The 70,660-nt window shown below is 53.1% G+C and overlaps 1 protein-coding gene across 1 annotated transcript; it reads right to left on the reverse strand.

Annotated features, from left to right (window-relative positions):
- Positions 1–36,710: 36,710 nt before the first annotated feature.
- Positions 36,711–37,902, reverse strand: LOC310923540 (olfactory receptor 14J1-like; the record flags this gene model as incomplete). Its single annotated transcript, XM_083885505.1, has 1 exon — positions 36,711–37,902. The coding sequence occupies one exon, from the start codon at positions 37,900–37,902 to the stop codon at positions 36,970–36,972; it is 933 nt and encodes a 310-aa protein (XP_083741631.1). The 3' UTR covers positions 36,711–36,969.
- Positions 37,903–70,660: the final 32,758 nt, after the last annotated feature.

A 70,660-nucleotide genomic window follows, 5' to 3' on the forward strand; every position in this document is an offset into this window, starting at 1 on the left:
CTGCATTTCACCCCTTTGCTGTGGCTGAGTGCAGAGCTCCAGGAGTGCAGGCGCTTCCTGGCAGAGCTGTGTGAGGCCCTTTTGTGCTGCAGATGTGACCTGCCAAGCTGTCCCTGCCTCGCGCTGGCCTCGGTTCCCCCGGGAGGCAGAAGCGCCGTGCCTGAAGGACGCTGCCCTGTGCTGGAGCCTGCGGAGCAGCCCGGCTCCCTCCCTGTGCCCAGAGTGCTGCACACACTGCTCACCTTTGCCAGGAGTGCCAGGGCAGCCGGCACAAGAGTAGGAATCCTCAGGCAGGCCTGCAGCCCTGGGCTGGGCTGTGCCTTTCTCTCCTCCTGTGCAGACTGCGGGCGGCCAATGCCACCAGTCTGTGCTGTGCCCGGCACGGCTGCGCTTCCCCTCGGGAGCAGCCGGCTGCCAGCTGGGCTCTGAGAGCGCAGCATTCGCCCGGGGCCACCAAGAGGCCCCCAGGGCCGGGCTGCTGCCTCTTGCAGCTCCAAGGGCCTCCTTCCAGCCTGCCCCTGCCCAGGCTCAGGCTGCTCCGGGCTCTGCCAGGGCTCTGCTGGGGCTCCAGCCTGGCCAAGGCGGGGCCTGCTCTCACCTGGCGCCCGCTGACAGCTCTGCACCAGCTCTGCGCCTTTCCCAGCAGCCTCCCTGACCTTGCTGCTTTCTCACTGGGGCAAAACTCTCCTCCAGACAGAGAGACTGCACTTAGGGATACAAATCCAAGGGGCAGGAACTCAAATGCTCTCCAGTCAGAGCTCAAGGCCCGCAGATGCACAGGGTGTTTGGGCTGCCCCACTCGTCCTTTGGTTCTGCCTGCAAATGCCACTGCCCTTTCTGCCTCAAACACAAGTGCCACAGCTGGGGAAAACCCAGCCAGTGGGCCACATTCCAAAGGCCCTGTGGTCTGGAGAGGATGACTGAAGAAGAGCCTTCCCCACTTTCCAACTGCACCAAAGAAGCCCTCAATGTCATTTTCCACCTCTAAGTATGGAAAGAAATGTTGAGCTTTCTCAGAGGCTCAGGAGAGGAATCTTTGAAAGGAATTGAGATTACAAAAAATTTATTTCTGTACAATAAATGCTAATATCCTACGTTACTATCCTAGGCTTCAATCCTGTGCGACAATCCTACACTAGAATCCCAAGTACAATTCCTATCTACAATTCAACTCTGTAATTCTTCTCTAGGCTGGTGATGGAGCAAACATTTCTAATGGTGGTGTCTCATCCATCTCTCCGCCTTCCACTCCTTCACCGCAGTGATCAGTGGCACCAGGCTGGAGGTCGGCTTGGTGAGAGTTACAAATGGATGCTGCACAAAGGAAAAAAAAAAAACAACAATAAGCCAATTTTTTCCAAGCTTAGAGCCTCAAATGCAGAGAAATACTTTTTAAATGAAAAGGGGATTGAGTCATAATAGGTCTAAGGACCAAAACTGGGGCAGCAGTGGCAGAGTTTGCTGCAAGAGCTGCTAAGTGCCCCAGCCCTGGAAAGATTTCAGGTCTGAGCATCCTGGTCTCTTTCAAGATGCCCCGGCTCACTGCAGGGCCCTTGGACCAGATGAGCTTTCCAGGTCCCTGCCAGCCCAGCCCAGTCTAGGACTCCTGGCTGTTTGCATTTGAACAGCACCAAGAGTGGAGGTGAGGAGGAGGGGGCTCATCTGATGCCTTGCACTTGAGTGGAGGAGGAGCCCATCCCTGGGACACTGTTTCCCTGCAGCCCCTTGGCATTTTACCTGCAGCAGCTCCTGGGCAGACCAGCGCTGCGCCTCGTCTGTCTGCAGGCAGCAGCTCAGGAAGTCCCGCAGCAAAGGGGAGAGGAGCTTGGGCTGCTGCAGCTCTGGGGTCCCTTTGGTGGCTATCAGGAGCTGAGCCTGGAGAAAAAGGAAACACCAGTCTCTCAGCTGCTTCTTTCACCTCTGGAACTGCTCTCCCAGATCCCATTGTTCAAGCTGCACTCTGCAGTGGCAGTTTCTGCCGTGGCACAGAGGCAGAGAGGACTTTCCTGGACCAACAAAAACCCAAAGCCTGATGCAGCCACAGCTTTTCCAATATGCAGCAGATCTTGCCTTGGCAGCTGATTTCATTGACTGACCTTGTTAGTGGAAACTACATCAGCAAAAGCCCCTTTGCTTCTCTGAGGATTCACCTGACCAGCTTGGCAGGCCATTTGGAAGAGGGACTTTGCTCTATTAACTCACTCTACTATTTCCAAGGATTATTACATGCAAAGCATCTCGGCAGTGCTTGTTGGTCCCTAAAGCACAGCTGCCATCAAACAAAAGTCTTCAAGCTTTTTGTTTGTTTCTTCTCTCCAAACCACTCTTTTAGAAACTTGGTTGGGTTTGGGCTTCTTGCCTTCATTTCAGGAAAGAGAACAGTAGCTCTAAGATGGTTGTTTCCTGTTAGTAGGGTCATCTCTGTGGACAAAAGAGCTGGAACGACTTCTAAGCCAAAGCCAAATGTTGCCTGAGAAGGGAGATTGTTTGCCTGGGGTAAGGCTTGAGCTCCCCCAGTGATGCAACCAAAACTCCAGCAGATGCTGATGTGCTGCAGGGACATTTTCAGAAAGGGACCGTGGTGGAAGTAGTTCCAGCAGATGGCAATGGGATTTTGTCCAATGGCACACAGAAGGTGGGCTGGGGGAGAAAGACAGCGGGATCAGAGAGTATTTACACCTTACCGAGCGAGGAGTTTCATTATAATAAGGAGGTTCTCCTTCCGCCATTTCAATGGTCACAATCCCAAAGGCCCAGATGTCAATTTTGGGGCCATATGGGTGACCTTTCACCAGCTCAGGTGCTCTCCACCAGTAAGTGCCGACCTCTGAGCTGCGTCTACTCTGCTCAGGGGTGAGTAGAGCAGACACGCCAAAATCAGCTGGGGAGAAAGCAAAAGACTGTTTTGATTTGAATCCTGTGCAATTAGGAAAGCAAGAAAAATAATTGCCCAGTAGAAGTTGGAGAATGTGCTGTTGAATCTCCTGCAACAGTCCCTGCTCTGTTTCCTCAGGACTTTAGCCAAGGAAATATGGCATTGGCTACTTCCAAAATCCCCACATTTTTTACACTGCCTCCAGCAGTGGCTTTTGTTCCCCTGAAGCTTTAGACTTGTAGCTCCCTCTCTCTGGAAGGGACACACACAGAGCAATGCCACTCTGGACTGCTTGTTCCCTGCCAGAGGTCAGTGCACGTTGCAACCGTGTGGTCAGCTCACAGCAGGGCTCCCTGCACTGCCACCAGCACCATTTTTGGGGAGCTGGCAGTCACTCCAAAGCAGCCCCACACCCCCCCATCCCTGGAATGCTGCACCTGACCAAGAATATACTGACCCAGCTTGACAGAGCCATCGGTCCTGAGGAGGATGTTGGGGCTCTTCAAGTCTCGGTGCATCACATGGTGGGAGTGGAGGTAATTCAGTCCTTGGAGGCACTGAGAGAGAAACCAGAAACAGGAGGGCAAAAATCAGGGATGGGATTTCATCACACAAGAAAGGAAACAGCTCTCCAAGATTCCCTCTCCAGGGGAATGGGGAGGAATGGCAGAACACAGTGCCATTGAGAGGAAGAGCTTGCTGCTCCAACACCAGCAGAGCAGCACCCTTCTAAAGAAAGGCATGTCAGCTTGTCAAAGAGCAACAGCAACTCCTGGTGTAGACTCTGCCCTGCAAACCAGCCAGGATGATGCTGCTGCAGTGGAGGTGCTCACAAGTCAAGAGCATTTTGGCTGCACTGCTAACCTTTTCAGCTGAGCACTGAGAGAAATGAGTCTCTCTTTTTTCTTTGCTGTTCCTTTCAAATGCTGCCATCACCACCTTTGCTTGTACAGACAATGAATGCAGTGCAGGCCAAAGTTTAGAGAGGTAAGATGGAGAAGAGCAAATACAAGAGTCAGAGTGAGAATGCAACAGCAGGAGAGAAGAGGACAAGAACAGAGTGCAGTGAGTGCAGGGGCACTGGCAGGCAGTTCACGTGGGATGCTCTTGCTTGCCCAGAGCATTCCAGCGACACAGAAACAAAGCCTGGCCCATGGAATGGCTCCTGTTCTGAGCCCCTTTCCCAGACAGTCCTGCCCCAGCCCTGGGAAGCACAGCTGGGATCCCTGACTGACCTTCCGACAGACGACAGCGATCTCGTCTTCTGTCATCTCGAACGCCTTGACAGCGTCGTACAGAGTGCCTCCATCCATGAACTCCATCACCAGCCAGAGTTCCTCACGCACAAGGTAGCTGAAAGAAGGGAACAAGGCCATGCAGATGAACATGCATACATTGGTTTCTTTGCTTGATTCTTGTTTCTGGATCCCTTTGTGACAAGGACAGAATGAAAGGAATAGACATTCCCTCCAGGCTGTGCATTGTTTGCAGTCTGTGCAGTCTCAAGGAGAACAGCACATCTGTGAAAAAGGAGATGTTTTAGATGGCCAGCAGGCAAAAAAGTGCAGTTTAGTAACAGCCAAGATGAAAAACCTGTCCCATGGGGTATTTCTGGAAATAAGCACCTAGTGTTCCTGGCATGGACAGCCATGGAAAAGGGGGCAAAGTGTCCAAAGTGGGTTTTTAACCTTGCATGCTTTTAGTATGGAAACAAACCTTCATGGGATGAGACCATGATCACTCACCTGTCTAAATAATTCACAATATGGGGACTCGTGTTCATCCTCATGACTCTGATTTCCGTAAGAAGGTCTTCCATCATGAGTCCTTGAATATCGATTTTCTTGATGGCCACCTAGAATGACATTGAAAATCAGCAACTTTAGAAGTTGGTGGCACGAGACCACAGCACACATGGGATGAGTGATTTAGCCATGACACGGGTGAGCCTTGCCAAAGTGCCTTGGGATTAAACAAAGAAGTCATTAGGAACTGACACTCCAACAGCTCATTTCTCTGCTCCTTTGGGGGCCTCTTACAGGACACGTGGCCACTGACATTTTGCTTTGTCCACTTGTTAGCAATCATGTCTCAACTATCACCCCCAAAGCTCTGAGCACACTCTCTGTTTCTCTGCCTGCACTTCAGAAGAAGTAAAGCGTGCCTTGGTACTCTGTGGATACATCTTGGGCTACAGGCAGGGCTTGGGGCTTTTAGGGAGGCCTTGCAGATCTCTCCCTACGTGCAGTTCCCACGTGCAGCACTGCAGGTGGCTGAGGAACTGCCAGGAACATTCAGATGTATTTGCTGGCAGCCAGAAATGAGAATTCAGCACTCTGAAGCCGTCGGCCCAGAGAGCAGTGAGATGCTCTAAGGCACCACCACCTTTGTTGGAGCAATTGAGAGCCAGGGAGAGCGTCCTTCTCTGAAAGGAACCGCTGCCCTCCTTGCCTTCCTCCTGGCAGCTGAGCAGGACAAAGACTGTGCCAAATGCGCACTTGGCAGGCTGGCACCAGTCTGTGCTTCTTGTGCCTTTGCAGCACAGCTCTAGCCACAGCTCCAGCCCCAGCTGACACAAGAGAGGAAAGCCCTGGAGAGCAGCAGGATCTGCAGGGGCTGTTGACATTTACCTCTCCTCCTGTGGCAGTGTCGACCGCTCTGCAAACATCTCCAAAACCCCTAGAAACAAAAGAGCAGCAAAGAAAGGAGAAGCCATTTAGATCTTGGAGTGAAAGCCAGCGCAGACAGGAGATGTCTGCTGGAAATGCCTCAAACCTGCAGCATGCAGGAGGGCTCTGCCAGAAGGGAGATGATGCATTTTCCTCTCCAGTGCATGGGCACTGGGCCTGTTCCTGAAGCACTGGGCTTTAGTGCCTCAGCTCAAAGGCCAGGTGATTCTTTCATCTCGGGTTTCAGTTTCTAAACGGGGCAGTTTTTATCCTGAGCACAGACTATTTCCTTCAGCAAACACTTGGGAAGAAATATTCCTGAGAACTGTTATCTCACTGCTGTGCTTGGGGGTAGGTTGATGTTTCTGGCAATGAAATACAAGTGTCTTTGACAATGCCTCCTGACCACACTTACAGATTCTGGCTGGTACTGAGACATGGGGCAGACTAACCCAGTGTCTTAATATGTTTGCAGCTTGCCTGACTTCACACTTGGTAGATATTCCAGCAGCAAATCACCTGCCCCATGACTGTGGAGAAGCAACTGTGCTTGGACTCACCCTCTGCCAACATTTTCCAGTTCAATGTATTTCCTGCGGGGATTTTCCATGTTCACCATTTTCCCTGAGGGAAACAAAATGCAAGATGCTGACTTGAAAGCAGAGATCCCACCATCCAAGAGATACAAAAGGCAGCCCCACAGGACACAGCAGGATTGGCTCTGAGCTCAGACACACCCAGGTGCTGATCAGTGCCCTTTTTGTGCCAACAGGGGATGGGAGACACAGAGTCAACTGGGCTCTGTTCTCAGCCCCCCCAGGTCTTATCTGAGAGCACAGCACTGGCAGCTCTTCTGGGCAAGAAGCAGATTCAATGACTTGTGCTGCAGAATCACAGAGGACTTGATGTGTGTTCCTAGAGACTGATCTGAGCAGGGCTTGGGTCAATGGGCAGCATTCTAACAGTCATGGGAATGACTGGGAATCAGGGATGGAAAAGTGCCATGGATCTGAGGAATATACAGCAGAGGGGCCGGAGGCTTGCTCCTGAGAAATGCCTACAGTGCACTTTGATCTGATCAAGCCCCAGGGATGTGTTTCTTGGACACATCTTTCTAAGAACAAAACAAGGATATTAAATACAGATTGTGATAAAATTATCTGTCCTTTCAACGGGGGCACAAAAAGAACACCTCTGACTCTCTCTTTCTGTGTCACCTGATGTTCTTTTAAAGGAGTTCTCACAGACAAACATATAAGCTTCTCATAAAATACCTGTAAATCTCGTAGTGATAATAAGAACAGTCATAAAAATGACACCAGAAAGACACATGAAGACAAGAAGAGCTCCTTCAGGATGAATTAAAAACTCTACCCAAAAAAATCCAGAAAAAACCCAAACTAAAACCAAAACCACAACCAAGAAACAAAACGCCAAAACCAAAGAAATTCTGTGAAGTTTTTTGCTCTGGGGATGGGTGAGAAGTCAGGAGTCTAAGGAGAATTTAGGAAGCTAACCATTCTATCCAGTTTGGCCACCAGCACACAGGACTTGCCCAGATCATTTCCTAGGTCACAGCCTTCTGCTGATGCAAGAACAAGCCCTGCTTCTGCCTTCAGCAGACAGGGAAGCTCAGGCAAACCCCAGCACCTCCAAGCTGCCCTTAGAGGCAGCAGGAACACCCAGAGCACTCTCTTGCTGCCTTGGAGCACAGCATTTCCTGTGGGGAGCCCTAAATGCCCCTGGGACACCACAGGGAGGAGGATCATTTGGTGCAGCTGTGCTGACACGTGCACACAGTGCACTGTCCCTCAGAGAAGAAAGACACCAGACGTACTCAGGAGCTCCAGGGAGTCATCCTCCACCTCCTGTTGCTGAGCAGCAGCTGTGTCACTGCTGGAGCTGAACCAAGTGCCCGGGCTCCACTTCTGAGCTGGGGCAGCAAAGGCTCCTTTAGGTGACACTGCTGCTGCTGCTGCTGCTGCTGCAGGTTCAACAGAAGAGCCTGTGGAGATCTGAGACAACAAAGGAGTTTGTGTCAGAAAAGTGGCTGGCAGAGATTAGCCCCAGATCCCATTTCAAATGCAAGCCCTTAGGGAGGTGCTGTCAGCCACATGCAGGGCTCTGCCATGGGGTTTTTCTGATGTTCACTTCTCTAACTGCATGGGTCAATCCCAAAGGCTGGTTTTACTCAAGTTCATGGCCAGATTTCCTCCAAAATCCATTTGCATGGATTTTCTGAAGGATGACTGCCAAAATGACCATTCCATTTCTCTGAAAGAACTCTTTTGCCCCTCCAAGGGCTGCAGACACACTTGCAGCTCCTTGTTCAGATGTTCTACCTCCTCCCATGGAGTCCTCTTTTTCTCCACCGTCTTCAGAAAGTGTCCAACCGGCAGCGCTTCTGCCTGGGACAGTTTCTGGTCCTCGCAGGAATCTCGGGGCTCCTCGCTGCCAGTCCCTTGATGGAAATCTCTGCAGGCTGCCAGGCCAGATGTCAACACTCCCACCTGGAGTCGGAGAGAACAAAGCAGTCAGAGAGTGCAGCTTGTCCCTGTCAGCCAAGAGTCATGGACTGTGAGGAAAGGGAGAGACCAGATTCACAAGGGATACAGACAGCTTCTTTCAAGATCCAGCTGAGTCACCGTCTTCACCTGCAAGAACCCCTCAAGAAACAAGGAGAGCAGGAAGAGGCCAGCAGGAATGCCTTCCCATGACTGCTGGCCAAAAGGCCAAAGCACTAGTCCCCTGTCCAGGGCAGCAGCTGAGATTCAGCCCAGCAGGGAGTGTCCTTCAGAGTGGCTGTGACAGACACTGGAGCAGGAGGGCACTCAGAGGCATCACCCCAGCCCCTGCTGCTCTGCTGGGGAAAGGCAAGAAGGGCAGAAAGCACCAGGTTGGTGACTGCAGTGGCTATGGCTCTTTCACTCACTGGTTCTTCTAGAGCCTCTTGCTCCTCAGGGAGATGAGTTCTCTCTTCTATTTCTCCTGGAGTATTCATTTCTTCCTCCAGCCTCTCGTCTGTCGTCCTGATCCTAGCCTGGGTTTGTTGCATCTCTGCCTGCAGCTCCTCCCCAAAGTTCTGCAAAGAACAAGGGGAAGCTTTTATGAGTGGAGTGGCTGCCACTCCTCCACTCACCTCGTTTTGGAGATGGTGCCTCAGCAGATAGAGATTCCAATGATCTTGTATTCTTTTCATCTCTTCTGTGCTCCTCCTCCTCACTGCCATGATGTCATTGGGAAATACAGTCAGCTCTTCTTGTGCCTCTGCCTCCATGTTCTGTAGACACAAATGCAGAGCAAGTGACTGTGAGATGCTGCCCCTGTCAGAATCCCAGCAAGCTGGGGCCTAAACAGGACAGCTCAAAGCCCATTTTCCAGGGGTCACTGGCTGAGGGGAATGGCTGGGTCCTGGCAGGACTCTAGCACTCAGCATCCTCAGCCACCAACAGCAAGAGCTGGCTGCTCAGAAACTTGCAGCTCTGCCTTGCACTAAAGACAGCACCCTCCAGAACTGGCACTTACTCTCTGGAAAAGCTGTGGCTGTGGTGTGACCACAGGTGGAGCCTGGTGGTCATTTGGCTCCTCTCTGGCCTCTTCTCCAGGAGCACAGGGAGCCAGAGAAGAATCTTCCCTGGGTTCTGTGCTCTGTGGACAGACAGGAGTGTGAGACACAGGCCATTACCTCTCATTTATAACCTTCTTTCTGTTCAGCTCTAGAGCCAGCTCTACTAAGCACAAATCATCATCTTTGATAGCAATGGGATTCTAAGTCCCTCAGACTAAATTCAAATCGGCTGATTTAACTGGACTGCAAATTGCTCTGAATTAGATAATCCCCCCTGGCTACTCTGGGGAGGCAACATTCTTTCTGCAAAATTGGGCTTTTAGGTTTTTTTAAGCTCTGCAATACACAATTAGGAAACGGCCAATGATGCCTTTGCTCTTGCTGCTGCAGACATGGAAATGGATTTTCTTGCAGCCTACTCAGCTGGCCCTCTACTCTCTACTGCCCCAGGCCAAGCTCACAGCTTGCTGCACAATTCTTAGACCCCAGGAACATCAAATGTTCCTTTCTCACTCACCTCCGGATCGGCCCCTCTGAATACCCGGCTCAGGTGACCTGCAGTGGGCAAGGGAAAATGAACCAGATTCTTTGAGGAAACTGCAACCAGAGCATTTTTAGAAGGTCTCCCAGTCCCCATTTTCAAAGTTGTGCTGCTTGACCCAGCAAAGGGAGGAAATGACAGACTCTGCTGCCACAGACCGTCCCATGGAGGGAACACAACCCCTGCAGGTTCCCTTGCAAATGCTGCCCGCACAGCCCTGGCCACACACACCCCCTTTGGAGCTGAACGTGTTGGCAGGAGGAGCTTTACCCAAGTGGCATCCAAATGGTCTTTCTGTTTCGAAAGAGCAGGAAGACACGAAAGCCAGGTTAGGTAACACCCAGGGAAAACCTCTACTTACGTGCCAGGTTGGTCATGAAATAGGTTGAATATCCTATTCCATAAGCAGTGAAAACTGCAGCAGCAAGTTGCCCAATCATTTTGGGAACTGCTGTGCAGGTTTTCAAACTGCTCGAAAAAGAAGAAAAACGCAAGGCTACTCTCAGTGTGCGTCTGCTCACTGAAAAGCCTCGAGCGCACAGGAGGACACTCCTGCACTGAGCGAACTCAAGAGCTGCTCTGACACCCCTGAGGCCTCCCGTGCTCCAAGGCAACCTTGTGATGTCACCACAAGCACGTGGCAACCGTGCCCTGACATCACAAAGCAAAGGCTCTGTGCTGGTCTGTGAATTGCTGCAGGTGGATGGAGTGATGTTTGTGTAGGCCCAGGCTGCATTTTTCCCTCTATCCCCCCTGGGCTGCCTTTTTCAGCTCTTGTTTTTCCCCCTGTGCCCCCTGTGTCCCCTGTGTCTGTGCTGGGTCCCAGCTGGCGGCCGGGCCGGGCGGAGCAGCAGTTCCAGCCCTGGGTGTCCCTGGAGCGCTGGGAGCTGCCGGTGGCCCCAGGCACTGTCCCCTGAGGAGCTGCTGAAGGACAGGGAGACACAGGGGGCTGAGGAGGCTGAGGAGGCACTGACGCTGCAGGGACGGTGCCCTTGAGCTGCTGGGGGCACTGAGGGCTCTGGGGGAGCAGAGGGCCACGGGGGCACTCAGGGCACAGGGAAGTGGCACAGGCTGAGGGCGCTGGCGGCTCCAAGGCCCCGGGATGGCTCCGAAGGGATGGAGTGGGCTGAGAGGACTGTGAGGGGCTGAAGAAAGTGAAGGGGGCCGGGGCTTTGCCCAGGGCACGCTGGGGCTCAGGGGATGGAGGGGCCAGCAGGGAGCACACAGGGCTCCGGGCCTGCAGCTCTGCCAGCCCTTGGAACCAATTGCAGAGGCTCCACTTTGGCCACAGCTGCCCTGCAGACCTTGAGCACAGGCGGGCACTGACAGGAGGCAGCAGGGAGAAGCTGAAGGCCACCAGCTCCAGCAGTGCCCAGGGAGCTGCTGCTGCCAGCCCAGAGCCCGGGTGAGGCCGCAGGGCCGCTCAGGCAGCCTGGGGCTGAGGGTGGCCTGGCCTTTGGCCCTGGCCTTTGCACAAACTTGTTCTTTCTCACCCTCCTGGGGAGGCGCTGCCATTTGCCCTGCCCTGACTGAAGGGCAGCTGCTGCCAAGGGAAACGGCCCCATCCTGACTCAGTGTTCCCTTTGCTCCCCACGGGTCCCATCTGCTGTCCCTGTCCAGGAGAGCTGCTCTGCACGGGAGGAAGAGACCCAGGGAGAGCCCGGGGACTTGGGCAGCTGCAATTCCTGCTGATGGACTTGGAGTTAGAGATGGTCACAGTGGGACTGAGAGTTACAAGTTGATGGTTATTTATATAGCCTGATGTAGACTGGTATTTGTACAGGTATATATGTATGTCTATTGTTCTCTTGATGCATGTATATTGATGTGCTGACATCTGTATTTATACTGACATACTTGTTCAGATGTATGGCTGTAGAGTTTTGTTGATGGGGTTGTAAGAATTCTTATATTGGAATATTGATATTTGTACTTATGGATACGTTTGTAATGTGTATATTTATATATGGCTTGCTTTATATAGATAGGTTTTTTGTGTGTGTAATTTATATGCTTTGCTTTATGTCATATGAAATATAAATGATAGATTTACATCTGTATATTCTATAGTTATGAGTGTACAAATATTGAAATATATTTTGAGTTGTATGGTTATAGAATTCTGTTTCTTTAGTACTGGGTCTAAGATCCTTTAGAGAGGGATACTGATATTTCTGTATTTGTATATAGGCTGTACAGTTGGAATAATATGTAATGAATTAAATTGTTAAATTTCAATGGATATTTCTGTATAGTCAGTGGTTGTAGAGGGTTTCAATAAATCATTTTTTTAACTGAAAGTTATAATTGTTTTTATTTACATAGCACAATAGTAACAATAAACTAGTTTTCTAAACTTTGATATTTGTGTGTTTCTATACCGGCTGTGTGGGTGTAGTAATTTAAAATAAATTTCATATTTAAACCAAAGTTGATTTTTCTGTATTTGTACATTAGTATTGCAGATGTCATGATCTGCAAGCAATTCAATGTTTCCACTAAAAGAAGTGGAGATTTGTGCTGCCCAGAGCAATGAGCAGATGTAAAGGTGACGATGGGGGAGGATTTTGCCCATGGAATTCTCCAGCCATGCCCAGCACATGCCCCACTTGCCCGCAGGCTGGGCAAGGCAGGCACAGATTTGGGAGGGCAGCAGAGCCACACCTTGGCCAAGAACTGGCTGCAAAGGCTGCTGAGAAAACTCCGGGACTCCACGCAGCGTCCAACTCCAAGCAGAGCCACCCAGGGAGGACAAATCCACCCCCCAGGCCACGGGCAGCTCTTCAGGAAGCGCTCCAAGTGTCCCTCTGAAGGTCATCCTGGAGCCCAGGAGCCAACAGGGATCCTGAGCCAGCTCCGCTGCCTTTGGCAGCACTTTGGCCAAGGAGCTGCAGCAAGGGGGAGGTAACAGGGACTGGGACTGCTGCAGGCTGGGCAGGGAGGAAGGGCCATGGACACTTGTGCTGACATGCTCCACAATCCACAGGGATGGGGGAGAACTGGGAAGCAACAAGTTCTCCCAGCCACGACAGTGCTGGAAGCCCTTGGGGTGGAGTTCCCTGGAGGAACTGCCAGGGGAGTTGCTGCTGGGATCAGCAGCAGCAGAAGGCAGCAGGATCTGCTCCTTTTCCTGGCTCTGTGTGCAGGGCACAGGCTGTGCTGGCCCTGCTCCCACAAAGCCCTTGCCCATGGAGGCTGCAGGCTCAAAGCAATCCCAGTGCAGAGAGAGGCTTTGCAGCTGAACTCCACTGCCCTTGTGTTCCGGGCTGGAATGGCTCTCATGCCAAAGCACAGCAGGGAACCAGGGCTTGGGGAGGCAGAGCCTGTAGAGGGAAAGGGAGACCAGGCGCTCACATGCCTCCAACTCCTTCAGCTCTCTTCTTCTGGAGAATGAGAAATAAGCAAGCTGGGGAGAGGCACAGGCAGTCCTTTGAAAAAACATGGTGTCTGACAAGTCCTGTGGGAGAAGAAAAAGAGGGAGCAACCTTGCCTTGTTTTCATAGCCTGTGTCTTCTGCAGAGGAGACAATGGGATGTGCAGGAGGGGAGGGGAGGAATAACTGTGATAATCCAGTCTGCCTTGCTGTGCACTGATACATTTTGTAGCAGTGACCATTAGAGGTAAGGCCAGATTCTTATTTAGCATCATGACACGCTGCTGCTTCATTGCAAAACAGCCTCGGCCTGGAGAAAATCAGCCTAATTTCTTGTCAGTTTAAGTAGATGTGGTGAGAAACAGTCACACAGCTTAAAACAGGTTTTCCTACCTCATCATCCAGAGGGAATTTTGTGTTGCCTTTTCTTCACTGTATGCACAACATTCTTGAGTTGTTCTGTATCCTCCAGGGAGCTATCCACTAGTGACTGAAAAAGAAAAGGAGGATTATGGCATTCATTCTCTTTTAACACATACTTGCACTAAGCTGTAGCTTCAACTCAGTAAGGAAAAGGAGAGATTTTCTTTATCATGCAGTGTGAAATAAATGGTGTAGGAACAGCCACAATCCCAGCTGTAAGAACAGCGTGTTCTGGGTCTTAACAGGACATTGTGGACAAGAAAGCACCACAACCTTCATGATTCACCTCTTAGGTCAAACCAGAATGGTTCATGGTGTCAAAGCAGCAGGTGATGGGAATAACAAATGTCCCTGGGCTGGGGCAGAAGCCTGGGAGTCAAAGGCTTGGGAAAAGAGAGCTGGCCAAGGCAGGCCCAGGTGCAGGCAGGCATTGGGCTGAAGGCAAGAGGCAGCTGGTGCTGCCAGCACAGGAAGGGACTCCAGACACAGGAGCTGCCGGCGGCAGGAGCAGCTCCTGCTGTCACTGCCAGGGAAGGACTGGCAGCAGGCAGGAGCAGCGGGCACATTGCTGATGGACAGCTGGCAAGTTGGAGCGGCCAGCCCAGGAACAAGAGAGGTGCTGCTGCTTGGAAAAGTAGTTTATGGCATGGCTGGATCAGCCTCACCAAGGTCAGGCTGTTACAGTCCGGGCCATCATGCAAAATGCCTTCCAGCACAGAGTCCCCATGGCCCAAGCAGAAGCAGCAGCAGCCCTTATACAATGAATTCTGTTCCTAAATCATCCAACCAGCCACAAACACAATGCTGTTCCTGTCTTTTTGCACCTCTCCTGGTCTAACACAGTTGTGTGACAATGGTAATCATTTCTTACACAAGGCCTGTGCCTACAGCCTGTCTATTCTGTCTGGAAATATCAGCAGTGCTCTGTTATGTTTATATTATATCTAGGACTTAATTAACTTTGTACAAGTAAATGCTGCTGAACTTTAAACTGGACTTAAGGGCTTTTCTATCAATTAATACAGTCTCTTCTTCGCTTAAGGCACTTAAGGCATATTTTTACTCACCTAAAACCAAAACTCACATTCCCACTTCATGTCTGTGTGACTTTATGGATCTCAGTTTCCCCAAGGGTTTCAAACCAGCCCCTGCATTCTTTTCTGCCTCTAAGCCTGTGTGCACGGGGTCCTGGGAGATTTCTATCTGCTTTCCAACAGGGCTGGGACACGACTCCATGGGTCCCTTCTCTCCTCCTTCCCAGGTCTCCACACGGTGCAGGTGGTTTCCAGCTGTGACCTCCTGTCCAACGGAGCATCCATGGATCCCAGTTCCCCCAGTGTAGACCCAGTTACCCCCAGTCCCTCTCAGTGTGTTCCCAGTCACTCTCAGTATGGTCACAGACACTCCCAGTATATCCCAGTTATCCTCAGCACACTCATGGTCATTCCCAGCCGCATCCACTTGTCCCAGTAAGGTTCCAGTTTCCACCAGTATGATCCCAGTCACTCTCAGTCTAATCCCAGTATATCCCAGCTGGTCCCACTCTGATCCCTGTTCCCCAGTTCTGGTCTTGCTGCGTCTCAGTGTTCTCTGGGGCTCGGGGGCTCTGTCTTGGCTCTGTCTGCCGGGGCTGGGGCTCGGCCTCCCCTGCGGGAAAAGGTGAGGGGGGGTCCCCGGGGCTCGTGTCCCCCCCTCGGAGCGCCCGGGACTCCCCCGTGTCCCCCCGTGCCGGGCTCGGCCCCTTTTCTCTCCCCACAGCTCCTGAGCCGGCTCCTGCTCCCCCCTGGGAGGGGCTTTGGGGAGCCCCCCCGGGAGCCCCTGGAATCCCCATTCCCGGGCACCGGGACCTCCCCGCAGCTCCTTTCCCGGCCCCGGGACCCCCCGCACCCCCTTATCCTGCCCCGACCCCGCCCCGCAGCCCCTTGCCCGGGGATCCTCCTCTCCCAGCCCCGGCATCCCCTGTTCCCGTCAGCCCGGGGAGCCCCGGACCCCCATTCCCGGCCATGGGTTCCCCCTGCACCCCCTGACCCGGCACCGACAGCCCTGCGCCCCTTTCCCAGACATCCCGCCTCTCCCTGCCCCCAGAGCCCCCTTGGCCTTGGCCCACAGACCCCCTGGGCCCCTATTCCTGCCTTGCCCGGGACCCCCTGGGCCCCTCCTTTCCTCAGCACCGGGGACACCCGGGACCCCCATTCCCAACCATCCCGGGTTTTCACACCTTTGGATGGGAGTGGGGACACCGGGGACCCTTGGAGCTCCCTTTCCTAAGCACAGGAACCGCTTTAACCCCACCCATCCCACATCCATCCTTTTTGTGCCCAACTCCCCTGAACCGCTGCTGGGGAGGGACTTGCTGCAGAAATTGGGAGCAGAAATTAAATTTAAAAAGGGGAAGGGTCCACAAGGAATTCCTGAATCTAAATTTGTCGAAGTAACTGCACGTTTTATACAGGAAAAATTGGATGCAATCCCTGCCCAAGTGGAAAATGTGGCCAATCCAATAGTGGGGGCCAGGGGTGTCCCAGGAAGATCCAAGGCAGCAGAACCAGTGAGGATTGCACTCAAACCAGGAGCCACAGCAAAGGGAAGGCAAAAACAATTCCCTTGGAAATCAGAGAACTGGAAGGGATTGGCACCTGCAACTCAAACATTCCTGCAGCATGGTCTGTTAGTGCAATGGGAGCCCAAATCCAACAGCCCAATTTTGGCCATTTAGAAAGCAGATGGGGAGAGTTATCCATTAGTACAAGATTGAAGAGCAATTAACAAAACACCAAGGACATAAACCCAATAGTGGCCAATCCCTACACTCTTCTGACCACACTGACAGACGAATTAGGGGGGTTTACTGTTGTAGGTGCCTTTTTCTGCATTCCTGGCCATGAAAACAGCCAGGAGCTCTTTGCTTTGGAGTGGGAAAATCCTGAGACAGGGAGGAAAACTCAGCTCACATGGACAGCTTTATCACAAGATTACAAGAACAGCCCCACAATATTTGAAAACCAGCTAAGAAAGGAATTAAAAGACTGGAAAAAACAAGAACCAGAAGGAATTATTCTTCAATATGCAGATGACATCCTGAGTGCAGCCAAAACTAGAGATGGTTGCACACAACTTACCCTGAGTTTATTACACTTTTTGGGAGGGAGTGAGTCCAAAGTTTCTAAAGACAAAGCGCAGATGGCCAAGGAAGCAGGAGTTTACTGGGGCCTGGAGATCTCCCGTGGACACGGGCAGCTGAGCAAAGAAGGGAAAGAAGCCACCTGTGGACTCCCAGAGCCCCACACTGGGAGAGAGAGGCAGCTTTCCTGGGAATGGGGGGGTGGTGTCCTTTGTGGAGGGCTAATTATGGACTGCTGGAAAAACCCCGACATGGGGCAGGAAAAGCAGCCAAGAAAAGAATTATCCTGTGGACTGAGAACACCAGAGCAGCATTTCAACAGCTGAAACACTCTCTAGGGCCAGCCCCAGCCCTGGCAGTGCCAGACTTAACTGAGCCTTTGGAACTTTTCACAGCCCACAGACGGAATCTGGCTCTGGGGGCACCAGCACAGCCTCGGGAATCCACGGAGGGCTGTGGCCACTTTTCCAGACAGACAGACAATGTTCCCCAGGGCTGCCCAGGATGCCTGAGGGCTGTGGCAGCCACACTCCACCTGATGCAGGAAGCCCAAAAACTCCTCCCTGGGCGACACACTGCAGTGTCTGTACCCCATGCCCTGTTCCAGCTGCACTGGAACAAAAGGGGGGCACTGGCTACCTGGGAACCCGATGCTTAAACATCAAGCCCTGTTATTAGAGCAGGATGATGTTACCCTGAAAACAACTTCTGTTGTTGGCCCTGCCATGGTTGTGTCCTCCACCTTAACTGACAAGGAGCCTAAACATAACTGTTTACAGACAATTGGAGAAGTCTGTTCCAGTTGATGGGACCTGAGAGATGTGCCCTGAAAAATCCAGATTGGGAGCCTTTTACAGGTGAGAGCAGCTTTATGAAAAACAGCCAAAGGATGAGCGGTTATGCAGTAACCAGGCAGGATAAAGTGATGGAGGCAAAGGCCCTGCCAGCAGATGTGTCAGCACAGAAAGCTGAACTGATTGCACTAACCAGAGCCCTAGACCTGAAGGAAGGGAAAAAGGGAAATATAAATATCTCGACTGACTCTAAATATACATTACATATTATATATATTATAAATATACATGCTGTCCACACCCATGGAGCCATCTGGAAAGAGAAAGGACTTCTGAATGTTCAAGGTAATCAAATCAAACCTGCTGAACAGGTACTTGCCCTCTTAGAGAGCATTAAAAACCACACAGAAGTAGCTTTCATGCCTTGCAGAGGTCACCAAAAAGGGAAAACCACTCCGGAACTGGGAAACTGCTTTGCTGATAAAGCAGCAAGAGGGATTGCCGGAAAAGGTATTCTTGCAGTAATTCCACAGAAAGAAATTAATTTGTCAGGGTTCACCCCAAAATATGACCAGGCAGAGCACAATCTAATCAAGTTTCTCAAAGCTGAGATGACAGAAGGTGGGTGGGCTGTTACACCACAAATCAGGTTGTAGTCCCACCCCTGATCCTGCCAGAGCTGGCTCAAAGAGAACATGAAAACACACATTTGGGTGTTGAAAACCTCCTGAAACAGCTGAAAGAGGGAGTAATAGGAAAGGGAATGACTGACATGATACAATCAGTCGTGAGCAAATGTGAAATCTGCTGGAAAAACAACCCTGACAGGAGGAAAAGAGTTGTAGTAGGAGTAACAAAAGCAGGGGATCTTCCTGGAGATTACTGGCAAATAGATTTTGTGGAGTTACCATGCAAAGAGGGATAACATTAGTCCCTGTGAAATACTATATGGCAGACCAGATCAGATCCCAGATATTTTTGGTGAAATTCACTTGAAAGGGGAAACTTGATTTACAGAGATTTCTAATGGTTTTAGATTGCACTTTGCAGCAGCTCCAGACTTACCTGGTGCTGACCAGAGCCACAGGACTGGACACAGCTGTGCATCCATTCCAGCCTGGAGACTGGTCTGTGTCAGTGCTGGGACAATGATCCTCTACAAGCCAGTCCTGCTGACCACTCTCACCACGGTCACCATTGCTGGCAAAGGACCTGGATTGGCTATTCCAGAGCTAAGAGAGCTCCTGCTCCTAGAACAACTGTAAAAACACAGACTGAGACTGATGCAGACAAAAACATGCTTTAAATGATTTCTCCTCTGTACTTAAAGAACTGTGCACAATAATCATTATTCTTCTTTGCATGACACCTAACTGTACAAGACAATACCACTGTTAGATGTTTATTACTGGTGTTTAGTACTTTTTTTATGGCTAGATATTTACCTATGGTTAAATGTTCATTACTGCTAGGGGTTCACTATTGTTAGTTACGTATGTTTTATTAAATACCTATTATTAGTAAATATTTAGGATAGAGACTCCACAAGGAAAAGGCCTTTTCAAGCCTCTAAAGGGGAGAAATGGTGCCTGAAGCTTTAGTTTTCATATTTGCACATTCTGTGCTGCCCAGGGATGTAGTTCTGAGCCTCATATTCAGTGCCAGTCAGCTCTTCACAGAGCAGGGAGACAAAACAAATCCTTTTTCTGCAGAGAACCAAGGACACCTTCCAATTCCAAAAGCACAAACAAGGGTGGACTGAAGGGAGGAACAAGAAGGATGAGACCTCACAACCTGAAGCTGTAATTGGACAATTAAACCCAATATGCAAAAGGACCAAAACTTATAAAAGTGTCAGATCTGGTGACTGGGCAGCCATTTTTTTGTGCCTGTTCTTGGTCCACCCAGGGTGCAGCTTGGTGGGGCTCCTGTCCTGCCCAGGGGGGATCCTGGATTCAATAAATACCTACTTTATTCTCTGTCCCTGCCCAGTCTCTGTTTCAGGTCAGCCTCCCAAGGCATCAGCACGGCCTGGCCCAGGGACACTGAGCTCCAGCACTTTGGGCTGCTGTGCCCGGGCTGCTGCCCTTGGGCTCCCAGCACAGGCCAAGGGGGGACAATCCCCTCCAGAAACTGTTGTTGGCTTTAAGCTTTGCTCTGGAACATCCCCAAGGAGCCACCTGCAGGGGCTGGAGCCCGGCCGGGTGCCCGGGGCCACCAAAGCCGCTGGGGCAGTGCCCTCCTGCCCCGGGCAGGGCAGAGAACACCCAAGGAAAGGCTCCTGCTGGGCTCAGGGCAGGGACAGGGCACTCCCCTGGCGCTGCCACGGGCACAGCAGAGCCGGCCTGGGGACAGCATTGGCATTGATGGCCCCTGGAATCCCAGCAGGGATTGCTCCTCACCTCACTGCTCTCATTGCATTGGTCATCCATTCAAATCATTTCCCCATGGAATTCCCATGGCAGTGGGCTGGGGGGGAAACCCATCCATGGAATTCTCACCTGACTGGGATGACAGTGAGATCCAGCCATGGAAATTCCATGGGATTTTCTGCATTCCCTGGTCTTTCCATTTCTGAATCCCACATTCCCATGGGAATTCCCTTCCCCTCTCACGCCCACCTTTGTGCTCCAGAGCCTCCCGACCATATCTGATGTCTTTTGGAGGCCCTTCCACACCGGTGTGTCCCAGGTAATCCCTCATCTGCTCCACCAGGATCCCTTTGGATTCCCAGCACCTCTGGGTGATCCAGTGGCACCACGGGACACTGCAAAGCTCCTGGATCCCAGCTGGAAGGAGATGAAATCCCACCCGTCGTAGCCGTACCGGTGGGATCCATGGATTCTCCATTGGACAGGAGGTCACAGCTGGAAACCACCTGCACCGTGTGGAGACCTGGGAAGGAGGAGAGAAGGGACCCATGGAGTCCTGTCCCAGCCCCACAGAGCCCCTTAGAGCCCCCTGGATTCCCATTCCAGCCCCACAGATCCCCCCCCATTCCCACAGATCCCATTGCAGCCCCTCAGAGTCCTCCATTCCCACAGATCCCAGTCCAGCTCTGGCTCCCCTCACTCCCCCCGCTCTGGTTGTCCTGGCCCCGTCTCCAGGTCACTGTCGGCCACGAGCCGGTTCCTCTCCTTGAGCCGGGCCTGGTTATCCCAGTGTCCTGGGTCTGGCTATCCCAATATCCCAGCTCTGGTTATCCCAATATCCAACTCACGCTATTCCAATATCCCAGCCCTGGCTATCCCAATATCCCAACTCTGGCTATCCCAATATACAGCTCTGGCTATCCCATATCCAGCTCTGGCTATCCCAGTATCCCAGCTCTGGCTATCCCAATATCCAGCTCTGGCTATCCCAATATCCCAGATCTGGCTATCCCATATCCAGCTCTGGCTATCCCAATATCCCAGCCCAGCTCTCGCTGCCATCCCTGGTGTCTGCGGCTCCATCCGGCCCCGCTCGCTGTCCCAGCGCTCGCAGGGGGTCCCGTCCCCATCCCCACAATCCAGGACTGGGGGACCCCCGAGCCGGGCTCCGACAGCGCCACTTTCAGGGACTGCAGGGAGTGGGGAACTGGGGGGACACGGAGATTTGGGGGAGCTGGGGGGCTGAAAGTGGGAGTTTGGGGATCCAGGGGGGTCAAGAGGCCAAGGAAAGGGGGGACTGGAAGAGCTGGGACAGCTGAAGGAGGTTCAGGGACTCAGAGTCAAGGAAAGGGGGTGCAGGGACTGGGAGAGGTGAGATGGGGTGTTCAGGGAATCCTGTGCCCAGCAAAGGGGGTGCCAGGGCTCCTCAGTGTGAGGAAAGGAGGGGCTGGGAAATGCAGGAATGGGGGCCCAGGGGTCCCAGGGAGAAGGAAAAGGGGGGTCTGGGGGCTGGGAGAGATGGGGTGGCCGAGAAAAGGTTGTGTTGGTGCCGGATCAGGGGGTGCAGGGGGGTCTCAGGGCAGGGCAAAGGGGTAAAAGGGCACCTGGGTTCTCAGGAATGGGGGTGCAGGGGGGTCTCAGGGTCAGGGAAATGGGGAGCAGGGACTTGGAGAGGTAGAAGGGAGTTCCAGGGAGTCCTTGAGCCCAAGAAAGGAAAGTTCAGGGTTTCCCAAAAAGGGGTGACCAGGGTGGGGACACTCAGAGTACTGAGTGTACTGAGAGACATGCAGTTCAGGGGGTCTCTGGTTTTGAAGAAAGGTGGGGCTGGGGGCTGGGAAAGGCAGGAATGGGGGTCCAAGGCATTCCACGCCATCCCAAAGTCAAGCACAGGGGAAGTCTGGAGGCTGGGAGCCATGGGATGGCCGGGAAAAGGGGAGCAGGGGGTGCTGGTGTTCAGAAATGGGGGATTCAGGGGGTCCCTGTGCAGGATAAGGGGAGCAGGGGGTGCTGGTGTTCAGAAATGGGGGATTCAGGGGGTCCCTGTGCAGGATAAGGGGAGCAGGGGGGTCCCGGGGCCGGCAATGGCGGGTCAGGGTCCCGGGGCCGGGGGTCCCACTCCCCCTGGCCCCCCCAGGAGCGCCCCCAGCCCCAGCCCTGGAGCCATCCCGCTGCTCCTGCTCACTCCCAGCAGGATCCCAGTAGGATCCCAGCACAGCCCTGTCACTCCCACTCCTGGCATTCCCCCCGAGCCCCCGGGGATCCGGGGGATTCCTGGTGGCTACGGCGCTGCCCAGGTCACCAAGAGGCGCCGGGAACAGGAGGAGATCCAGGCTGAGGAATTGACAAATGCCCTGGGGCACTCCTGCCTGGAATGGCTCCGGAAATGTGTCAGATATGGGCGGGAGGCACTGGAGCATAAAGGGGGGGAGGGCAGAATTCCCATGGGAATGTGGGATTGGGAAATGTGGGATTTGGAAGGGCAGAATTTGGGAACACGGGAATTCCCGTGGGACCTCCAAGGATGGACCCCACTGCTGTCCCATTCCCATGGGAATTCTGTAGCTGGATCTCACTGCCATCCCATGCCCCTGGAATTCCACGGGCAGATCCCATCCCCATCCCACTGCCAGGGAAGCTCCAGTCCAGTTCCCCCCCAAACCCATCCTGGGGGTCGCCCTGTTCTTTGCCCTCCCCACCCCCCACAAGACTCCTGGGGGTCCCCCCATGACCCCCCCGGCCCCCCCAAACTCCTCCTGGGTCCCCCCTCATCCCCCCACGGGGATTCCTGAGAGTCCCCCCGTGTCCCCTCCCCCAGGACTTTGGGGGTGCCCCCGACCTGTCCGTGCCCCTCCCCCGTTTCTGCCCCCCTGTGATGGTGGGGGGTGGGGGCCGAGTGCTGGTGCCCCCCTGCCTGCAGCAGATCCAGCGCTGGGGGCACTGCAGGGGCTCCCTGGGCATTTGGGCTCCCCTGGGATTTGGGGTGACCCCCCGGGCCCCAGGATCTCCCTGAACACGCTGACGCTGCCCGGGCACAGTGAGAAGGTTCAGACCCGGCTCGGGGTCCCAGCTCTGTCACCGGCCCCGCCCAGGGACCCCCAAACCCTCCCGGGACCCCCAAACCCCCCTGGGACCCCCAAATCCCCCCTGGGACCCCCAAACCCTCCCGGGGCCCCCAAACCCTTCCGGGACCCCCAAACCCTCCCGGGACCCCCAAATCCCCTGGGACCCCCAAACCCTCCCGGGACCCCCAAATCCCCCCCAGGACCCCCAAACCCTCCCGGGACCCCCAAATCCCCCCTGGGACCCCCAAATCCCTCCTGGGACCCCCAGCCCCCCCCGGGGCTCCGCTGCCGGAATCACCGGGAGTGGTGTTGCCCTTTGAACGGGAGTTTTCCTGGGAACCCAAAACAGGCGCCTCTTCAAGCGGCCATGGCAGAGAGAATCCCAAAAATCCACCCCCACCGGGTGGGGGGCAAAACATCCCCCAGAGGGGCTTGGAATGGGGGTCCCCTATCAAATGTCACCTGACGGGGGTGATGAGGTGCTCCCAGCACAGCCCAGTCACTGCCAGTCCTGGCATCCCCCTGGGCCCTCTCTGCCTTCCGACCTTTCCCGGCTCCATCCCCGCTCGTCCCGCGGGCTGCGAGGGGTTCGGGAACGGGGCAGGAGGAGGAGGGAGGGAGGAAGAGGCGGAGCGGCCGCAGGAAGCGGGAGGAAGAAGAGCAGAGGAGGGAGCGGGCGGCTCCAGCGCTCCCTGAAGCCGCAGCAGCCCCGGGACCATCGGCCCCATCCCGCAGGTGCCCGGGGAGGGGGAGCTCGCCCCAAATATCCCGGGTTTGGGCTCCCTGGGCTTGGGGTTTTTGGGGGGATGTTTGGAGCTGGCAGAGCTCCAAAGGCGAGGCGCAGATGGCCCTCCCTCGGGGGGACATGGGGGGGTCCCCGGGAGGTGGTTTTGGGGGGTCCCGGTCTGGGCAGAGCCCCGGCGGGGCCGGGGGGACCCCGGGTTTGGGGAGCCCGGGAGAGGGCCGGGCTTTGGGGAGCCCCTGAGCGGGAGCCCAGAGACAGGAGAGCCCCAGGAGCCCAAAGCGGGGAGCCCGAGAGGGGGGGGAGCCCTGGGATTGCCGGGACCCCGTTGGGGGGCGCTGGGGCTGGAGGGGCGGGATGGCTGGGAAAGGGGTTCGGGGGTCCCGGGGCCGGCAGTGGCGGCTCCCAGGATCAGCCCTGGGCCCCCCATGGCCATAACAAGGGCTGGGAGCTGTACAAAGAGCATTAGCAGCAAATTAAAAAAGATGGATCCCTTAGGCTTAGCCTCAGAATGGTGCTTTTCAGAATGGATGGGGTAAATTTAAAAAAAAAAAAATCCTTAATTGTGTCAGAATTAAAAATGACATAAGTAGAGCTTTGTTTTCATATTTCTCCCTCCTTTGGTATGTTTGCGAGAAAAAGAAGCCAATAAATCTTTAATCACATTAACTCATCCTTAATACAGAATGTCCTACAGAGAAGGAGAGATTTCTGTTCCCACAGATATTTCTTGGAAAAGAAAGGAATGATTTTGAGGAATGAGGTTAACATAGAGTAGAAGTAAATGCTGTATAGCAGTATTTGTGTCAGTCTAAAGTGTTTTGGTTTTAGTTTTTTGGTGGTTTTTGTTTGGTTTTTTGGGATTTTTGGTTCCCTGTGGTTGTTTGGTTTCTTGGGGTTTTTTTTTCGTGGTTGTTTTTTGGAGGTTGTTTTGTTTTGTTTTGTTTTTGGTTTTGGTTTGTGGTGGATTTTTTGTTTTGGTTTGGTTTGGTTTGTTTTTTTGTTTTGTTTTGTTTTGGGGGGAAGGAGGTTTTGTAGTCTTCTTTTAGTCATTGCCAGGCACTCCCAGTTCCCTCAGCATGGTTCAGTTGCCCCAAGTTTTATCCCAGTCCCTGCCAGTACCTCCCAGTTGTCACCAGTATGCATCCTGTCATTCCCAGTTTTCCCCAGTTCCTCCCAGTGTGTGCACAGCTGGTTTCCTGCGCGGCTCTGGTAGCTCCCAGTAACCCCAGTCAGGGTCCCATCACAGAATCACAGAATGTGTAGGGTGGAAGAGACCTTCAAGATCATGGAGTCCAACCCCGCCCTGACACGTCAACTGGATCATGGCATCGAGTGCCACATCCGGTCTCTTCTTAAACACATCCAGGGATGGTGACTCCACCACCTCCCCAGGCAGACTATTCCAGTATTTAATCACTCTTTCTGTGAAAAACTTCTTCCTACTATCCAACCTATATTTCCCTTGTCACAGCTGAAGACTGTGTCCTGTCCTTCTGTCAGTTGCTGCCTGGACAAAGAGACCAAGCCCCAGCTGTCTGCAACCCCCCTTCAGGAAGTTGTAGAGAGTGATAAGGTCACCTCTGAGTCTCCTTTTCTCCAGGCTAAACACCCCCAGCTCCCTCAGTGGTTCTTCCTCTGGCTTGTTTTCCAAGCCCCTCACCAGCCTCGTTGCCTCCTCTGGACACGTTCAAGCGTCTCAAGGTCCTTCCTAAACTGAAGGGCCAGAACTGGACACAGCACTCAAGGTGTGGCCTCACCAGTGCTGAGTCCAGGGGAAGAATGAGCTCCCTGCTCCTGCTGGCCACACCATTCCTGATCCAGGCCAGGGGCCATTGGCCCTCTTGGCCACCTGGGCACACTGCAGGCTCATGTTCAGCCGCTGCTGACCAGAACCCCCAGGTCCCTTTCTGCCTGGGCACTGTCCAGCCACACCATCCCCAGCCTAGAGCACTGCAGGGGTTATTGTGGCCAAAGTGCAGGACTTGGCCCTTGGACTCATTAAACTCCATCTTGTTGCACTCTGCCCACCCATCCAACCATTCCAGGTCTCTCTGCAGAGCCCTCCCACCTGCCAACAGATCAACAAATGTTCCCAGCTTAGTGTCATCTACAAATTTACTAACGAAAGACTCAATATCCTCATCCATGTGGTCAATACAAATACTGAACAGGGCTGGCCCCAGCACAGACCCCTGAGGAACACCACTGGTGACTGTCCCCAGCTGGATGCAGCACCATTCCCCACCACTCTCTGGGCCTGGCCATGCAGCCAGTTCCTAACCCAGCAAAGAGTGCTCCTGTCCAAGCCTGGGCTGCCAGCTTATCCAGGAGTGTGCTGTGGGAGACAGTGCCAAAGGCCTTGCTGAAGTCCAAACAGACATCCACAGCCCTTCCTGCATCCACCAGGCAGGTCACCTGGTCATCAAAGGAGACCAGGCTGGTCAAACACGACCCACCCCTCCTAAACCCGTGCTGGCTGGCTCTGACACCCTGGCCATCCTGTAGGTGCTGTGTGATGACACTCAATATAAACTGCTCCATTACCTTTACCGGGTACTGAGGTCAGGTTGGCTGGGCTATAATTACTGGGATCCTCCTTCCCACCCTTCTTGTGAATGGGTGTCACATTGGCAGCTTCAAGTCACCTGGAACCTCAGCAGTGAGCCAGGACTGTTGGTAAATGATGGAGAGTGGCTTCACAAGCTCATCTGCCAGCTCCCTCCTCACCCTGGGGTGGATCCCATCTGGGCCCAGAGATTGATGAACATCCAAGTGGCTCAGCAGTTCTCTGACTGCCTCCTCCTGGATAACAGGGGCAGCATTTTGCTCCCTGACACCATCTACCAGCCCAGGAGGGTAGTTGTCTTGAAGGCAAGTTGTCTTCCCACTGAAAACTGAGGCAAAGAAGGCCTTAAGCACTTCTGCCTGCTCCTCATCTGCAGTTACTAAGTTCCCTCCCATATCCAATAGAGAGTAAAGGTTGGCCTTACCTTTCCTTTTACCATTAATGTATTTATAGAAACATTTTGTATTGTCCTTTACAGAAGTTGCCCTTTTGAATTCAAACTGACCTTTGGCCTCCCTAATATTTTCCTACATGCTCTAGCAATCCCCTTAAATACTTCCTGAGGCACCTGACCCTCCTTCCAAAAATGATACATCCGCTTTTTATTCCTGAGTTCATCCAAAACCTCCTTGCCCATCCAGGCTGGGCATTTGCCTCATCGACTCATCTTTCAGCACACAGGGACAGTCTGTTCCTGTGCCCTCCAAATCTCTGTTTTGAAGAACACCCAGCTTTCCTGGACTCCTTTGTTCTTAAGGGCTGCTTCCCAAGGAACTCTCTGAAAAGGTCTCCTAAATAGGCCAAAGTCTGCCCTCTGGAAGTTCAATGTAAGAGTCCTATTGGTGTACCTCCTGATTTCACCAAATATCAAGAACTCTATAATTTCATGATCACTCTGCCCCAGTCGTCCTCCAACCACCACATCTCCCACCAGCCCATCTCTATTTGTGAACATCAGGTCCAACATAGTCTCTCCCCTGGTGGGCTCACCTACCAACTGTGACAAAAATTATCATGCATGCACTCTAAAAATTTGCTGGACTGCCTCATTTCTGCTGTATTAAGTTCCCAGCAGATGTCTGGCAGGTTGAAGTCACCTACAAGAACAAGGGCTGGTGATCCTGAAACATTCTCCAGCTGCTGATAGTATAAGTTGTCAACCTCTTCCTCCTGGCTGGGTGGATGATAACAGACTCCCAGTAGGATGTCAGCCTTGTTGGCTTTCCCCTTAATTCTCACCCATAGGCATTCAACTGAATCTTCATTATCTTCAATACCTATTGCATCAAAAACCTTCTTAATATAAAGGGCCACCCTCCACCTCTTCTCCCTTTCCTGTCTCTTCTGAAGAGCCTGTAGCCATGGAGTGCAGTGCTCCAGCTGTGTGAGTCATCCCACCACGTTTCTGTGATGGTGACTACATCACAGCTTTGCTGTTGCCCCATGACCTCCAGCTCCTCCTGTTTGTTACCCATGCTACGTGCATTGGTGTACATGCCCTTCAGCTGGGCTACTGATTTCAGCCCTAACTCAGGCTTAGCACCCTTGGGTCTGCTTCCAGGCAGCCCAGCTGCATCCCCTTCCCCCTTCAAACCTAGTTTAAAGCCCTCTCAATGAGGTCAGCCAGTTCCTGAGCTAAGAACCTTCTACCCTTAACAGAGAAGGAACCACGAGCTTGAGCACTCCCTGAATTCACAGCCCCCCACCCGTGGGATCATCACCCCCCATCCCACAGGTGACCAGGGAGGGGGAGCTGGGCCCAGATATCCTGGGGAGTCCCTCGGTTGAGGTTTTTTTGGGGGGATGTTTGGAGAATGAAGAACTCCAAAGGTGAGTGGAAAATGCCCCTTGTGGGGACATTGGGGGGTCCCAGTGGCAGCTGCTGGCAGAGGCAGCCTGGAGGAGCAGAGCCCTGTGTCCCCCAGGAGCCCAAAGTGGGGAGCCCAGAGAGGGCGGAGCGCCGCGATTGGCGGGACACTCAACAGCCTGGAGAGGGGCAGGGGGGACTCCTTGGACGCCCTGCACCCCAAAGCAGAGAATAAGGGGAGAAGGGACCCTGAGACCCAGTTGCATCGTGTGGCAACATTGATCATTGTGTCCAGGGCAGTTATAGCCGCTGGCAGGGAAACAGATGAGACAAGTCTCTTTTGTTCAGCACAAGAGTCCATTGTATTTCCCCACCCCGAGGTGGGGTGGGAGAAGAAGGCAAAGAGTGACAGGGCGAGAGAGGGAGCCCCACTCCTGTCTCCCCTCAAGTAGAGGGTCTGGGGGCAGGCAAAGGGCAGGTAAGGGCATTGACCTGAAGCCAGTGGAGACACACTGAGGGAGAAGGAACCACAAGGCCAAGGTCATGGAGGGGGGCAGAAACCAACCAAACCATTGTGTACAGAGCACACTGGAACTATCTCCTCAGGCAGGAAGGGCAGCTGGGGTTTGTCTTGCCAAGGCCAAACTCTGGGTATTAAACTGAGTGGCTTAAGGGACTCCACCAACACTCTCAGCATCCCAGAGTGGGGAAGTGGAAAAGGGGGGATCTTCTCATATTCCTGGGACTCCCAGCAGCCTGGAGAGGGCAGGGACCGAGTAGACGGGGGACCCCCAATACAAGTGTGACCCTCAGAAGCTGGGACAGGGGGAACCCCCAAACACCAAAGGGGAGAGATCAGAGACAGGGAAATGCTGGGAGGCATTTTCAGGACTGAATGTTGATGTTTGGGAGGTTTTTCTAGACCCCAGATGGGCAGGGACCTCGAGAGATGGACTTGGGCAAAACCTTAAACTCAACATGCTCATCCCTTGTTTTCACCCCAAATCAGGACCTCCCATTCCAAAACATTGGCCAAGGGGAGGAGGAGGCTTTGAGGAAGAGGAAGATGCCCCAGGACAGCCAGGCAGGTGAGGAGGAAGTCAGTGCCCCTTTCCCCCTCTTTCCTGCTCCATCTCCCAGCCCAGCACGGCCCCTGGCTGCAGGACAGCCCCACTGCCAACACTGTCCTGCTGGGGATGGACTGGGGGATTGTCCTTCCCCTTCCTTCTGGCACGGAGGCAAATCCCATCCTTTCCTTGTCCTTCCTTCCCCAGACAAGGAGCTGAGGACGGAGACCAGGGAGGACAAATCCCCACACCAGAACCTCGTGGAGGAAGCTGTTTTGAAGAGCCCCACAGTACAGGAATCCAACAGGGAGGAAGAGCCCCGGAGATCCCTTAGGAGGAGGGGCTCCAAACCCATCCCAGGGTGCTCTGAGGCGGAAAGACCCACCCTGAGCCGGGAAGGTGGACAGAGCTTCAGCCAGGGCTCTGAGCTGGTCCATGAGCAGCTTCATGATGGGGAGAAGCCCCACAAGTGCTTGGAGTGTGGGAAGAGCTTCAGCCGGAGACACCACCTGATCACCCACCAGCGCATCCACACTGGGGAGAGGCCCTATGAGTGTGGGGAATGTGGGATGAGCTTCAGCAGAAACTCCCACCTGATCCGCCACCAGAGGATCCACACCAGGGAACGGCCCTACCAGTGTGAGCAGTGTGGGAAGAGCTTCAGCCGCAGATCCCACTTGATCCGCCACCAGAACACCCACGCTGAGGAAAGGCCATACAAGTGTGGGGAATGTGGGAAGGGCTTCAACCGGAGGTCCGAGCTGATCATCCACCAAATGAACCACAGTGGGGAGAGGCCCTATGAGTGTTCTGAGTGTGGGAAGAGATTTAAGACCAGCTCCAATCTCCTCAGGCACCAGCGGATTCACACTGATGAGAGGCCGTTCCGCTGCCCCGACTGCGGGAAGGGCTTCAAGCAAAACTCCAACCTCGTCACCCACCGGCGCATCCACACTGGGGAGAGGCCCCATGAGTGTCCCCAGTGTGGGAAGAGCTTCTCAGACAGCTCTACCTTGACCAGACACCAACGGAGGCACCTGTAAGCGAAGCCCTGTGAGTGCCCCGACTTTGGGAAGAGCTTCGTGCCCTGCTCCAACTGCATCCCCCATTGGAGGACACACAGTGGGCAGAGCCCTCGTGACCAACACTCACTGTAATCTCCTTTGGGAAGACACTGGGCTGGTGGTCCTTTTGTTTGGTTGTCCCTAAAATGATTTTGATTGATCTCCATCCCTTTAAAATAGACAAATTTGGATAAAAATCAATAAACTCATCAAGGGCATCTATAGGCTCACATTCTTCTAGCGTTTCAAGGGGATCTGGGATTCAGAGAGATACTTTGGAGCATTTGGGAGTGTGGGGGGTATTTGGTGTAATTTTCTCCATGTCTTGGTGCTCAAAGGGACAAGGGGGTTTTATTTGTCACCTCACAACCACTCGATATCACTGAAAACTACTCAATCCCACCCCAAAATTACTTGATTCCACAGCCTCTCAGGTTGGGAGGGGGTTGGAAGAGGATTGGGCAAAGTGGGATGCAAATAAGAGAGGGGTGAGTGGGCATGGGGTGGGGCAGGATGGGTGGGATGGGGTTTAGGAGGAGGGAAATGGGGGAAATAGGGCTTGGGAAGGGGGTCTCGATGCCAGCAGGGGTTGGATGGGTTAGGGTTAGGACTGCAGAGGTGGGGTGGGGTCTGAAATGAGACAGCCAAAGGCTGGGGATGATGAAAAGAGGGAGAACCTGTTAATGATTGACTGATTCACATTGATTCACATTCATATTGATTCACATTCCTGAAGAGATTTTGCGGTATCCCATGTTTCTGAGGCAGTTTTGGGGCACTCCCCAGCTCTTTGGGGGTTTCCTGAGAGCAGCTCCCTGCAGCCCCATTGCCAGGGGTGGTTGCCTTGGGCACCAGCTCAGAGCTGCAGCCACAGTCCGTTACCTCGGTGCTGGAGAGCAGAGAAATGATGAATGGCCCCAGACATCTCCAGGGTGTGTTTGGGGGCCAGGGCAAGTTCTGCATATGTGGGACGGTCACTGTCCCAGCCCCAGTCACTGCAGCCTCTGCTCCAGCCCCAAAGTGGCTGCCAAGCCCCTGGTACCCCAAAAACCCCACCTGTGAGAGGGGCCAGAGCAGGTGAGGCTGTGACACGGGTGTGACACTGACATGTCCCACGGCCCCAGAGCTCCCAGCAGCTGAGATGGTGCTGAAACCAAGGGGGACTGTGGATCTCCCCCTCTCTCTCTCTCTCTTTTCCTGACTTCCTCTTCCGAAAATCTGGAGAACTGTAAGTTGGACAGGTCAGAGTTTGCTCAGTCAGTGCTTTGTGAAGTGATTTACTGGAATTCCATGGTGCTTTAAGATTTCTCATGTAGCTCATTCCCTGAAGTTTGCAAGTTAACGATTGTTCTCCACCCTGGTGAGAAGTTTGTTGTCTTCTCCCATGTGCCCCCTGAGGGGATCGAGGTACCTCAAGTCCCTTTCCAACAGCGGCCGAGCCAGCTTGGGGCACAGCAGCAGGAACTGCAGTGCTGAGCAAGGCCTGCCTTGGCTGGAGGGAGCAGAAAGACCAAGCCCTGAGCCCAGGCCTGGCACAGCAGGGCCTGTCCCTCCCGGGTGCCTCGGGGCTCTTGGTGGGCCAGTGGGATGGCAGGGGCAGCAAGGACAAATGTCATCAAACTGCAAGCCCTGCCAGCCTCCTCAGGGAGGGGCCAGGGAGGAGCAAAGTGCAGGCCCTGAAAGGAAAGTTCCTCCTGTGGGGCCTCCAGAGGCACTGCCAGAGCCCAGGGGACAAAGGCCTGGGTGCCTGTGGCCCTGCCAGCCCTGCCCAGCCCTTGGCCATGTGTCCTGCAGGCTGTGCCACCTGTGCGTGCTGCTGCTGTGCCCTGGCCGGCTGCACGTGCCCATCTTGCTGTCCCCCCCAGCATTTCCCAGCCCAGCATTTCTGTGCCCTCCCTGGGCTCCCTGCACCCAGCGCTGCCGGCTCCTGGCACACAGAGCCAGCCCAGGAGCCCACCCTGCCAAGGGCCTTTGGAGCAGCCTGGTGCCTGCCATGGCTCCTGACCTCAGCAGCTGCTCCTGGGATGCTTCCATGGAACCCGAGCACAGCAACGTTGCTGGGCATTGGCCCTGCTCAAGCTCACACACTGTCAGGGCACATTCCCTGCCTGGAGGATTCGTGCCTGACCCAAGCCCTGCACTTGTGGCACCAGCATTGCTTTCCAACAAGAACAGGGGAAGGCAAACTGTGTGTAGCTCACAGTATTTTGCAGTGTCTAAAACTCATTAAGTCATTGGTCTTAGAGGTGAGATCCATTTGGAATGAATGGGATGGAGAAGTACTGCAACATAAGAAAGGGGAGAATAGAAACAAATAGAGAAAAACATCTTGGATTGTTTTTTTTCATTTTCATTTCACTTCTGGAAAGCCTTTTCAGGTTTCCAGGAATCTTCTTCACAGTCTTGTCTGCTCTTGTCAAGAACCTTCCCTAGAGAACGAGGTGCAGCTTCTGTCACAAGACGTGGCGCCCAACTGCAGCTTCTCTTGGCTTTCCACACCATGAGTGCAGCACAACTCTTGCAGCAAAGCAGGTCAAATGTTTGGAGAACTTTACAGCTTCTTCTTTTTTCCCTGAGGACTGGGGAGTTGTGCCATTTTTAAGGTTGTCATTGTTACTGTTCAACCCTAAGGAAACATGCCAGGGTACCAGGAGTTGTTAGAGAACACAAGCCTGGCTGAATGCAGAGAAAGAATCTCCAGAGGCTGCAGCCAGGAGTGGAGAGTTGTGTGATAATCATTCCAATATGCCCAACGACATCTTGATAGTGATCTAGAACATGAAAATGTGCTGACAGTGTTTTTTTGTGTTAAGTTTAGATGATTCTAAGTGTCATGCATTGATCTAAATCAAGAGCACAGTCAGTTCATGATAAGCACCAGAACAAGCTGAACCACTCTGAGTTGACTGAAAGAATCTGAAAGGGAGAAATGCAATAGAGAATGACTTGGTGAACTTTGTCTGGAAGAAGGGTCATTTTTTCTAATCATTTCTAATCCATTCCCTCTGTTGTTGTGTTTCTGAAAAAGGCCAAAGGCGAATTTCATCTCTGATACCACATGAAATGGGAAACCTAAGCTTGTGGAAGTGCCTGAAAGATGCCCCGTTCCTCTGCAGGGACACTCAGGCTGAAAGAGGAGCCTGAGCCCTGTCTTAGGAAGGCTCCTGGGAGCTGGAATTGGTGGCATGCTGGGAGAGGAGGAGCAGGGGGAGAAGGATGGGCGCTGCTGTGTGGCAGGAGCAGGAGGTTTGGGCCGCAGGACATTCCGCCTGCGCCGCTGCCCCGCAATGAGCGGCCGTGCCCGGGGCTCTGGGCCTGGCCCCGCCTGCGCTGAGCTCCCAACACTGCGGGAGCTGCCCGGGCTGGGCTCAGGTTCCCGCTGGCCCTGGGCAGCAGGCTGGGCTCCAGCTGGGATCAGCAGCAGCTGCAAATACCTCTTCCCATCTCCACTTGCTGCTGCTGCTGCTCAGAGGAAGTAATGAAGGGAGTCGAGGAGTTCTGGTTTCTCTTTCTCCTGGTGGATTTTTTTCATTTTATTTGACATTGCAGAGGCAATTTCTGTGATGGCCTCTGCCAGTTGATTCTATTGCAGCAGCAGCAGCAGCAACAGGGCTGTGTTTGAGTGCTGCAAATGGGCCCGTGTGGCTTTAATTCTCCTCAACTTTGTGCTCAGGGACTTGTGAACATTTGGAGATCTGCTACTCATGATGCCAGAGTTTCCTATCATAAAAGCACCTCTGGGTGGCACTGATCAAATACGGGAAATTGCAGTTTTACTGATAAAATTCAAGTGGCCACCAGAAGAGGGGCAAGAGCAGCCATGATCTACAATTGCCAAGGCAAAGGCAGCAGCACCTCCTGCTGTTACCCCAGGGTGAGGAAAACAGTGCTGAAAACAGTGCTGAAAAGAGCGCTGGAAGCCGATCCTTTCTTTCTCTGCAGGCTGGGTCAGGGCAGCACAGGCGGGCCCTGAGCAATCAGGGCTGTTGGTGGGTGATTGTTGCTCTAGTGCCGAATTGAGGTGGACAAAGGCCTTGGAAGGCGAGGCAGGAGCAGGTGGGAAGGGGCCGGCGCTGCTGCTGCTCCTGCCCGGGAGCCCCGGCTGGGCCGGGCCGGCGCCCGCTGCGCTGCGGCTCCTGCTGCTGCCAGAGCCGGGCGGGACTCGGGGACAGGGAATGGACACGGGGGGACACCAAAGGCCTGCGGGGCTGCGGGGATGTTGGCGCTGGGGCCAGCGCCAGCACAGAGCTTCAGCCGCAATGAACCCAGAGGGAAAGGCTGGGGAAAGGCTCCATTGCAGCCTTTCTTTCCTCAGGGCTGGGAAGGGACCGAAATGAAAGGAGAACAAGCAGGGCCCGACCCCTCCTGCTTTGGGAGGAGCCCCATGCCTGGGGCTGTGAGGGGCCGTGAGGGGCCGTGATGGGCCATGAGGGGATGAGAGGGGTCATGAGGGGCTGTGAGGGGCCGTGAGGGGCTGTGAGATGCCATGAGGAGCTTTGAGGGGCTGTGAGAGATTGTGAAGGGCTGTGAGGGGCCGTGAGGGAGTGTAGGGGCTGTGAGGGAAAATGAGGAACCATGAAGGGCTATGTGACACCATGAAGAGCTTTGATGGGCTCTGAGAGGTTGTGAAGGGCTGTGAGGGGCCGTGTGGGGCCATGAGGGGCTGTGAGAGACCAAGAGGGGCTGTGAGGTGATGTGAGATGCCATGAAGAGCTTTGAGTGGAAATGAAGAGCCATGAAGGGCCATGAGGGGCCAGGAGAGGTTCTGTGGAGCCAGGAAGGGCTGTGAAGGGCCATGAGGAGCCTCAGCCCTGGCAAGAGGGGTGTCCCACCATGTCTAAGATTTAAAAGATTTAGAAGTCTTACCAATGAAAAGTAATACTAAGGAATAATAAGAACAAGAACAAGATATAACCCCCCAAATCCCAACACCCACCACCACACCAAAATGACAAACCTCATTTTTCTTTACCATCACAGGGTTCATGAAAACAAATCCTATTAACTTTCTCCACCTCACATCTTCCCCACCAGATAAATTAGGCTATTTGCAGTGTTTAATACATGTTACAGTTGAGGGTTGGAGGGAAGAATGGGGAGACACTACCAATTTCCATGTCAAACCTCTTAGGGTTTAATCTGGTTGTTTCTCACCCGAGATTCCAAGGCTGGCTGTTTGTTCGTGTGGGCACGAAGGGAGTGATTTTCCCTCTTGACCTCTGAAGGATTTAGGGTCTGCTGTCTGATTCTGTGTCTCTGTGTTCTGTACTGAGCTCGGTGCTTGGTGTTCGGCGCGAGAATGATGAGGAGTCTCAAGGTTTTGGGTTTCTTGGTTTCTCGCATTGTTTATTAGTTCTTATCTTACAATTCTCTGTGTCCAGCCAAGATGTTCCCAGCAGCCTGGACATGATGTGACTCCCCCTGTGATGGGAGGTTGCTACCTCTTAAACAGATAACTACGTACCCATTGTTTACAATTCTATGCCAATGCCTATCACCTATACTAACAGGGTCATTTCTACTTTGATCCAATCCACTGAAACTACTTTGTGCCCACATCACTGCAGAAGATGGATGCCAAGGGAGAAGAAGAAGAACCCAGGGCACCGCCCTAAAATCACCATCTTGTCCCTTTGCATCTACATTCTAAAAACCCTAAACTACAAAATCTACATGGTGATAACTACACTACTGTCTGTCATACATTTGTGACTTACAATTCTTCTCTGTGTTTGATGTTTTTCACAAGGACCAAAGTCAAAGACTGTGTCTTCCTGGGCTCTGTGCCAGGCAAAACCCCCCTGCACAGACCCCAGACCCTCTTTCTTGAGTCCCAGGCCTCTCTACCGAGGTCTGTGACCATCCAGGGTGCCCAGAGGGATGCCCTGGACACCAACAGCTGACTTGAGAGGCCACGCCAAAGCTGAATGGTTTCCCTGCTGTGGCCCAGCCCTTCCTGGCCCCAGGGGCTGATGGCATTTGTGCTCCCTCAGGTTCATCTCCCCACACCAACAGCATGGGGGTGCTGAGGCCTGCTCTGGGCAGTGCAAACAGGGGCTCCTGAGGCAGTGCTGCCGTGTCTGTGCCTGCAAGGATGCGGCCCCTGTGTGAGCTGGGGGAGAGGCCAGGGCTGCCCAGGGGGGATGTTGTTGGCAGGTGCATGAGGACGCTCTGGGACGCTGCCCTGGGGTGTCCAGCGCAGTGGGGATGGATCAGCCCCTGCTCTGCTGCTCCTTCCCGTCTCCCCCAGGGCCCTTGCAGAGCCCCAGCCCTGCTGTTTGCCCCCAGCCTGCCCAGGGCCAGCCTGGGGCTGCTCCCGGGGCTTTTCTGTGCTGAGCATTGGCCTGGGCGTCTTCTGGAGAGAGCCTGGGCAAGGAGCCTGGAGCCCCCAGGCCCTGCCCTGAGGCGTCAGCGCTGCCCCAGCAGTGCCCATGGCCTGTCCCTGCTGCAGCCCCGGCACTGCCACCCCCAGCCCTGTGCCCGGCCCCGAGAGCCCTCAGGCCCTACAGCAACACCAGGGCCAGGAGGGCAGCGGGGCAGGGCCACGGCAGCAGCACTGGCAGCACCAAGGGCTGCTGCTCCTGGGCACAGCTGCTGTGCCAGCCCTGATCTGCCCCCAGCTCTGCACACAGACATTGCTGCTGCAGCTGCAGAGAAGGGAACAAAAGGGGCATCTCTGCAGAAAACGTGCCCAGGAGATCCTTGAGTTCCTTTAAAGCCACCAAGAGTGCAGCCCCTCATTGACACAGTGTTTGGCCACAGGGAACGTGGATAGAAACAAAATCAGAAATGGAAGAAACAACGATATACCTTTGTTGACAACATGAAAAAAGAAAAACAAGGAAAAAACTCATAACCAAACCAAGAGGAACTACCAAAGACGACTTTTATTACAAGTGATTTGCAGAAATTGGCCAGCAGTTTAATGTTTATGAAAACATCCAGTGATCAGTCTCCACACTGCAGCCTTGAGCTCCTGGTTCCTCAGGCTGTAGATGAGGGGGTTCAGGGCTGGAGGCACCACTGAGTACAGAAATGACAGGGCCAGATCAAGGGATGGGGATGAGATGGAGGAGGGCTTCAGGTAGGCAAATGTGCCAGTGCTGACAAACAGGGAGACCACGGCCAGGTGAGGGAGGCAGGTGGAAAAGGCTTTGTGCCGTCCCTGCTCAGAGGGGATCCTCAGCACAACCCTGAAGATCTGCACATAGGAGAAAACAATGAACACAAAATAGCCAAGTGCTAAAAAGGCAAAAACTGCAAGAAGCCCAAGTTCTCTAAAGTAGGAGTGTGAGCAGGAGAGCTTGAGGATCTGGAGGATTTCACAGAAGAACTGACCCATGGCATTTCCCTTGCACAGGGGCAGGGAAAATATATTGGCCGTGTTCATGAGAGCATTGAGAAAGGCACTGGCCCAGGCAGCTGCTGCCATGTGGGCACAAGCTCTGCTGCCCAGGAGGGTCCCGTAGTGCAGGGGTTTGCAGATGGACACGTAGCGGTCGTAGCACATGATGGTAAGGAGATAAAATTCCACTGAGATGAAGAACAGAAAGAAAAAGAGCTGAGCAGCACATCCTGTGTAGGAGATGTCCCTGGTGTCCCAGAGGGAATTGTGCATGGCTTTGGGGACAGTGGTGCAGATGGAGCCCAGGTCACTGAGGGCCAGGTGGAGCAGGAAGAAGAACATGGGGCTGTGCAGGTGGTGGCCGCAGGTTGCGGCGCTGATGACGAGGCCGTTGGCCAGGAGGGCAGCCAGGGAGATGCCCAGGAAGAGGCAGAAGTGCAGGAGCTGCAGCTGCCTCATGTCTGCCAATGCCAGCAGGAGGAAGTGGCTGATGGAGCTGCTGTTGGACATTTGCTATGGCTGGCCCTGGGCACCTGTTCATGGGTAAAGGACAGTGACAATTCAAGAGAGGCTGCTTTGAGCCAAACCTGTGCCATTTCCTGTAGAGTGTCCTGTTGGTGTTGGTGGTTTTGGTGCTGACCCTGACTGCTGACAAAACAGCAACACATTCACTTCAGAGCTGGACTGGGTTGATGCACAAGATGGTGGATGGGGCTGAGGCAGATACACACAAGATGGCGGATGGGGCTGAGGCAGACACACACAAGATGGCGGATGGGGCTGAGGCAGCCACACACAAGATGGCGGATGGGGCTGAGGCAGACACACACAAGATGGCGGATGGGGCTGAGGCAGACACACACACGATGGCGGATGGGGCTGAGGTGGGGCCTCCCAGCACGGTCTGCGGCCCCTGCCAGCCCAGCTCCAGCCCCGGAGCCGCACGGGGCAGGGAGAGTCCTTCCCTTCAGCCCTTTGTTGAACAGGACATTAACAGACACCCGGGAAATGGGCACGGTGTGGCACATTTGCTCTGTGCACACAAACATAGACCAGCCAGTTTGGAAGTCAGCTGGCAGTATTTTGATGCCAAGGCAATTCAAATAGGTGAAAATAGGAAAAAACTCCAGGGACTGAACATTTTAAAAGAAAGGCTTTTATTTTTTTTTCTCCAAAAGAGGGCCAAAAGCATTTCCTGTGCAGATGGACTCTGTTTAGCATCAAGAAGCATCACAAGCGGTTTGGTCCAGGCAGGAGTCACAGTGACTGTGAGGGGATGAAAACGGAGATGGATCTGCTTGAGGCGGATGGTGCAGTGGCTGCTCACCCGCAATGTGTATCCCTCAGGGGACCTATTTCTTTAGAACACCATGAAGACTACAGAGAACTGAAATACAAACCAAAACTGCAGCAGGAAGCCCAGTGCACTTTAGGTTGTTCTCCATGAGACTCTTCAAGCTGAGCACGGCCATTCTGTTCAGCAGACGCACAGGCAGGGGCTCCTTGGAGCGCTGCTCTGGCACCCGTTCTTTGGAGTAGGGGATGGCAGGGAAAAACAAGAGAAGCCCATCCACTACTGAAGAGGAGCAGTCACTGACAGGAACCAGTGGGTGAAGAAATGTGAGGGGGAAAAAAGGCAGAAATAGTGAGGTGACAAGTGTGAGAAATGGGAGTGGAAAAAGGAGAGAAGTGTGAGGGAAGAGAAGGGTAGGAAACCTGTGTGGGAGAGGGTAAGAAAACTGAGGGGGAAATGGTGAGAAATGTGAGTGAAAATAGGAGAGGAAGGTGAGAGGAGGAAAAGGCAGGAAATACAATGGGAAAATTCTAAGAAACATGAGTGGGAAAGGGTGAAAAACATAGGGGGAAATGGAGAGAAATGTGAAGAGAAGAGAGTGAGAAACTTTACTGGCAAAGAGAGAGAAACAGGCAGGAAATGTGAGGGGAACATTGTGAGAATCCTGAGGGGAAAAGAGCGAGAAACCAGAGGGCAGAGAAAGGCAGAAAACAAGAGGGGGGAAAAAAAGGGTGGGAAGTCTGACAGGAAAAGTGTCCGAAAACAGGAGTGAAAAAAGGCCACAGAATGTGAGAGAAAATTATAAGGAACATGGGGGGGAAAGAATGATAAATGTGAGGGGAAAAGTATGAGAAATGTCAGAGGAAAAGTTTAGAATCATGAGGGCAAAAGTGAGAATCCTGAGGAGAAAACTTGGAGAAAAATGACTGAGGAAAGGAGAGAAACGTGAGGGGAGAAAAGGGCAGGATAAGTGAGGGAAAAATTGTGAGAAACATAAGGGAAGAAAAAAGCAGGAAACAGTGGGAAGGAGGGGAAGTGTGAGAGGTAAAGTGTGAGGAAAAGGAGCTGAAAAGGGTGGGGAAAATGAGTAAAACTTGGCAGGCAAACATGAGAGGAAAACTGTGAGACTCGCGAGGGGGAAGGGGTGGAAATGTGAGAGGGAAAAGAGCAGGAAATGTGAAGAGAGAAAAGGAGAGAAGGCAGTATTGGCATAAGAGCTGAAATAATTCCTAAGACATTCCCCCATGCATTTGCCCATTGATTGCACAAGCCCAGGGCTTCTCTGTATGTCCGTCTCCACCTGTGCCTTGATTCCTGTTTGGAAGCAGTAGAAGTGGCAGGATGTGCCCAGCAGCAGGAGCTGCTCCAAGCTGGGAAGGCGCCAGGTGGTGCTGATTTCCAGAGGCTTCTGTGTGCCAGGGGAGGCCAAGGCAGGAGTGGGTTGAAAGGTGCTGGTGCTGCTGCTCCTCTGTGCCAGAGAGCCCCGGCTGGGCAGGGCACGGCGCCCACTGCATTGCGGGCTCTTTCTCCTGCCACAGCTGGGCACAGCTGGCAACAAATTCCCATGACTTGTGGGGAAACCAAGGGCTTTGTGGAGGCTGCATTACTCTGCACACACCCGGGCCACCTGCAGCACAGAGCTTTGGTCCCCAAAAAGGTAACCCCGAGGGAAAGAGCTGGAAAAGGTTTCATTTTCACCTTTCAGTAGAAGCGACTCAAATGAAAGTCACCAAGCAGGGCCCAATCCCCGGTGCCAACTCAGTGGGAGAAAGGAAGCATGAGTTCATTTCAGTGCTGGGTGTTTGAGGAATCACTTTTCTAACAGGTGCTCACTCAGAAATCTCACCTACTAATTTGTAACCATGGAAAGAAGACCTACTCATTACTTTGCTGAAACTCACAGGCTAAACATTCCCTCAAATTAGTTGACATATTTAAATCACTTCTCAGAAGTTCCTGACAGGAGAGTAGGGCTTTCTTGAGGGTCTCTGGTGGTCCTTTGGGAACCATCCCATTCCTCCAATTCTCCTCTGATGCTCAAGAGCCTCCTACAACCACTTTCTTCCCCTACCAGTAGTTTTCCAGCTTCCTTCTTAGGAGGACTACTCTATTCTCAAGTCTAAGGTAGCCACTTGCACACATCAGTCACTGTGTTGGGGGAATAGAGGGCTCAACACTGTCTGTTAATGCAAAGGGAATTCATGATTTGTTCCAGTTCAACATTTTCTCAACACCTTCCTTCTCTGGGAATTGCTCACAAGCATTTCCTCAATTTACCGTGAAAGTGTTTTTGCTTTCTGAATCCACATTGTGTCTTTTCTTCAGCAATTCAGAAAGAAAACACAAATTGCCTCCTGAAACCCTTCTGCTCCCTTCCAAATCAGTTCACTGCTCAAGCACAAGGCACAGGCTCATCCCCATTCCCTCAGTGAGATAGGAGGTCATATTTTGCTGCACCCGAGAGGTTATTAGAAAAAAGAAGGGAAGTTGTTGGTTCTGGGTGTTTTTATGGTTTAGGTTTGTTCTAGTTAATTTGTCGGGTGTTGCTGTGAGCTGGGAGAGAAGCCAGTTTGAAGACCAGACCAAAAGGGAAGTAGGATAAGAGGGGAGGGGACAGAAAAGGAGGCAGTGGGGAGAGAATATAAGTTCCCTAGTACCCAGCCAAAGGGAAAGGGGACACGGTTCACCCTGGGCTGGGCAAGGCAATAAAAAGTAGCATTCTGTGTGTGTGTTGTGTGTGTGTTTGGCTCTTGGGAGATACACACCCAGCTCAGGTGAATCCTTACTAAGAAACAGTTCTCTTTTGCTTTGATGACTTTGTCCCCATTTAATTTCATACAAGAGTTGGCTCCTTTCTAACACCTCTCTCCAGCAGCTCAGGGCTGTGTTGCACAGCACTTGCTGTGTGCCAGAGAGCACAAAGCAGGCTGGGCTGGTGCCCCTGAATATTTCTGCAGAGCACTCTGCTTTTCACCCCTTTGCTGTGGCTGAGTGCAGAGCTCCAGGAGTGCAGGCGCTTCCTGGAAGAGCTGTGTGAGGCCCTTTTGTGCTGCAGATGTGACCTGCCAAGCTGTCCCTGCCTCGCGCTGGCCTCGGTTCCCCCGGGAGGCAGAAGCGCCGTGCCTGAAGGACGCTGCCCTGTGCTGGAGCCTGCGGAGCAGCCCGGCTCCCTCCCTGTGCCCAGAGTGCTGCACACACTGCTCACCTTTGCCAGGAGTGCCAGGGCAGCCGGCACAAGAGTAGGAATCCTCAGGCAGGCCTGCAGCCCTGGGCTGGGCTGTGCCTTTCTCTCCTCCTGTGCAGACTGCGGGCGACCAATGCCACCAGTCTGTGCTGTGCCCGGCACGGCTGCGCTTCCCCTCGGGAGCAGCCGGCTGCCAGCTGGGCTCTGAGAGCGCAGCATTCGCCCGCAGCCACCAAGAGGCCCCCAGGGCCGGGCTGCTGCCTCTTGCAGCTCCAAGGGCCTCCTTCCAGCCTGCCCCTGCCCAGGCTCAGGCTGCTCTGGGCTCTGCCAGGGCTCTGCTGGGGCTCCAGCCTGGCCAAGGCGGGGCCTGCTCTCACCTGGTGCCCGCTGACAGCTCTGCACCAGCTCTGCGCCTTTCCCAGCAGCCTCCCTGACCTTGCTGCTTTCTCACTGGGGCAAAACTCTCCTCCAGACAGAGAGACTGCACTTAGGGATACAAATCCAAGGGGCAGGAACTCAAATACTCTCCAGTCAGAGCTCAAGGCCTGCAGATGCACAGGGTGTTTGGGCTGCCCCACTCGTCTTTTGGTTCTGCCTGCAAATGCCACTGCCCTTTCTGCCTCAAACACAAGTGCCACAGCTGGGTAAAACCCAGCCAGTGGGCCACATTCCAAAGGCACTGTGGTCTGGAGAGGATGACTGAAGAAGAGCCTTCCCCACTTTCCAACTGCACCAAGGAAGCCCTCAATGTCATTTTCCACCTCTAAGTTCAGAAGGAAATGTTGAGCTTTCTCAGAGGCTCAGAAGGAGGGGAATCTTTGCAAGGAGTTGAGATTTCAGAAAATTTATTTGTTTACAATCAATGCTAATATCCTACGTTACTATCCTATGCAACAATCCAACACTTGAATCCTAACTAAAATTACTAACTACTGTCCTACACTAATCCTCTCTGGACTGGTGATGGAGCAAACAGTTCTAATGTCAGTGTCTCATCCTTCTCTGTGCCTTCCACTCCTTTACAGTCATGATTAGATGCACCAGGCTGGAGGTCGGCTTGGCCAGAGTTACAAATGGATGCTGCACAAAGGAAAAATAAAACAATAATAAGCCAATACTTTCCAACCTTAGAGCCTCAAAGGCAGGGGAATATTTTTTAAATGAAAAGAGAATTGAGTCAGAGTAGGTCTAAGGACCTACAGCGGGGCAAAAATAGCACAGCTTGCTGCAAGAGCTGCTAAGTGCCCCAGCCCTGGAAAGATTTCAGGTCTGAGCATCCTGATCTCTTTCAAGATGCCCCTGCTCACTGCAGGGCACTTGGACCAGATGAGCTTTCCAGGTCCCTGCCAGCCCAGCCCAGTCTAGGACTCCTGGCTGTTTTCATTTGAACAGCACCAAGAGTGGAGGTGAGGAGGAGGGGGCTCATCTGATGCCTTGCACTTGAGTGGAGGAGGAGCCCATCCCTGGGACACTGTTTCCCTGCAGCCCCTTGGCATTTTACCTGCAGCAGCTCCTGGGCAGACCAGCGCCGCGCCTCGTCTGTCTGCAGGCAGCAGCTCAGGAAGTCCTGCAGCAAAGGGGAGAGGAGCTCGGGCTGCTGCAGCTCTGGGGTCCCTTTGGTGGCTATCAGGAGCTGAGCCTGGAGAAGAAGGAAACACCAGTCTCTCAGCTGCTTCTTTCACCTCTGGAACTGCTCTCCCAGATCCCATTGTTCAAGCTGCACTCTGCAGTGGCAGTTTCTGCCGTGGCACAGAGGCAGAGAGGACTTTCCTGGACCAACAAAAACCCAAAGCCCGATGCAGCCACAGCTTCTCCAACATGCAGCAGATCTTGCCTTGGCAGCTGATTTCATTGATTGACCTTGTTAGTGGAAACTACATCAGCAAAAGCCCCTTTGCTTCTCTGAGGATTCACCTGACCAGCTTGGCAGGCTATTTGGAAGAGGGACTTTGCTCTATTAACTCACTCTACTATTTCCAAGGATTATTACATGCAAAGCATCTCTGCAGTGCTTGTTGGTCCCTAAAGCACAGCTGCCATCAAACAAAAGTCTTCAAGCTTTTTGTTTGTTTCTTCTCTCCAAACCACTCTTTTCGAAACTTGGTTGGGTTTAAGTTTCTTCATTTCAGGAAAGGGAACAGCAGCTCTAAGATGGTTGTTTCCTGTTAGTAGGGCCATCTCTGTGGCCAAAAGAGCTGGAACGACTTCTAAGCCAAAGACAAATGTTGCCTGAGAAGGGAGATTGTTTGTGTGGGGTAAGGCTTGAGCTCCCCCAGTGATGCAACCAAAACTCCAGCAGATGCTGATGTGCTGCAGGGACATTTTCAGAAAGGGACCGTGGTGGAAGTAGTTCCAGCAGATGGCAATGGGATTTTGTCCAATGGCACACAGAAGGTGGGCTGGGGGAGAAAGACAGCGGGATCAGAGAGTATTTACACCTTACCGAGCGAGGAGTTTCATTAGAGTAAGGAGGTTCTCCTTCCACCATTTCAATTGTCACAATCCCAAAGGCCCAGATGTCAATTTTGGGGCCATATGGGTGACCTTTCACCAGCTCAGGTGCTCTCCACCAGTAAGTGCCGACCTCTGAGCTGCGTCTACTCTGCTCAGGGGTGAGTAGAGCAGACAAGCCAAAATCAGCTGGGGAGAAAGCAAAAGACTGTTTTGATTTGAATCCTGTGCAATTAGGAAAGCAAGCAAAAGAATTGCCCAGTAGAAGTTGGAGAATGTGCTGTTGAATCTCCTGCAATAGTCCCTGCTCTCTTTCCTCAGGACTTTAGCCAAGGAAATATGGCATTGGCTACTTCCAAAATCCCCACATTTTTTACACTGCCTCCAGCAGTGGCTTTTGTTGCCCTGAAGCTTTAGACTTGTAGCTCCCTCTCTCTGGAAGGGACACACACAGAGCACTGCCACTCTGGACTGCTTGTTCCCTGCCATAGCTCTGTGCACGTTGCAACCGTGTGGTCAGCTCACAGCAGGGCTCCCTGCACTGCCACCAGCACCATTTTTGGGGAGCTGGCAGTCACTCCAAAGCAGCCCCACACCCCCCTATCCCTGGAATGCTGCACCTGACCAAGAATATACTGACCCAGCTTGACAGAGCCATCGGTTCTGAGGAGGATGTTGGGGCTCTTCAAGTCTCGGTGCATCACGTGGTGGGAGTGGAGGTAATTCAGTCCTTGGAGGCACTGAGAGGGAAACCAGAAACAGGAGGGCAAAAATCAGGGATGGGATTTCATCACACAAGAAAGGAAACAGCTCTCCAAGATTCCCTCTCCAGGGGAATGGGGAGGAATGGCAGAACACATTGCCATTGAGAGGAAGAGCTTGCTGCTCCAACACTGGCAGAGCAGCACCCTTCTAAAGAAAGGCATGTCAGCTTATCAAAGAGCAACAGCAACTGCTGGTGTAGACTCTGCCCTGCAAACCAGCCAGGATGATGCTCCTGCAGTGGATGTGCTCAGAAGTCAAGAGCATTTTGGCTGCACTGCCAACCTTTTCAGCTGAGCACTGAGAGAAATGAGTCTCTCTTTTTTCTTTGCTGTTCCTTTCAAATGCTGCCACCACCACCTTTGCTTTTACAGGCAAGGAATGCAGTGCAGGCCAAAGTTTAGAGAGGTAAGATGGAGAAGAGCCTAGTGCAAGTATGTGGTAAAAGAGAATGAATGCCATAATCCTCCTTTTCTTTTTTCAGTCACTAGTGGATAGCTCCCTAAAAGATACAGAACAACTCAACAATGTTGTGCATACAATGAAGAAAAGACAACAAAAAATTCCCTCTGGATGATGAGGTTAGAAAACCTGTTTTAATCCGTGTTGCTGTTTCTCACCACATCTACTTAAACTGACAAGAAATTCAGCTGATTTTCTCCACACTGAGGCAGTTGTGCAATGAAGCAGCAGCGTGTCATGATGCTAAATAAGAATCTGGCCTTACCTCTAATGGTCACTGCTGCAAAGTGTATCAGTGCACAGCAAGGCAGACTGGGTTATCACAGTTATTCCTCCCCTCCCCTCCTGCACATCCCATTGTCTCCTCTGCAGAAGACACAGGCTATGAAAACAAGGCAAGGTTGCTCCCTCTTTTTCTTCTCCCACAGGACTTGTTAGACACCATGTTTTTTCAAAGGACTGCATGTGCCTCTCCCCAGCTTGCTTATTTCTCATTCTCCAAAAGAAGAGAGCTGAAGGAGTCTGAGGCATATGAGTGCCTGATCTCTCTTTCCCTCTACAGGCTCTGCCTCCCCCAGCCCTGGTTCCCTGCTGTGCTTTGGCATGAGAGCCATTCCAGCCCCAAACACAAGGGCAGTGGAGTTCAGCTGCAAAGCCTCTCTCTGCACTGGGATTGCTTTGAGCCTGCAGCCTCCATGGGCAAGGGCTTTGTGGGAGCAGGGCCAGCACAGCCTGTGCCCTGCACACAGAGCCAGGAAAAGGAGCAGATCCTGCTGCCTTCTGCTGCTGCTGATCCCAGCAGCAACTCCCCTGGCAGTTCCTTCAGGGAACTCCACCCCAAGGGCTTCCATCCCTGTCGTGGCTGGGAGAACTTGTTGCTTCCCGTCAGCTTTTCAAAGAGCAACAGCAACTGCTGGTGTAGACTCTGCCCTGCAAACCAGCCAGGATGATGCTCCTGCAGTGGATGTGCTCAGAAGTCAAGAGCATTTTGGCTGCACTGCCAACCTTTTCAGCTGAGCACTGAGAGAAATGAGTCTCTCTTTTTTCTTTGCTGTTCCTTTCAAATGCTGCCACCACCACCTTTGCTTTTACAGGCAAGGAATGCAGTGCAGGCCAAAGTTTAGAGAGGTAAGATGGAGAAGAGCCTAGTGCAAGTATGTGGTAAAAGAGAATGAATGCCATAATCCTCCTTTTCTTTTTTCAGTCACTAGTGGATAGCTCCCTAAAAGATACAGAACAACTCAACAATGTTGTGCATACAATGAAGAAAAGACAACAAAAAATTCCCTCTGGATGATGAGGTTAGAAAACCTGTTTTAATCCGTGTTGCTGTTTCTCACCACATCTACTTAAACTGACAAGAAATTCAGCTGATTTTCTCCACACTGAGGCAGTTGTGCAATGAAGCAGCAGCGTGTCATGATGCTAAATAAGAATCTGGCCTTACCTCTAATGGTCACTGCTGCAAAGTGTATCAGTGCACAGCAAGGCAGACTGGGTTATCACAGTTATTCCTCCCCTCCCCTCCTGCACATCCCATTGTCTCCTCTGCAGAAGACACAGGCTATGAAAACAAGGCAAGGTTGCTCCCTCTTTTTCTTCTCCCACAGGACTTGTTAGACACCATGTTTTTTCAAAGGACTGCATGTGCCTCTCCCCAGCTTGCTTATTTCTCATTCTCCAAAAGAAGAGAGCTGAAGGAGTCTGAGGCATATGAGTGCCTGATCTCTCTTTCCCTCTACAGGCTCTGCCTCCCCCAGCCCTGGTTCCCTGCTGTGCTTTGGCATGAGAGCCATTCCAGCCCCAAACACAAGGGCAGTGGAGTTCAGCTGCAAAGCCTCTCTCTGCACTGGGATTGCTTTGAGCCTGCAGCCTCCATGGGCAAGGGCTTTGTGGGAGCAGGGCCAGCACAGCCTGTGCCCTGCACACAGAGCCAGGAAAAGGAGCAGATCCTGCTGCCTTCTGCTGCTGCTGATCCCAGCAGCAACTCCCCTGGCAGTTCCTTCAGGGAACTCCACCCCAAGGGCTTCCATCCCTGTCGTGGCTGGGAGAACTTGTTGCTTCCCGTCAGCTTTTCAAAGAGCAACAGCAACTGCTGGTGTAGACTCTGCCCTGCAAACCAGCCAGGATGATGCTGCTGCAGTGGAGGTGCTCACAAGTCAAGAGCATTTTGGCTGCACTGCCAACCTTTTCAGCTGAGCACTGAGAGGAATGAGTCTCTCTTTTTCCTTTGCTGTTCCTTTCAAATGCTGCCACCACCACCACCTTTGCTTTTACAGGCAAGGAATGCAGTGCAGGCCAAAGTTTAGAGAGGTAAGATGGAGAAGAGGAAATAAAAGAGCCAGAGTGAGAATGCAACAACAGGAGAGAAGAGGACAAGAACAGAGTCCAGTGAGTGCAGGGGCACTGGCAGGCAGTTCACGTGGGGGATGCTCTTGCTTGCCCAGAGCATTCCAGCGACACAGAAACAAAGCCTGGCCCATGGAATGGCTCCTGTTCTGAGCCCCTTTCCCAGACAGTCCTGCCCCAGCCCTGGGAAGCACAGCTGGGATCCCTGACTGACCTCCCGACTGACGATGGCAATCTCGTCTTCTGTCATGTAGGTCTCCTTGACAGCGTCGTACAGAGTGCCTCCATCCATGAACTCCATCACCAGCCAGAGTTCCTCATGTACAAGGTAGCTGAAAGAAGGGAACAAGGCCATGCAGATGAACATGCAAACGTTGGTTTCTTTGCTTGATTCTTGTTTCTGGATCCCTTTGTGACAAGGACAGAATGAAAGGAATAGACACTCCCTCCAGGCTGTGCATTGTTTGCAATCTGTGCAGTCTCAAGGAGAACAGCACATCTGTGAAAAAGGAGATGCTTTAGATGGCAGCAGGCAAAAAGTGCAGTTTAGTAACAGCCAAGAGGAAAACCTGTCCCACGGGGTATTTCTGGAAATAAGCACCTAGTGTTCCTGGCATGGACAGCCATGGAAAAGAGGGGCAACATTCCAATGGGAAATCCTCTCTAGAATGCTTCATCAGCATTAAAGAAACCTTAAAAATCAATCCTGTAACAACATGGAGGCAGTGAGCTTACAGGGTATTGACTTAGTATGGTAGGGTTGATGCAGGTTTTTGAACAGTTTTTCAACTGTGTGTTTGAAAGCCAGGGAAGACTCATGCAGACAAAATACACTCTCTTCCCATCCATTGGAGATTAATAGAGAAATAATAATTATCCAATAATTACCAGCTCTCTTTTCTGCCCGTGTCCAAAGTGGGTTTTTAACCTTGCATGCTTTTAGTATGTAAACAAACCTTCATGGGATGAAACCATGATCACTCACCTGTCTAAATAATTTACAATATGGGGACTTGTATTCATCTTCAGGACTCTGATTTCTGTAAGAATGTCTTCCATCATGAGTCCTTGAAGGTTGATTTTCTTGATGGCCACCTAGAATGACATTGAAAATCAGCAACTTTAGAAGTTGGTGGCACTAGACCACAACACACATGGGATGAGTGATTTAGCAATGACACGAACGAGCCTTGCCAAAGTGCCTTGGGATTAGACAAAGGAGTCATTAGGAACTGACATTCCAACAGCTCATTTCTCTGCTCCTTTGGGGGCCACTTACAGGACACGTGGCCACTGACATTGTGCCTTGCCCACTTGTTAGCAATCATGTCTCAACTATCACCCCCAAAGCTCTGAGCACACTCTCTGTTTCTCTGTCTGCACTTCAGAAGAAGTAAAGCGTGCCTTGGTGCTCTGGGGATACATCTTGGGCTACAGGCAGGGCTTGGGGCTTTTAGGGAGGCCTTGCAGATCTCTCCCTACGTGCAGTTTCTATGTGCAGCACTGCAGGTGGCTGAGGAACTGCCAGGAACATTCAGATGTATTTGCTGGCAGCCAGAAATGAGAATTCAGCACTCTGAAGCCGTCGGCCCAGAGAGCAGTGAGATGCTCTAAGGCACCACCTTTGTTGGAGCAATTGAGAGCCAGGGAGAGCGTCCTTCTCTGAAAGGAACCGCTGCCCTCCTTGCCTTCCTCCTGGCAGCTGAGCAGGACAAAGACTGTCCCAAATGCACTTGGCACGCTGGCACCAGTCTGTGCTTCTTGTGCCTTTGCAGCACAGCTCTAGCCACAGCTCCAGCCCCAGCTGACACAAGAGAGGAAAGCCCTGGAGAGCAGCAGGATCTGCAGGGGCTCTTGACATTTACCTCTCCTCCTGTGGCAGTGTCGACCGCTCTGCAAACCTCTCCAAATCCCCTAGAAACAAAAGAGCAGCAAAGAAAGGAGAAGCCATTTAGATCTTGGAGTGAAAGCCAGCCCAGACAGGAGATGTCTGCTGGAAATGCCTCAAACCTGCAGCATGCAGGAGGGCTCTGCCAGAAGGCAGATGATGCATTTTCCTCTCCAGTGCATGGGCACTGGGCCTGTTCCTGAAGCACTGGGCTTTAGTGCCTCAGCTCAAAATGCCAGGTGATTCTTTCATCTCGAGTTTCAGTTTCTAAACTGGGCATTTTTTCTCCTGAGCACAGACTATTTCCTTCAGCCAACACTTGGGAAGAAATATTCCTGAGAACTGTTATCTCACTGCTGTGCTTGGGGGTAGGTTGCTGTTTCTGGCAATGAAATACAAGTGTCTTTGACAATGCCTCCTGACCACACTTACAAATTCTGGCTGGTACTGAGACATGGGGCAGACTAACCCAGTGTCTGAATATGTTTGCAGCATGCCTGACTTCACACTTGGTAGATATTCCAGCAGCAAATCACCTGCCCCATGACTGTGGAGAACAAACTGTGGTTGGACTCACCCTCTGCCAACATTTTCCAGTTCAATGTATTTCCTGCGGGGATTTTCCATGTTCACCATTTTCCCTGAGGGAAACAAAATGCAAGATGCTGACTTGAAAGCAGAGATCCCACCATCCAAGAGATACAAAAGGCAGCCCCACTGGGGCTGTACACTCTGGCACTCTGGGCTTCTGAGTCCTTTGTGCTCAGCTGGGTAACTCCAACAACCCCAACAAGACAGGCAGCTCTGCAGTACAAGCAGGCCAGCACAGAGCCTGATTTTCCACAGGCCTTTGAAGAGATCTCTTGACAGAAAACAAAGCAGAAGGAGATGCATTCCCAGGAGAGGAGGGCACCTTCTCCACCTTGCAGCAGTTGGCCAAGAGAATGCCTTTCCCTTTGTAAAGCAAAGCAGCTGATGCTGTAAGCAATGCCAAGGGGGCCTCCAGCAGCAGCAGGAGCCTGAGCCGTGATGAGCAGGCTGAGCTGGAAGATGCCCTTGGCCGTGGCCCAGGTGGAGAAGCACAGTGCTCCTCCTCCCCCTGAGAGCAGGGATCAGTCCCTGCCATTGCACTGGCCCTCTCAGCCCCGCACACGTGCCCATCTTCCCGCAGCAGGCAAGGGCAGCAAGGACAGCAGTGCTCCCTCCTCAGGGGCCGGCGGGACACGGACAGCTGCCCAGAGGAGATGTTGCCCCTGGCTGAGCCCAGCCCAGGCCATGCAGGAGCTGGCCCAGAGCAGGGGCTGCTGCCTCGGGGCAGCTCCGCGCTGCAGCGGCCGGGCGGCAGCGGGACTCTCCCAGCTCAGCAAGGCTCCAGCCTCTGCACTCACACCGGCCCTCAGGGCCAGGGCAGCCACCATAACAAAGCTGCCAAAGCCCCAGCACCAGCCCTGACAAGCCATGGCAAGAAGGCACGGCCACACCCAGCCCCTTCCAAGCCGGGGACCCCATTCAGGACACAGCAGGATTGGCTCTGAGCTCAGACACACCCAGGTGCACATCAAGGCCCTTTTTGTGCCAACAGGGGATGGGAGACACAGAGTCACCTGGGCTCTGTTCTCAGCCCCCCCAGGTCTTATCTGAGAGCACAGCACTGGCAGCTCTTCTGGGCAAGAGGCAGATTCAATGACTTGTGCAGCAGAATCACAAAGGACTTGATGTGTGTTCCTTGAGACTGATCTGAGCAGGGCTTGGGTCAATGGGCAGCATTCTAACAGTCATGGGAATGACTGGGAATCAGGGATGGAAAAGTGCCATGGATCTGAGGAATACACAGCAGAGGGGCTGGAGGCTTGCTCCTGAGAAATGCCTACAGTGCACTTTGATCTGATCAAGCCCCAGGGATGTATTACTTGGACACATCTTTCTAAGAACAAAACCAGGATTTTAAATACAGATTGTGATAAAATTATCTGTCCTTTCAACGGGGGCTCTAAAAGAACACATCTGGCTCTTGGCGTCACCTGATGTTCTTTCAAAGGAGTTCTCACTGACAAATATAAAATATTATCAAAAAAAAAAAAATAAAAAACCTGTAAATGTAGTAGTGGTAAAAAGAACAGTCATAAAAATGACACCAGAAAGACACATGGGGCAGAAGAGCTTCTTCAGGATGGAGAAAAAAAGTCTTCCCAAAAAAGTCCAGAAAAACCCCAAACTAAAACCAAAACCACAACCAAGAGACAAAACACCTAAACCAATCAATTTCTTTGAAGTTTTTTTCTCTGGTGATGGGTGAGAAGTCAGGAGTCTAAGGAGAATTTAGGAAGCTAACCATTCTATCCAGTTTGGCCACTAGCACACAGGACTTGCCCACATCATTTCCTAGGTCACACCTTCTGCTGATGCAAGAACAAGCTCTGCTTCTGCCTTCAGCAGACAGGGAAGCTCAGGCAAAGCCCAGCACGTCCAAGCTGCCCTCAGAGGCAGCAGGAACACCCAGAGCACTCTCTTGCTGCCTTGGAGCACAGCATTTCCTGTGGGGAGCCCTAAATGCCCCTGGGACACCACAGGGAGGAGGATCATTTGGTGCAGCTGTGCTGACACGTGCACACAGTGCACTGTCCCTCAGAGAAGAAAGACACCAGACGTACTCAGGAGCTCCAGGGAGTCATCCTCCACCTCCTGTTGCTGAGCAGCAGCTGTGTCACTGCTGGAGATGAAGCAACTGCCCGGGCTCCACTTCTGAGCTGGGGCAGCAAAGGCTCCTTTAGGTGACACTGCTGCTGCTGCTGCTGCTGCAGGTTCAACAAAAGAGCCTGTGGAGATCTGAGACAACAAAGGAGTTTGTGTCAGAAAAGTGGCTGTCAGAGATTAGCCCCAGATGCCATTTCAAATGCAAGCCCTTAGGGAGGTGCTGTCAGCCACATGCAGGGCTCTGCCATGGGGTTTTTTTGGTGTTCACTTCTCTAACTGGATGGGACAATCCCAAAGGCTGGTTTTACTCAAGTTCATGGCCAGATTCATTTTCCATTTCCTCCAAAATCCATTTGCATGGATTTTCTGAAGGATGACTGCCAAAATGACCACTAAATTTCTCTGAAAGTACTCTTTTCCTCCTGCAATGGCTGCAGACCCACTTGCAGCTCCTTGTTCAGATGTTCTACCTCCTCCCATGGAGTCCTCTTTTTCTCCTCCATCTTCAGAAAGTGTCCAACTGGCAGCGCTTCTGCCTGGGACAGTTTCTGGTCCTCGCAGGAATCTCGGTGCTCGTCGCTGCCTGTCATTTCTTCCTCCAGCCCCTCGTCCGTTGTCCTGATCCTCGCCTGGGTTTGCTGCAGCTCTTCCTGAAGCTCCTCACTAAAGTTCTGAGAAGAACAAGGAGAAGCTTTGATGAGTGGAGTGGCTGCCACTCCTCTACTCACCTGGTTTTTTAGATTGCGCCTCAGCCAATAGATGTTCCAGTGGTCTTGAAGTCGCCTGATCTGTTCCGTGTTCCTCCTCTTCACTACCATGATGTCACTGGGGAACACACACAGCTCTGCTTGTGCCTCTGCCTCCATGTTCTGTAGACACAAATGCAAAGCAAGTGACTGTGAGATGCTGCCCCTATCAGAATCCCAGCAAGCTGGGGCCTAAACAGGACAGCTCAAAGCCCATTTTCCAGGGGTCACTGGCTGAGGGGAATGGCTGGGTCCTGGCAGGACTCCAGCACTCAGCATCCTCAGCCACCAACAGCAAGAGCTGGCTGCTCAGAAACTTGCAGCTCTGCCTTGCACTAAAGACAGCACCCTCCAGAAGTGGCACTTACTGTCTGGGAAAGCTGTGGTTGGGGTGTGACCACAGCTGGAGCCTGGTGGTCATTTGGCTCCTCTCTGGCCTCTTCTCCAGGAGCACAGGGAGGCAGAGGAGAATCTTCTCTTGGTTCTGTGCTCTGTGGACAGACAGGAGTGTGAGACACAGGCCATTACCTCTCATTTATAACCTTCTTTCTGTTCAGCTCTAGAGCCAGCTCTACTAAGAACAATTCATCATCTTTGATAGCAATGGGATTCTAAGTCCCTCAGACTAAATTCAAATGGGCTGATTCAACTGGACTGCAAATTGCTCTGAATTAGGTATTCCCCCCTGGCTACTCTGGGCAGGCAACATTCTCTCTGCAAAACTGGGCTTTTAGTTCTTTTAAAGCTCTGCAACGCACAATTAGGAAATAGCGAGTGATGCCTTTGCTCTTGCTGCTGCAGACATGGAAATGGATTTTCTTGCAGCCTACTCAGCTGGCCCTCTACTCCCTACTGCCACAGGCCAAGCTCACAGCTTGCTGCACAATTCTTAAACCCCAGGAACATCAAATGTTCCTTTCTCACTCACCTCTGGATCGGCCCCTCTGAATACCCGGCTCAGGTGACCTGCAGTGGGCAAGGGAAAATGAACCAGATTTTTGAGGAAACTGCAAACAACCGGAGCATTTTTAGAAAGTCTCCCAGTCCCCATTTTCCAAGTTGTGCTGCCTGACCCAGCAAAGGGAGGAAATGACAGACTCTGCTGCCACAGACTGTCCCATCGAGGGAACACAACCCCTGCAGGTTCCCTTGCAAACGCTGCCTGCACAGCCCTGGCCACAGACACCCCCTTTGGAGCTGAACCTGTTTGCAGGAGGAGCTTTACCCAAGTGGCATCCAAATGGTCTTTCTGTTTCGAAAGAGCAGGAAGACACAAAAGCCAGGTTAGGGGACACCCAGGGAAAACCTCTACTTACGTGCCAGGTTGGTCATGAAATAGGTTGAGTAACCTATTCCATAAGCAGTGAAAACTGCAGCAGCGAGTTGCCCAACCATTGTGGGAACTGCTGCGCAAGTTTTCGAACTGCTTGAAAAAGAAGAAAAAAGTCTCTTGTCAATGAGCGTCTGCTCGCTGACAAAATCCTTGAGAGCACAAGAGGACACTCCTGTGCAGAGCGAACTCAAGAGCCGCTCTGACACCCCTGAGGCCTCCCGTGCTCCAAGGCAACCTTGTGATGTCACCAGGAGCACGTGGCAACCGTGCCCTGACATCACAAAGCAAAGGCTCTGTGCTGGTCTGTGAATTAGTGCAGGTGGATGGAGTGATGTTTGTGTAGGCCCAGGCTGCATTTTTCCCTCTGTCCCCCCTGGGCTGCCTTTTTCAGCTCTTGTTTTTCCCCCTGTGCCCCCTGTGTCCCCTGTGTCTGTGCTGGGTCCCAGCTGGCGGCCGGGCCGGGCGGAGCAGCAGTTCCAGCCCCGGGTGTCCCTGGAGCGCTGGGAGCTGCCGGTGGCCCCAGGCACTGTCCCCTGAGGAGCTGCTGAAGGACAGGGAGACACAGGGGGCTGAGGGGGCTGAGGAGGTGCTGACGCTGCAGGGACGGTGCCCTTGAGCTGCTGGGGGCACTGAGGGCTCTGGGGGAGCAGAGGGCCACGGGGGCACTCAGGGCACAGGGAAGTGGCACAGGCTGAGGGCGCTGGCGGCTCCAAGGCCCCGGGATGGCTCCGAAGGGATGGAGTGGGCTGAGAGGACTGTGAGGGGCTGAAGAAACTGAAGGGGGCCGGGGCTTTGCCCAGGGCACGCTGGGGCTCAGGGGATGGAGGGGCCAGCAGGGAGCACACAGGGCTCCGGGCCTGCAGCTCTGCCAGCCCTTGGAACCAATTGCAGAGGCTCCACTTTGGCCACAGCTGCCCTGCAGACCTTGAGCACAGGCGGGCACGGACAGGAGGCAGCAGGGAGAAGCTGAAGGCCACCAGCTCCAGCAGTGCCCAGGGAGCTGCTGCTGCCAGCCCAGAGCCCGGGTGAGGCCGCAGGGCCGCTCAGGCAGCCTGGGGCTGAGGGTGGCCTGGCCTTTGCACAAACTTGTTCTTTCTCCCCCTCCTGGGGAGGCGCTGCCATTTGCCCTGCCCTGACTGAAGGGCAGCTGCTGCCAAGGGAAACGGCCCCATCCTGACTCAGTGTTCCCTTTGCTCCCCACGGGTCCCATCTGCTGTCCCTGTCCAGGAGAGCTGCTCTGCACGGGAGGAAGAGACCCAGGGAGAGCCCGGGGACTTGGGCAGCTGCAATTCCTGCTGATGGACTTGGAGTTAGAGATGGTCACAGTGGGACTGAGAGTTACAAGTTGATGGTTATTTCTATAGCCTGATGTAGACTGGTATTTGTACAGGTATATATGTATGTCTATTGTTCTCTTGATGCATGTATATTGATGTGCTGACATCTGTATTTATACTGACATACTTGTTCAGATGTATGGCTGTAGAGTTTTGTTGATGGGGTTGTAAGGATTCTTATCTTGGTACATTGGTATTTGTATACTTATAGATAGGGGTTCTTTGTGTGTATTTCTATATGCTTTGCTTTACGTCCTATGAGATATAAATTATAGATTTACATCTGTATATTGTATAGTAATGTGGATAAAAATATATAAATATATCGTGAGTTGTATGGTTATAGAATTCTGTTTCTTTAGCACTGGATCTAAGATCCTTCAGAGAGGGATACTGATATTTCTGTATTTGTATATAGGCTGTATAGTTGGAATAATATGTAATACATTACACAGTTAAATTTCAATGGACATTTCTGTATAGTGAGTGGTTGTAAAGGGGTGCAATTTTTTTTAACTGAAGGTTATATTTGTATTTATTTACATAGCACAATTGCAACAAAAAACTAGTTTTCTAAACTTTGATATTTGCGTCTTTCTATACCAGCAGAGTGGGTGTAGTAATTTAAAATAAATTTCATTTTTAAACCAAAGTTGATTTTTTTGTGTTTGTACATTAGTACTGCAGATGTCATGATCTGCAAGCAATTCAATGTTTCCACTAAAAGAAGTGTAGATTTGTGCTGCCCAGAGCAATGAGCAGATGTAAAGGTGACGATGGGGGAGGATTTTGTCCATGAAATTCTCCAGCCATGCCCAGCACATGCCCCACTTGCCCGCAGGCTGGGCAAGGCAGGCACAGATTTGGGATGGCAGCAGAGCCACACCTTGGCCAAGAACTGGCTGCAAAGGCTGCTGAGAAAACTCCGGGACTCCACGCAGCGTCCAACTCCAAGCAGAGCCACCCAGGGAGGACAAATCCACCCCTCAGGCCACGGGCAGCTCTTCAGGAAGCGCTCCAAGTGTCCCTCTGAAGGTCATCCTGGAGCCCAGGAGCCAACAGGGATCCTGAGCCAGCTCCGCTGCCTTTGGCAGCACTTTGGCCAAGGAGCTGCAGCAAGGGGGAGGCAACAGGGACTGGGACTGCTGCAGGCTGGGCAGGGAGGAAGGGCCATGGACACTTGTGCTGACATGCTCCACAATCCACAGGGATGGGGGAGAACTGGGAAGCAACAAGTTCTCCCAGCCACGACAGTGCTGGAAGCCCTTGGGGTGGAGTTCCCTGGAGGAACTGCCAGGGGAGTTGCTGCTGGGATCAGCAGCAGCAGAAGGCAGCAGGATCTGCTCCTTTTCCTGGCTCTGTGTGCAGGGCACAGGCTGTGCTGGCCCTGCTCCCACAAAGCCCTTGCCCATGGAGGCTGCAGGCTCAAAGCAATCCCAGTGCAGAGAGAGGCTTTGCAGCTGAACTCCACTGCCCTTGTGTTCCGGGCTGGAATGGCTCTCATGCCAAAGCACAGCAGGGAACCAGGGCTTGGGGAGGCAGAGCCTGTAGAGGGAAAGAGAGATCAGGCACTCATATGCCTCAGACTCCTTCAGCTCTCTTCTTTTGGAGAGTGAGAAATAAGCAAGCTGGGGAGAGGCACATGCAGTCCTTTGAAAAAACATGGTGTCTAACAAGTCCTGTGGGAGAAGAAAAAGATGCAGCAACCTTGCCTTGTTTTCATAGCCTGTGTCTTCTGCAGAGGAGACAATGGGATGTGCAGGAGGGGAGGGGAGGAATAACTGTGATAACCCAGTCTGCCTTGCTGTGCACTGATACACTTTGCAGCAGTGACCATTAGAGGTAAGGCCAGATTCTTATTTAGCATCATGACACGCTGCCCCTACATTGCAAAACTGCCTCAGCCTGGAGAAAATCAGCTTAATTTCCTGTCAGTTTAAGTAGATGTGGTAAGAAACAGTGACACAGATTAAAACAGGTTTCCTTACCTCATCCTCCAGAAGGAATTTTGTGTTGCCTTTTCTTCATTGTATGCACAACATTGTTGAGTTGTTCTGTATCCTTCAGGGAGGTATCCACTAGTGACTGAAAAAAAAATGGATTATGGCATTCATTCTCTTTTAACACATACTTGCACTGAGCTGTAGCTTCAACTTAGTAAGGAAAAGGAGAGATTCCTTAGTCCTGCAGTGTGGAATAAATGGTGTAGGAACAGCCACAATCCCAGCTGTAAGAACAGAGTGTTCTGGGTCTTAACAGGACATTGTGGACAAGAAAGCACCACAATCTTCATGATTCACTTCTCAGGTCAAACCAGAATGGTTCATGGTGTCAAAGCAGCAGGTGATGGGAATAACAAATGTCCCTGGGCTGGGGCAGAAGCCTGGGAGTCAAAGGCTTGGGAAAAGAGAGCTGGCCAAGGCAGGCCGAGGTGCAGGCAGGCATTGGGCTGAAGGCAAGAGGCAGCTGGTGCTGCCAGCATGGGAAGGGACTCCAGGCACAGGAGCTGCCGGCGGCAGGAGCAGCTCCTGCTGTCACTGCCAGGGAAGGACTGGCAGCAGGCAGGAGCAGCGGGCACATTGCTGATGGACAGCTGGCAAGTTGGAGCGGCCAGCCCAGGAACAAGAGAGGTGCTGCTGCTTGGAAAAGTAGTTTATGGCATGGCTGGATCAGCCTCACCAAGGTCAGGCTGTTACAGTCCGGGCCATCATGCAAAATGCCTTCCAGCACAGAGTCCCCATGGCCCAAGCAGAAGCAGCAGCAGCAGCCCCAATACAATGAATTCTGTTCCTAAATCATCCAACCAGCCACAAACACGATGCTGTTCCTGTCTTTTTGCACCTCTCCTGGTCTCACACAGTTGTGTGACAATGGGAATCATTTCTTACACAAGGCCTGTGCCTGCAGCCTGTCTATTCTGTCTGGCAATGTCAGCAATGCTCTGTTATGTTTATATTATATTTAGGACTTAGTTAGGACTTTGTACAAGGTAATGCTGCTGAACTTTAAACTGGACCTTAGGGCTTTTCTATCAATTAATACAGTCTCTTATTTGCTTAAGGCACTTAAAGCACTTAAAGCATATTTTTACTCACCCAAAACTAAAACTCACATTCCCACTTCATGTCTGTGTGACTTTATGGATCTCATTTTCCCCGAGGGTTTCAAAGCAGCCCCTGCATTCTTTTCTGCTTCTCAGCCTGTGTGCACGGGGTCCTGGGAGATTTCTATCTGCTTTCCAACAGGTCTGGGACACGACTCCATGGGTCGCTTCTCTCCTCCTTCCCAGGTCTCCACACGGTGCAGGTGGTTTCCAGCTGTGACCTCCTGTCCAATGGAGCGTCCATGGATCCCAGTTCCCCCAGTGTAGACGCAGTTACCCCCAGTCCCGCTCAGGGTGTTCCCAGTCGCTCCCAGTATGGTCACAGACACTCCCAGTATATCCCAGTTACCCTCAGCAAACTCATGGTCATTCCCAGCCACATCCACTTGTCCCAGTAAGGTCCCAGTTTCTCCCAGTATGATCCCAGTCACTCTCAGTCTAATCCCAGTATATCCCAGTTGGTCCCACTCTGTTCCCTGTTCCCCAGTTCTGATCCTGCTGGGTCCCAGTGTGCTCTGATCCTGCTCCAGTGGGTGCCAGTCCTGGGCCTGGTGTGTCCCGATGTGTCCTGATGTATCCTGGTGTGTCCCTGTGTGTCCTGGTGTCCCAGCCCATCCCAGCCGGTCCCAGCCCATCCCGGTCCCTTTCCCAGGTCCTGCCCCTCCCGCCCCCAGAGCTGCCGCCGGACGCCCCCCCAAGATGCTGCCGGGGCTCGGGGGCTCCGTCTTGGCTCCGTCTGCCGGGGCTGGGGCTCGGCCTCCCCTGCGGGAGAAAGTGAGGGGGGTCCCCGGGGCTCGTGTCCCCCCCTCGGAGCGCCCGGGACTCCCCCGTGTCCCCCCGTGCTGGGCTCGGCCCCTTTTCTCTCCCCACAGCTCCTGAGCCGGCTCCTGCTCCCCCCTGGGAGGGGCTTTGGGGAGCCCCCCCGGGAGCCCCTGGAATCCCCATTCCCGGGCACCGGGACCTCCCCGCAGCTCCTTCCCCGGCCCCGGGACCCCCCGCGCCCCCTTATCCTGCCCCGACCCCGCCCCGCAGCCCCTTGCCCGGGGATCCTCCTCTCCCAGCCCCGGCATCCCCTGTTCCCGTCAGCCCGGGGAGCCCCGGACCCCCATTCCCGGCCATGGGTTCCCCCTGCACCCCCTGACCCGGCACCGACAGCCCTGCACCCCTTTCCCGGACATCCCGCCTCTCCCTGCCCCCAGAGCCCCCTTGGCCTTGGCCCACAGACCCCCTGGGCCCCTATTCCTGCCTTGCCCGGGACCCCCTGGGCCCCTCCTTTCCTCAGCACTGGGGACACCCGGGACCCCCATTCCCAACCATCCCGGGTTTTCCCACCTTTGGATGGGAGTGGGGACACCGGGGACCCTTGGAGCTCCCTTTCCTAAGGACAGGAACCGCTTTAACCCCACCCGTCCCACATCCATCCTTTTTGTGCCCAACTCCCCTGAACCGCTGCTGGGGAGGGACTTGCTGCAGAAATTGGGAGCAGAAATTAAATTTAAAAAAGGGAAGGGTCCACAAGGAATTCCTGAATCTAAACTTGTCCAAGTCGCTGCACTTTTTGCACAGGAAAAATTGGATGCAATCCCTGCCCAAGTGGAAAATGTGGCCAATCCAATAGTGGGGGCCAGGGGTGTCCCAGGAAGATCCAAGGCAGCAGAACCAGTGAGGATTGCACTCAAACCAGGAGCCACAGCAAAGGGAAGGCAAAAACAATTCCCTTGGAAATCAGAGAACTGGAAGGGATTGGCACCTGCGACTAAAACATTCCTGCAGCACGGTCTGTTAGTGCAATGGGAGCCCAAATCCAACAGCCCAATTTTGGCCATTTAGAAAGCAGATGGGGAGAGTTATCCATTAGTACAAGATTAAAGAGAAATTACAAAATACCGAGGACATAAACCCAATAGTGGCCAATCCCTACACCCTTCTGACCACACTGACAGAGGAATTAGGGGGGTTTACTGTTGTAGGTGCCTTTTTCTGCATTCCTGGGCATGAAAACAGCCAGGAGCTCTTTGCTTTGGAGTGGGAAAATCCTGAGACAGGGAGGAAAACTCAGCTCACATGGACAGTTTTATCACAAGATTACAAGAACAGCCCCACAATATTTGAAAACCAGCTAAGAAAGGAATTAAAAGACTGGGAAAAACAAGAACCAGAAGGAATTATTCTTCAATATGCAGATGACATCCTGAGTGCAGCCAAAACTAGAGATGGTTGCACACGACTTACCCTGAGTTTATTACACTTTTTGGGAGGGAGTGAGTCCAAAGTTTCCAAAGACAAACACAGATGGCCAAGGAAGCAGGAGTTTACTGGGGCCTGGAGATCTCCCGTGGACACGGGCAGCTGAGCAAAGAAGGGAAAGAAGCCACCTGTGGACTCCCAGAGCCCCACACTGGGAGAGAGAGGCAGCTTTCCTGGGAATGGGGGGGTGGTGTCCTTTGTGGAGGGCTAATTATGGACTGCTGGAAAAACCCCGACATGGGGCAGGAAAAGCAGCCGAGAAAAGAATTATCCTGTGGGCTGAGAACACCAGAGCAGCATTTCAACAGCTGAAACACTCTCCAGGGCCAGCCCCAGCACTGGCACTGCCAGACTTAACTGAGCCTTTGGAACTCTTCACAGCCCACAGACGGAATCTGGCTCTGGGGGCACCAGCACAGCCTCGGGAATCCACGGAGGGCTGTGGCCACTTTTCCTGACAGACAGACAGTGTTCCCCAGGGCTGCCCAGGATGCCTGAGGGCTGTGGCAGCCACACTCCTCCTGATGCAGGAAGCCCAAAAACTCCTCCCTGGGCGACACACTGCAGTGTCTGTACCCCGTGCCCTGTTCCAGCTGTCCTGGAACAAAAGGGGGGCACTGGCTACCTGGAAACCCGATGCTTAAACATCAAGCCCTGTTATTAGAGCAGGATGATGTTACCCTGAAAACAACTTCTGTTGTTGGCCCTGCCATGGTTTTGTCCTGCACCTTCATTGACAAGGAGCTTAAACATAACTGTTTACAGACAATTGGAGAAGTCTATTCCAGTCGATGGGACCTGAGAGATGTGCCCCTGGAAAATCCAGATTGGGAGCAGCTTTATGAAAAACAGCCAAAGGATGAGGGGTTATGCAGTAACCAGGCAGGATAAGGTGATGGAGGCAAAGGCCCTGCCAGCAGATGTGTCAGCACAGAAAGCTGAACTGATTGCACTAACCAGAGCCCTGGACCTGAAGGAAGGGAAAAAGGGAAATATAAATATCTGGACTGACTCTAAATATACATTTAGTGTTGTCCACGCCCATGGAGCCATCTGGAAAGAGAAAGGACTTCTGAACACTCAAGGCAATCAAATCAAACCTGCTGAACAGGTACTTGCCCTCTAAGAGAGCATTAAAAACAACACAGAAGTAGCTTTCATGCATTGTAGGGGTCACCAAAAAGGGAAAACCACTCCAGAACTGGGAAAGAGCTTTGCTGATAAAGCAGCAAGAGGGATTGCAGAAAAAGGTATTCTCACAGTAATTCCACAGAGAGATTAAGTTTTCAGGATTCACCCCAAAATATGACCAGGCAGAGCACAAACTAATCAAGTTTCTCAAAGCTGAGATGACAGAAGGTGGGTGGGCTGTTACACCACAAATCAGGTTGTAGTCCCACCCCTGATCCTGCCAGAGCTGGCTCAAAGAGAACATGAAAACACACATTTGGGTGTTGAAAACCTCCTGAAACAGCTGAAAAAGGCAGTAATAGGAAAGGGAATGACTGACATTATACATTCAGTAGTGAGCAAATGTGAAATCTGCTGGAAAAACAACCCTGACAGGAGGAACAGAGTTGTATTAGGAGTAACAAAAGCAGGGGATCTTCTTGGAGATTACTGGCAAATAGATTTTGTGGAGTTACCAGGCAAAGAGGGATAACATCAGTCCCTGTAAAATACTATATGGCAGACCAGATCAGATCCCACATAGTTTTGGTGAAATTCACTTGAAAGGAGAAACTTGATTTCTAGAGATGTCTAATGGTTTCAGATTGCACTTTGCAGCAGCTCCAGACTTACCTGGTGCTGACCAGAGCCACAGGACTGGACACAGCTGTGCATCCATTCCAGCCTGGAGACTGGTCTGTGTCAGTGCTGGGACAATGATCCTCTACAAGCCAGTCCTGCTGACCACTCTCACCACGGTCACCATTGCTGGCAAAGGACCTGGATTGGCTATTCCAGAGCTAAGAGAGCTCCTGCTCCTGGAACAACTGTAAAAACACAGACTGAGACTGATGCAGACAAAAACGGGCTTTAAATGATTTCTCCTCTGTGCTCAAAGAACTGTGCACAACAATCATTATTCCTCTTTGCATGATACCTCACTGTACAAGACAATGCTACTGTTGGATGTTTATTACTGGTGTTTAGTATTTTTTTATTGCCAGATATTTATCCCTGGTTAAATGTTCATTACTGCCAGCTGTTCACTATTGTTAGTTACATATTTGTGATTGAATACCTATTATTAGTAAATATTTAGGATAGAGACTCAACAAGGAAAAGGCCTTGTCAAGCCTCTAAAGGGGGGAAATGGTGCCTGAAGCTTTAGTTTTCATATTTGCACATTCTGTGCTGCCCAGGGATGTAGTTCTGAGCCTCATATTCAGTGCCAGTCAGCTCTTCACAGAGCAGGGAGACAAAACAAATCCTTTTTCTGCAGAGAACCAAGGACACCTTTCAATTCCAAAAGCATAAACAAGGGTGCACTGAAGGGAGGAACAAGAAGGATGAGACCTCACAACCTGAAGCTGTAACTGGACAATTAAACCCCAATATGCAAATGGCCCAAAACTTATAAAAGTGTCAGATCTGGTGACTGGGCAGCCATTTTTTTGTGCCTGTTCTTGGTCCACCCGGGGTGCAGCCTTGGTGGGGCTCCTGTCCTGCCCAGGGGGGATCCTGGATTCAATAAATCCCTACTTTATTCTCTGTCCCTGCCCAGTCTCTGTTTCAGGTCAGCCTCCCAAGGCATCAGCACGGCCTGGCCCAGGGACACTGAGCTCCAGCACTTTGGGCTGCTGTGCCCGGGCTGCTGCCCTTGGGCTCCCAGCACAGGCCAAGGGGGGACAATCCCCTCCAGAAACTGTTGTTGGCTTTAAGCTTTGCTCTGGAACATCCCCAAGGAGCCACCTGCAGGGGCTGGAGCCCGGCCGGGTGCCCGGGGCCACCAAAGCCGCTGGGGCAGTGCCCTCCTGCCCCGGGCAGGGCAGAGAACACCCAAGGAAAGGCTCCTGCTGGGCTCAGGGCAGGGACAGGGCACTCCCCTGGCGCTGCCATGGGCACAGCAGAGCCGGCCTGGGGACAGCATTGGCATTGATGGCCCCTGGAATCCCAGCAGGGATTGCTCCTCACCTCACTGCTCTCATTGCATTGGTCATCCATTCAAATCATTTCCCCATGGAATTCCCATGGCAGTGGGCTGGGGGGAGATCCATCCATGGAATTCTCACCTGACTGGGATGACAGTGAGATCCAGCCATGCAAATTCCATGGGAATTCCTGCATTCCCTGGTCTCCCCATTTCTGAATCCCACGTCCCTATGGGAATTCCCTTCCCCTCCCACACCCACCTTTGTGCTCCAGAGCCTCCCGACCATATCTGATGTCTTTTGGGGGCCCTTCCACACAGGTGTGTCCCAGGTAATGCTTCATCTGCTCCACCAGGATCCCTTTGCATTCCCAGCACCTCTGGGTGATCCAGTGGCACCACGGGACACTGCAAAGCTCCTGGATCCCAGCTGGAAGGAGATGAAATCCCACCCATCGTAGCCGTACTGGTGGGATCCATGGATTCTCCATTGGACAGGAGGTCACAGCTGGAAACCACCTGCACCGTGTGGAGACCTGGGAACGAGGAGAGAAGGGACCCATGGAGTCGTGTCCCAGCCCCAAAGAGCCCCTTGGAGCTCCCTGGATTCCCATTCAGGCCCCAGAGATCCTCCCCATCCCCAGAGATCCCATTGCAGCCCCTCAGAGTCCTCCATTCCCACAGATCCCATTGCAGCCCCTCAGAGTCCTCCATTCCCTCCATCCCCTGGTTATCCCAATGTCCTGGGTCTGGTTATCCTAATATCCTGTCTTTGGCTATCCCAATATGCCAGGTCTGATTATCCCACAAAATGTTATTGTTGACATTAAAAAATTTCATGTTAACATTAAAAAAATTAATATTTACCTTTAGTAATTCCAACAAATCCTTTCCAGGTCGATACATTAATCTATGAATGCCCTACTGTTTCTCAAACTTGTATTTTAATGTTTTACAAAAATATGATTATTCGGATGGGCCAGTTGCTTATCACCTTCTATAGGTACTAAAGCCTTGTTCAAAGCAGAATATGTTGCTCCAGTGTCAACTAAAAATTTTACTTCTTTGCCTCCTTCCCCAGCTTGCCAGCTCTGGCTATCCCAGTATCCAGCTCTGGCTATCCCAATATCCAGCTCTGGCTATCCCGATATCCACCTCTGGCTACCCCATAATCCAGCTCTGGCTACCCCATAATCCAGCTCTGGCTATCCCATATCCAGCTCTGGCTATCCCAGTATCCAGCTCTGGCTATCCCATATCCAGCTCTGGCTATCCCAGTATCCCAGCTCTGGCTATCCCATATCCAGCTCTGGCTATCCCAATATCCCAGCCCAGCTCTCGCTGCCATCCCCAGTGTCTGCGGCTCTATCCGGCCCCGCTCGCTGTCCCAGCGCTCGCAGGGGGTCCCGTCCCCGTCCCCACAATCCAGGACTGGGGGACCCCCGGGCCGGGCTCTGACAGCGCCACTTCCAGGGACTGCAGGGAGTGGGGAACTGGGGGGACACCGAGATTTGGGGGAGCTGGGGGGCTGAAAGTGGGAGTTTGGGGATCCAGAGGGGTCAAGAGGCCAAGGAAAGGGGCGACTGGAAGAGCTGGGACAGCTGAAGGAGGTTCAGGGGCTCAGAGTCAAGGAAAGGGGGTGCAGGGACTGGGAGAGGTGGGATGGGGTGTCCAGGGAATCCTGTGCCCAGCAAAGGGGGTGCCAGGGCTCCTCAGTCTGAGGAAAGGAGGGGCTGGGAAATGCAGGAATGGGGGCCCAGGGGTCCCAGGGAGAAGGAAAAGGGGGCTCTGGGGGCTGGGAGAGACGGGGTGGCCGGGAAAAGGTTGTGTTGGTGCCGGATCAGGGGGTGCAGGGGGGTCTCAGGGCAGGGCAAAGGGGTAAAAGGGCACCTGGGTTCTCAGGAATGGGGGTGCAGGGGGGTCTCAGGGTCAGGGAAATGGGGAGCAGGGACTTGGAGAGGTAGAAGGGAGCTCCAGGGGGTCCTTGAGCCCAAGAAAGGAAAGTTCACGGTTTCCCAAAAAGGGGGTACCAGGGTGGGGACACTCAGAGTGTTTGGGAAGGGGGAGCTCAGGGGGTCTCTGGTTTTGAAGAAAGGTGGGGCTGGGGGCTGGGAAAGGCAGGAATGGGGGTCCAAGGCATTCCACACCATCCCAAAGTCAAGCACAGGGGAAGTCTGGAGGGTGGGAGCCATGGGATGGCCGGGAAAAGGGGAGCAGGGGGTGCTGGTGTTCAGAAATGGGGGATTCAGGGGGTCCCTGTGCAGGATAAGGGGAGCAGGGGGTGCTGGTGTTCAGAAATGGGGGATTCAGGGGGTCCCTGTGCAGGATAAGGGGAGCAGGGGGGTCCCGGGGCCGGGAATGGCGGGTCAGGGTCCCGGGGCCGGGGGTCCCACTCCCCCTGGCCCCCCCAGGAGCGCCCCCAGCCCCAGCCCTGGAGCCATCCCGCTGCTCCTGCTCACTCCCAGCACGATCCCAGTAGGATCCCAGTACAGCCCAGTCACTCCCACTCCTGGCATTCCCCCCGAGCCCCCGGGGATCCGGGGGATTCCTGGTGGCTACGGCGCTGCCCAGGTCACCAAGAGGCGCCGGGAACAGGAGGAGATCCAGGCTGAGGAATTGACAAATGCCCTGGGGCACTCCTGCCTGGAATGGCTCCGGAAATGTGTCAGATATGGGCGGGAGGCACTGGAGCATAAAGGAGGGGAGGGCAGAATTCCCATGGGAATGTGGGATTGGGAAATGTGGGATTTGGGAGGGCAGAATTTGGGAACATGGGAATTCCCGTGGGACCTCCAAGGATGGACCCCACTGCTGTCCCATTCCCATGGGAATTCTGTAGCTGGATCTCACTGCCATCCCATTCCCATGGAATTCCACGGGCAGATCCCATCCCCATCCCACTGCCAGGGAAGCTCCAGTCCAGTTCCCCCCCAAACCCATCCTGGGGGTCGCCCTGTTCTTTGCCCTCCCCACCCCCCACAAGACTCCTGGGGGTCTCCCCATGACCCCCCCGGCCCCCCCAAACTCCTCCTAGGTCCCCCCTCATCCCCCCACGGGGATTCCTGGGAATCCCCCCGTGTCCCCTCCCCCAGGACTTTGGGGGTGCCCCCGACCTGTCCGTGCCCCTCCCCCGTTTCTGCCCCCCTGTGATGGTGGGGGGTGGGGGCCGAGTGCTGGTGCCCCCCTGCCTGCAGCAGATCCAGCGCTGGGGGCACTGCAGGGGCTCTCTGGCCATTTGGGCTCCCCTGGGATTTGGGGTGACCCCCCGGGCCCCAGGATCTCCCTGAACACGCTGACGCTGCCCGGGCACAGTGAGAAGGTTCAGACCCGGCTCGGGGTCCCAGCTCTGTCACCGGCCCCGCCCAGGGACCCCCAAACCCTCCCGGGACCCCCAAACCCTCCCGGGAACCCCAAATCCCCCCTGGGACCCCCAAATACCCCCTGGGACCCCCAAACCCTCCCGGGACCCCCAAACCCTCCCGGGACCCCCAAATTCCCCCCTGGGACCCCCAAATCCCCCCTGGGACCCCCAGCCCCCCCCGGGGCTCTGCTGCCGGAATCACCGGGAGTGGTGTTGCCCTTTGAAGGGGAGTTTTCCTGGGAACCCAAAACAGGCGCCTCTTAAAGCGGCCATGGCAGAGAGAATCCCAAAAATCCACCCCCACCGGGTGGGGGGCAAAACATCCCCCAGAGGGGCTTGGAATGGGGGTCCCCTATAAAATGTCACCTGACGGGGGTGATGAGGTGCTCCCAGCACAGCCCAGTCACTGCCAGTCCTGGCATCCCCCTGGGCCCTCTCTGCCTTCCGACCTTTCCCGGCTCCATCCCCGCTCGTCCCGCGGGCTGCGAGGGGTTCGGGAACGGGGCAGGAGGAGGAGGGAGGGAGGAAGAGGCGGAGCGGCCGCGGGAAGCGGGAGGAAGAAGAGCAGAGGAGGGAGCGGGCGGCTCCAGCGCTCCCTGAAGCCGCAGCAGCCCCGGGACCATCGGCCCCATCCCGCAGGTGCCCGGGGAGGGGGAGCTCGCCCCAAATATCCCGGGTTTGGGCTCCCTGGGCTTGGGGTTTTTGGGGGGATGTTTGGAGCTGGCAGGGCTCCAAAGGCGAGGCGCAGATGGCCCTCCCTCGGGGGGACATGGGGGGGTCCCCGGGAGGTGGTTTTGGGGGGGTCCCGGTGTGGGCAGAGCCCCGGCGGGGCCGGGGGAACCCCGGGTTTGGGGAGCCCGGGAGAGGGCCGGGCTTTGGGGAGCCCCTGAGCGGGAGCCCAGAGACAGGAGAGCCCCAGGAGCCCAAAGCGGGGAGCCCGAGAGGGGGGGAGCCCTGGGATTGCCGGGACCCCGTTGGGGGGCGCTGGGGCTGGAGGGGCGGGATGGCCGGGAAAGGGGTTCGGGGGTCCCGGGGCCGGCAGTGGCGGCTCCCAGGATCAGCCCTGGGCCCCCCATGGCCATAACAAGGGCTGGGAGCTGTACAAATAGCATTAGCAGCAAATTAAAAAAGATGGATCCCTTAGGCTTAGCCTGAGAATGGTGCTTTTCAGAATGGATGGGGTAAATTTAAAAGAAAATTAATTGTGTCAGAATTACAAAATGACATTACTAGAGCTTTGTTTTCATATTTCTCCCTCCTTTGGTATGTTTGAGAGAAAAAGAATCCAATAAATCTTTAATCGCATTAACTGATCCTTAATACAGAATGTCCTACAGAGAAGGAGAGATTTCTGTTCCCACAGGTATTTCTTGGAAAAGAAAGGAATGATTTTGAGGAATGAGGTTAAGATATAGTAGAAGTAAATGCTGTATAGCAGTACTTGTGTCAGTCTAAAGTGTTTTGGTTTGGTTTATTGGTGGTTTTTGTTTGGTTTTTTGGGATTTTTGGTTCCCTGTGGTTGTTTGGTTTCTTGGGGGGTTTTTTTTGTGGTTGTTGTTTTTTGGAGGTTTTTTGTTTTGTTTTGTTTTTTTGTTTTTTTTGTTTTGTTTTTTGGAGGTTTTTTTGGGGGGAAGGAGGTTTTGTAGTCTTCTTTTAGTCATTGCCAGGCACTCCCAGTTCCCTCAGCATGGTTCAGTTGCCCCCAGTTTTATCCCAGTCCCTGCCAGTACCTCCCAGTTCTCACCAGTATGCATCTTGTCATTCCCAGTTTTTTCCAATTCCTCCCAGTGTGTGCACAGCTGGTTTCCTGCATGGCTCTGGTGGCTCCCAGTAACCCCAGTCAGGGTCCCATCACAGAATCACAGAATGTGTAGGTTGGAAGAGACCTTCAAGATCATCGAGTCCAACCCCGCCCTGACACCTCAACTGGATCATGGCATCGAGTGCCACATCCAGTCTCTTCTTAAACACATCCAGGGATGGTGACTCCACCACCTCCCCAGGCAGAGTATTCCAGTATTTAATCACTCTTTCTGTGAAAAACTTCTTCCTACTATCCAACCTATATTTCCCTTGTCACAGCTGAAGACTGTGTCCTGTCCTTCTGTCAGTTGCTGCCTGGACAAAGAGACCAAGCCCCAGCTGTCTGCAACCCCCCTTCAGGAAGTTGTAGAGAGTGATAAGGTCACCTCTGAGTCTCCTTTTCTCCAGGCTAAACAGCGCCAGCTCCCTCAGTCGTTCTTCCTCTGGCTTGTTTTCCAAGCCCCTCACCAGCCTCGTTGCCTCCTCTGGACACGTTCAAGCGTCTCAAGGTCCTTCCTGAACTGAGGGGCCAGAACTGGACACAGCACTCAAGATGTGGCCTCACCAGTGCTGAGTCCAGGGGAAGAATGAGCTCCCTGCTCCTGCTGGCCACACCATTCCTGATCCAGGCCAGGTGCCATTGGCCCTCTTGGCCACCTGGGCACACTGCAGGCTCATGTTCAGCCACTGCTGACCAGAACCCCCAGGTCCCTTTCTGCCTGGGCACTGTCCAGCCACACCATCCCCAGCCTAGAGCACTGCAGGGGTTATTGTGGCCAAAGTGCAGGACTTGGCCCTTGGACTCATTAAACTCCATCTTGTTGCACTCTGCCCACCCATCCAACCATTCCAGGTCTCTCTGCAGAGCCCTCCCACCTGTCAACAGATCAACAAATGTTCCCAGCTTAGTGTCATCTGCAAATTTACTAATGAAAGACTCAATACCCTCATCCATGTGGTCAATACAAATACTGAACAGAGCTGGCCCCAGCACAGACCCCTGAGGAACACCACTGGTGACTGTCCCCAGCTGGATGCAGCACCATTCCCCACCACTCTCTGGGCCTGGCCATGCAGCCAGTTCCTAACCCAGCAAAGAGTGCTCCTGTCCAAGCCCCGGGCTGCCAGCTTATCCAGGAGTGTGCTGTGGGAGACAG

Source organism: Zosterops lateralis (assembly GCF_965231275.1).
Source record: "Zosterops lateralis genome assembly, contig: HAP1_HAP1_SCAFFOLD_98, whole genome shotgun sequence".
In the NCBI taxonomy this organism is placed as follows: domain Eukaryota; kingdom Metazoa; phylum Chordata; class Aves; order Passeriformes; family Zosteropidae; genus Zosterops; species Zosterops lateralis.